Below are 70,223 nucleotides of genomic sequence, written 5' to 3' on the forward strand. Positions count from 1 at the left end.
CAGGACTCTGAGAGGCAGCCCCTTAGTGGCTGGGATCCCCAGAACCTCCCTTGGGTGGCCTGTGACCTCATTTCTGGCCCACTATTCCCTGGGAGAGTGTGGGGGTAGGTGGGTGGTTTGGGGGGATAGATCCCAGAGAGTGTCTTAAAGCTCAGTCCATGTGGTAGGATTACCCTCAGTGCCCACGGTCACATTTGACCCCTCAGAGGGTCCAGCAGGGGAGGAAGGGCAGAGGCTGCTTTAGGGTTGGCGGTAGGTATACAAGAAAGAACACCTGCATATGCACAGCCAAAACATACACGTGGGGTGCACCAGTTCTCAGCCTGGGGCGACAGTCACCCCATCCTTGATGCCACGAGGGACCCCAGAACCTCAGTCCTGGACACTCCCAAGCCTCTTGCTCTGACACACAGTAGAGATGTGCAACAAACCTGTCACACCCTCAGGCGCAGATCAAGGACATCGGCCCTGCTTACGGTCTAACTAACCTGCAGGTTAATGCGCGTCCAGGGCTTCCCAGAGGAGCCATCACTGTGAATCTTCAGACCCGTTCCGGGAGATAGGCCCTGAAGCTCTTCAGCACCATTGATGGGGGACTGGAGAATCAGAGGGGTTACGAAACTCGCCCGTGATCACACAGCTGGCATGGGCACAGGGCCAGGATTTGACCCCAGGCCACCTGGCTTGAGTTCACACTCGTGATTGTAATGTTTCGAGACCACTTAGCCTCTTCCAGCTGCGGCTTTGGCAAATGTGAAGCCCAGCACAGGTCAGTGGTTTCCCAAGGTCACACAGTACATGTGTGCAAAGCCCAGACAGGCTCCAGACCTCTGGCTTTGGGGGATGGGGTCTTTACCCTTGAACTCGAGAGGATCTGTCTGTCATAGTCATCTTTGATTTCCGTGGCCAGCACGATGCTCAGCAAACAGGTCAGTGGCTAATGTGCCAAGTGGACCCGGATACCTTCCCTGTTTGTTCATTCATTTATCTGCCTGTCCACTAAGATCCTTCTTGATGCCAGGCCCTATGCCTGGCCCTAAAGTATAGAGATGAGCAAGACCCCTCTTCTGCTCATAACCCAGGGACTTCCAGGAGGCGGTAACAGCTGAGATGTGAGGAGGGGAGAAAGGGTGTTCTGGGTCGAAGGAATAGCTGATGCTTTTAGGGAACCCCCATGGTGTCTGGGAGGGCTGCTGAAAGGGAAGGAGAGCAGGCTGCCAGGGTCTGACCCTACTTGGGGGGGCGGTCAGTGAGTGGGGGAGGGATGAGAAGGCAGTCACCCACTGAGTGGGTGTCGGTCAGCTGCTCCGACCTCCGCCGTCCTCTCTGGAAGTCCAAGAGGGAGTGAGGCAGGGAAGACGCAGTTTAGGAAAGGATGCGGTTCCTGCCTTCCCGGGTCATAACTGGAAGGGGAAGTGGGGGCTGGGTTGGGGCCGGGCTGCAGCTGAGGTCACAAGGCAGGAGGGGTGGTGGCAGAGCAGCACCCTAGCTCGGGCCTGGGGGCTGGTGGGCAGTTCTGCAAGTGCTCCCCCGTCAGAGGCAGGGAGGGGAGAGGGAAGTGGACCCAGCACCGGGACTCCTCTGACGGCATCTCCTGCCGCTGCTTCCTCACTCACTTCCCACTGGCCTCGTTGCTGTTTCTCCAACGCATCCCGCTCCTTCCTACCTCAGGGCCTTTGCATCCGCTGTCCTCTCTGCCTGAAATGAGTCTGTTCTCGCATTCACTCGCCTCTTAAATATCACCTGCTTGACCCCTCTGCACTGCCCTACCCCTCCCCAACCTCCTTCCCTACTGCAGCACCACATGACTGCACATTACTGCCTGCCATTTAATCACCTTGTGCTCACTCATTCACTGTTTGTTCTTCCTCTCAGGACATAAGCTCTGTAAGGACAGGATCGTGGTCTGTTCTGTTCATCACTGAATTCCCAGCTCCAAGCATAGTACCTGGCACACAGTGGGCCCTCAACAACATAGCACCGGGCATTCACTATATGCCAGGCACCATCCCGTAGGCAGTAACTCACTTACTTCTGAACATGCCATGGATGGTGGGCCAATCCTGGATTGGTGAGGCCTGAAACTGAATCATTCTTGAGATCTTTAATGTGATTAAGAACATGAAATAGGTGATATCCCTTACATGCAGAATCTTAAAAAAACAAAAACAAAACACGGTACAAATGAACTACTTTGCAAAACAGACTCACAGACTTAGGGAACGAATTTATGGTTACCAGCCGGGGAAGGGTGGGTTTGGTGGGGGAGAGTTAGGGAGTTTGGAATTGCCATGTTCACACTGGTGTATTTAAAATGGATGTGGGGGTGGGAGGGAGGTCCAAGAGGGAGGGGTTATAGTTTACATAGAGCTGATTCACTCCATTGTACAGCAGAAAATAACAGAACATTGTAAAGCAATTATATGCCAATAAAAACAAGTTAATTTACTAAAAAACTAAAATGGATAACCAGCAAGGACCCACTGCTTAACAGGGAGCTCTGCTCAATATTATTTAACTACCTAAATGGGAAAAGACTTTGAAGAAGAATAGATACATATACATGTACAACTGAGTTACTTTGTTGTTCACCTGAAACTAACACAACATAGTCAATCAACTCTCAGTTCAGTTCAGTTCAGTTGCTCAGTCGTGTCTGACTCTTTGCGACCCCATGAATCACAGCACACCAGGCCTCCCTGTCCATCACCAACTCCCGGAGTTCACTCAGACTCACGTCCATCAAGTCAGTGATGCCATCCAGCCGTCTCATCCTCTGTCGTCCCCTTCTCCTCCTGCCCCCAATCCCTCCCAGCATCAGAGTCTTTTCCAATGAGTCAACTCTTCACACGAGGTGTCCAGAGTACTGGAGTTTCAGCTTTAGCATCAGTCCTTTCAAAGAACACCCAGGACTGATCTCCTTTAGGATGGACTGATTAGATCTCCTTGCAGTCCAAGGGACTCTCAAGAGTCTTCTTCAACACCACAGTTCAAAAGCATCAATTCTTCAGCGCTCAGCTTTCTTCACAGTTCAACTCTCACATACATACATGACTACTGGAAAAACCATAGCCTTGACTAGACGGACCTTAGTCGGCAAAGTAATGTCCCTGCTTTTGAATATGCTATCTAGGTTGGTCATGCCTTTCCTTCCAAGGAGTAAGCGTCTTTTCATTTCATGGCTGCAGTCACCATCTGCAGTGATTTTGGAGCCCCCCAAAATATAAGTCTGACACTGTTTCTACTGTTTCCCCATCTATTTCCCATGAAGTGATGGGACCAGATGCTTTAAGCCAACTTTTTCACTCTCCTCTTTCACTTTCATCAAGAGGCTTTTTAGTTCCTTTTCACTTTCTACCATAACGGTGGTGTCATCTGCATATCTGAGGTTATTGATATTTCTCCTGGCAATCTTGATTCCAGCTTGTGCTTCTCCCAGCCCAGCGTTTCTCATGATGTACTCTGCATATAAGTTAAATAAGCAGGGTGACAATATACAGCCTTGACAAACTCCTTTTCCTATTTGGAACCAGTCTGTTGTTCCATATCCAGTTCTAACTGTTGCTTCCTGACCTGCATACAGATTTCTCAAGAGGCTGGTCAGGTGGTCTGGTATTCCCATCTCTTTCAGAATTTTCCACAGTTTCTTGTGATCCACACAGTCAGAGGCTTTGGTATAGTCAATAAAGCAGAAATAGATGTTTTTCTGGAACTCTCTTGCTTTTTTGATGATCCAGCGGATGTTGGCAATTTGATCTCTGGTTCCTCTGCCTTTTCTAAAACCAGCTTGAACATCAGGAAGTTCACGGTTCACGTATTGCTGAAGCCTGGCTTGGAGAATTTTGAGCAGCATTTTACTAGCGTGTGAGATGCATGCAATTGTGCGGAACTCTACTCCAATATAAAATTTAAAAAGTTTTTAAAAAAGAATAGGGAATAGGAATGTTGCCTTGGATGGGGCCATGCAGCTGAGGGGTGCTGGGGCTTAAAGCTCATTTGTCACAGGGCAAATGTGCTGCCTCTAGGGTGGAAGATTATTCCTCTGTTATGTGCAAGGACACTGAGGCATGCAGATGAAGTAACTCGCCCCTAGGCTTGCAAGGGGAAGCCCTGTGATTTGAACTCAGGGAGTCTGGATTTGAAGACTCCAGAAGGTTTTGATGCTTTAAAGCTTTTACATTGTTGACCACATAAGTGACTAGTTAGCCTTCAACAAATGATTTACCTTCTCGGGCCTCAGTCTCCTCATTTGGACCATGAGGATGTACCCTGGATTGGCAGGAGGGCAGCTCAATGACTCTTCTTTTATCCTCTTAACTATCAGGGGTTTTAGTTAAGTGGAAGGATTCTGGAGTCATTCATTCACTCATCCATTCTTTCGTTCATTCAATAGACATCAAAACTCTGCATGCCAGGCCTTGAACTAGGCAGTGAGGGCAAAGCAGTGAAAACAGAAGTTGATCTTAGGTTTCCCTGGTGGTCCAGTGGTTAAGAATCCGATTACCGATGCAGCGGACATAGGTTCAGTCCCTGGTCTGGGAAGATTTCACAGGCTATGGAGCAACTAACCCCATGTGCCGCAACTACTGAGCCGGAATGCCCTAGAACCCGTGCATCACAAGAGAGAAGCCACCGTAATGAGAAGCCTGCACATGGCAAGAAAGAGTAGTCTCCGCTTGCCGCAACTAGAGAAAGCCTGAGCCCAGCAATGAAGACCCAGTGCAGCCAAAAATTAAAAAAAAAAAAAGGAGAAGAAGAAAACAACAACAACAACAAAAACAAATTTGCTTTTGGCAGGGAGCTCCTGTGACAATGAAGGCACAGGCCAAAAATGGAGACATAAGTTCTCATCATCATCAGGAGGTAGAAATTCAATGGAGAAGAGTGAAGCAGGGAGAGGATGGGGAGTTTTGGGGGCACATGGCGGCCAGGGGGCCTCCCTGAGTAGGTGGCACTGGGGGTGAGAGCTGAAGGGGTGAGGGAGTGAGCTAGGCAGACCTCAGAAGGAAAAGCAATCCTAGGTGGGAGGAATCACAGGGGCAGTGGCTCTGGGAAAGGGCTGAGCTTGACGAGTTTGGGGAAACAGCTGAAGTGGAGTAAAGGAGGGGAAAGTTGGGAGGGTTGAGGTCAGAGAGGTCATGGAGGCAAGTTATGTAGAGCCTGTGGGTCGCTGTCAAGACTTGAGGGAGAGGGGAGCCATGGGAGGGCTCTGAGCAGGTGTCCTGGCTCCACGGGTTCACTCTAGCTGCTGTGCAGACCAGAATGCAGGGTCCAGGGCAGAAGCAGGGAGAACAGTCAGGAGGCTGCTGAGTGGTCCAGGCAAGAGGTGATGGGGGGCCCAGATTAGAGTGGTGTGGGTGGAAAGGTGAGAAGCAGCTGGATTCTAGATTATTTTGAATCATGAGTCCCACAAGATTTGCAATGGGTTGTGTTTATTTTTTTTTAATTGAAGGATAATTGCTTTACAAAATTGGTTCCATTTCTGCCATCCGTCAACATGAGGGTTGTTTTTTAATTAGCCACATAACCAACCAACCCCACACTTTACGCGGCTTAAAACAACAAGAATCATCTTACTGTTTTTCATAGTTTCTATGGGTCATGAATTTGGAATGGGCTTGGCTAGGTGGTCTGGCTTGGGGTCCCTCATGCAGCTGCAGCCAGTGGCTGCAGTCGGCTGGCTGGGCATCTCTCCCCTCCTCCTGTTTTCTCTGGACCCTTCTACTTGGTCTATATGGGCTGGCTGGGCTTCCTCCCAGCATGGTGGTGGCTCAGTGCTCCAGAGGTGAGTGTCCTAGGAGAACCAAGTGGAAGCTACATCGCATTTTCTGACCTTGCTCAGAAACCACAGAGCTTTGCGTCTGCAAATTCCAAGGCTCTCTAGATTGGAGGAGGGGGAACACAGGAGGATGTGTCTCCTTGGGGGGAGGTCGAGGTTGTGCTGTAAGGAGAGCATGTCACAAACTGAAGAAACTGTATTTGCGTGCTGTCACTGCAACAAGACCAAATCACTCAGCCTCTTCACACCTCCGCATCCTCATATGTTAGAGGGAGCATCGGATACCAGCTACATCCTAAGGTTGGGATTCCTTCCACACGTACCACGCCTCTCACAGGGTTGGGCCTAGGGACCAAGGCCTACCCTGCCTCCTTCTCACCAAACATGTTGGCTCCACTCTGTGCAGCCTGGAGAGAAGAACCTCTCCACAGAGAAGAAGATGTAAACAGCAAAGCTTGGAGTAACTGTGCTTCTCTGCAGCTGTTAACTCAGTGCCATCTGCTTGGGCTGCCCTCCTCCTTGTGCATACACAGGTGTGCTTACGTGCATACCCACGGACTCAGGTGCCTATGAGCATCTTTCTCTCTCCAGGCAAGCCAGCAACACCCCCTGAACTCCTGCTTCATGACGGCCCCCTCGCCCTCTGGTTAGCTGCTCCAGCAGGAAGCCTTGCCTCTGCTGCTACAGCCGGATGCTCATCTGGCCCTGAGGGTTCCTCTCAAGCCCTCCACCTTTCCTCCACCCTTCACCTCCACCCTCCTCGGCCCTCCTTACCAGGACCCACGCAACAGCAGGTGTCATCTCCTCCAAGGCAGGCGTGATCACATCACACACCTTATGCGGCATTCTGGAAAGTTCAACATTATCATACTAGAAGGCAGGCCAGGGCTTGCCTGGGGCCAGGGGTGAAAGTCACTAAGGAGGGGCTGAAGGAACCTTTAGGATGAGGAATTAATCTCGGTCCTGATGGAGGTGGTGCTTACACCACTGTATACGTTTGAGTTTGACAACTGGCGACTTCCATTGTGTGTGCACGATACCTCAGTAGAGCTGACAACAAAACCATCCATCCACGTGCTTGTTGAGCACCTACTGTGTGTCTGGCTCTGGTCTAGGCACTGAGGCAGCAGACAAAACAGACAAAATCTCTGTCTTCCCTGGTGACTCAGCGGGTCAGGAATCCGCTTGCATTGCAGGAGGCGCGAGTTCAGTCCCTGGGTGGGGAAGATCCCCTGGAGGAGGAGATGGCAACCCACTCCAGTACTCTTGCCTGAAAAGTTCCATGGACAGAGGAGCCTGGGGGCTACAGTCCAAGAGGTAGCAAAGAGTCGGACATGGCTGAGCGCGTGCACATTCACGAGTGCAGGCAGAAGGCAGATACAGCAACTACCGGGGCTATACCGGGCAGAACCGCTACGGGGACTGTCAAAGCAGCCTGGGGGACAGGACAGGCAGCCTGCACTGAGGACGGCAGTGACCTGTGTCGCTCTCCAGCACCCTCTCCCAGACGTCGCCCTTTGAGGCTGCTCCCCAGTGGCCAGGGGCAGGGCTAGACTGTGGCAGTGGGGTCCCAGTAGGAGGAGATGCCAGCGGGTGGAGACGTGTGGACGTACCTGGGCACATACACACGCATGTACCTCTCAGCTCTGCACACATGTGGTTAGAGCTGATGTGAATCGAGCACGTCCTCTCTCAATTTTTATCTCAGTCTTCCCAAGAACTCTTTGAGACATGTACAGTCTTGATTCCATTTTACAGATGGGGACTAAGCGGGTAGTTGCCCCACCTAAAGTCTGAGCCTGATCAAAGAGAGCGGGGATCTGAAGCCAGGCTGTCTGGCTCTGGGGTTTGGCATCTGTGGCTCTTCACCCAGGCTAGTGGGCACTGGGGACAACTGTTTCCAGTGACTCCTGCCCATCCGGAGGCCCTGTGACCCGTGCGTCTGCAACACCTCGGAGCTCACAACCTTCTCCCAGCCTGAGATAGGAGGAAGGTCGTTTAATTATCCTTGTTCTGCAGAAGAGGAAACTGAGGGAGAAATGTGGTTCTGGGTCTCTCTCAAGGTCACCTGGGGGTTGATGGCACAACCAGACCCCGCATCCATGACTTCTGATCCATTGGTCTTGCCCTGCCCTCCGGGTGTGTTGCTGCCAGTCACTGCCCAGTTCAAATCCTCCTGCTGAACAGACTCGGGAATTTTCTGGAAAGCTGGGAGCAGAGCGAGGGGTGAGGAGACAGTAATGGATCAAGGGCGGGAAGGGGAGCCTTTCCGAGGACGCGGAGAGGGCTCTGGGGTGGGGCAGGGATCGGAGCCAGCCCCCTGTGAGGAGCCAGATGTCCTGGGCTCCACAGGGACTCTAGGGACTGGACCCTGGGGGGGGACCCAAGAGTAGCAGCTGCGTCTCATCCAGGCCTGTCTGGTGGGGGTGGCTCATCCCAGCTGGGTTGCGGAACAGGGACTGTGAAGGACTCTGGAATCCAGACCCCCAAGGGAGAGCAGGGTCAAGGCCAGGGGCGAGAGGAACCCGAGCAGGCCCTGTGCCCCCGTCGGTGGGAGGGCCGTGTCCTCTTGGCACCTGTCTGGGGGTGCGGAGTGCTGGCCCAGGAAGTGTGGCTTCCAGCCCATCCTTGCTCTCTGTCCTCTGCAGGAGGCCGTGCCCGGCCAGGCATTGTTTGCGGGTATAAAAATAAAGGCATCTTGGCCTGGGCTCTGCTGGCAGAGGGAAGGAGGGGGCAGCCCTGGCCCAGGCCTGAAGGGCATCTGGCTGGAAAAGGAGCCTCACCCACCCAGCACCACCACCAGCAAAGCTGGGCACTTGGGGGGTCCCCAGAGAATCTCCAGCCCCTTGGCTTCTCTTGCCAAGAGAGGCACAGGAGCGTGGGTGGGTGTCTGGGTGCTGGCTGCCCTCTCCTCACTCCAGTCACTCAAATCTGTCTCTGACCTTCACCAGAGGCTTCCAACAACCTGAAGCCACTGGAGTATACCAGATTTCCCAAGACTCTCTTTCGCCTACTAGCTGATAACAGTGGCAACCATATCTTGATAACCTCCTGGGGGAAGGCACTATTATTATTTATTACCATTGGATAAGTAAGGCAATCGAGGCTCAGAGAGTTTAGTAACTTGGAAAAGGCCACACAGCTGGTCAGTGGAGGAGCCAGGGCTCAAGTGAGTTCTGTCTGACTCCTGAGCCAGGACCGTAAGCAGGGACCGCACTGCCCCTTGCCGCTCCCGAGTGCCACCTCTCCTGGCCTCTGGTCCCGTCACAGCAGAGAAGCTTCCTAGTTCCCCACAGTGGCCAGGGGATGCGGGGATAGGGAAGCTGATCAGGAGTGGGGAGAGGAGGGGGGGACCAACAGACAAGGAGCGCTGGAGGGTGCCAGGCCCTGGGAGTGGGGTGAAATAAAAGTCACTCCGTCGCGTCTGACTGTTTGCAACCCCATGGACTGTACAGTCCATGGAATTCTCCAGGCCAGAATACTGAAGCGTGCAGCCTTTCCCTTCTCCAGGGGATCTTCCCTACCCAGGGATCGAATCCAGGTCTCCCCCGTTGCAGGCAGATTCTTTACCAGCTGAGCCACAAGGGAAGTCCGGGAGTGGGGTGAGGGGTTCCTTATTACATTCTCACACCAAGTCCTTGTGGAGGAGGAATCATGTCTATTTTGCAGATGAGGAAACCGAGGCCCAGAAAGTCCACCATTGTCAAGATAAGATTTGAACCCAGATCAGCTTCTGTCCAAAGCACTGTTCCTCGATCCTGGTATAATAGGAATCTCACAGAGCACGGTCTCCCCTCACCCCCAGCTGGGACCCAGGGTAAAGCTAGAGGATGTGGGCTTGGAGGGAAGAGTGGGATGGGTGCACCGTTCCTAGGGAACTGGCTTCCTTGCTCCTGGAGGGATGGTGAGTAGAGTCAGCGGGTCAGCAGTTCATGGGAGCTAGGGGTAGGGGGGCAGCTCCAACGTGGGATGTCCCCCACCTGGGAAGCGGCAGGCAGGGCCCAGCCCTCCCCTGGCCCCCGGCAGACAGCTCCCCATTCCAGACAAGATCTGGTGATCCCCCATCCGCCCCTGTGGCCCCCACCGAGGTTGGCACGCTGTTGCTGGCACCAGAAAACAACATTCCAGAGGCCCCCCCACAACTCCCTGCCAACCCCAGATTCTTGGCAGAGCAGGAGAGCGGGGGCTTCTGGGAGGGGAGAGGGTTGTGGTGGGAGGGGCCTGGCCATCCCTCAGGGACTGTACATCTCCAGTTGGCTCACCTTTACCCCAACTGGATCCTGGGTAGGGCCCACGGCTCAGCCTACAGACTGGGAGAGCTGGGCTGAGGGCAGCATTTCAGACAAGATGCTCTTTTCAGGTGTCAAAGTCCCTCTTACTAACTCCTATCAAAGGTTATCCAGGCAGAGCGCCAACTTGCTGTGTGACCTTGGACAAGACACATACTCTCTCTGGGCCTCAGAGACCCAGGAGGCCTGAAGCAGGTGAATCTTGAAGATGCCCTCTAGCAAATGGTTTTTATTATGCCGAGATGCTATGGCTTCAGCATCCTCTCTGGTCGCTCTGTTGTCCCACCTCTACACAGCAACCAACAGATTCTCTTAAATCTTCGAGTCAGGCACGTGACTCCCTTGCTCATCTCCCGGCATAGGAGGGGGAGGGGACCACCTCTCACATGGGAATGTCACCCCGCTTCTTCCTCACATAGCCCCTGCTGCCTCCTGATCCCACCCCTTCCCACTCCATCCCTCCTGGGATGGTCTCCTGGCCTCCTGACAGCCCCAGCCTGGCAATCTGACCAGTTTCGTCCCTCCAGGCCATCTGCCACCCTTGCCTCTCCTCTGGCCTGGGGGACTTGACCCCATCCAGATCTTTGAATAGTTCTTCTGATCATCCAAGACTCAGTTCAAATGTCACCTCTCAAGAGGCCTTCCCTGACCCCTTTCTCTGAACCAGGGCCCTCCGCTCACATTTCATGAGCCCATCTCTTTGATTTCTTTTCCTTCATAACACGTGTCATGACAGAAAGGATCTTGGTCATTTATTGTTTACTCCGCTGATTCTCGTACTTCCTCTGATCTGTCTACTCCAGGAGGGCAGAGTTACCTTCTCTTCCACACTGGGCCCAGCACAGAGCACTCATTCAATATTCCTTTTTTTTGGGGGGGGCATGCCCCACAGCATGGTGGATCTTAGTTCCTGGACCAGGGTTTGAACCCGTGCCCCCTGCATTGCAATCTCAGAGTCTTAACCACTAGTCTGAACCACCAGGGAAGACCCATCAATCAATACATCTTTTTTGAATGGATGATGATGAAACTCTGTGTTTCTTCCAATATGTCCAGGCCTCTGGGTTGTCAATGGGAGCTTCTTCCCTGGGTGCTCACTGCTCTCTCCCTCTGTGGTGGATTTCCCTAGCTTAGGCTGGTGGTAAAGTTCCTGGGGACTCAGCTCTGGGTAAAGCAGCCTGAGGGGGAAGGAGGGAGGGAGGAAGAGAAGGAGGGAGGAGGAAGAGAAGGAGGGAGGAAGGACTTAGGATTCCTGGTCTCAAGGCATCTCATTCCCCAACAGCAAGAGCACAGCGCTGGACCTGGAAACCCCCTCAGTCTGGCTGCTGGGGCAAGCGGTGCCGGGGTGACCTCATCGCCTTGAAAGGAGGGCAGCAGGGGCAGGAAGCAGAGGACGCATCAGATGGGCTAAATTTAGAGCGTTTGATTCAGCCCAGGCAGGACAATATTCCTGGAGTCCCCATTGTTTGTAACGGGCCAGAGGGCAGGCGGTCCACTGAATGGCTGGGTCTGAGCCATGCCAAGCTGTCTGGGCCTGCAAGGGTTGGGGGCGGTGGTGGGGTGGCCCCCGGCCTGCTGGAGGAGAAGCCAGGCCAAGGGTCAGCAGGGCAGAGCTGGGGTGGGGACTGGCGGTGGTGGGGGTGCCAATACTGGGGGTGCTACCCTTGGGATTAAGGCCAAAGGTGAGAAGGAGGGGGTCCTCACAGATGAGAAGAGGGGGCTCTGGGCGGCCCTGATCACAGCCGTTCAGTTGTGCGATGCTCTTCACAGCCAAGACACAATCAGTCCTCCCCACAACTCTGCCATCTTCTAGTCAGGGGTAGGGCTCGGATCTAAGGCGTGAGTTGCTGATCGCCACGCAGACAGCCCAGGTTCTGACTCCCATCCTGGATCCACAGCAATCAGCTGTGCCCCAGCCCGCATCCTCCCACCAGGACAAGTACTGTGCGCCTTCACTCCAGCGTGGCCCTCTCCTCAGCGGGCCAGGCAGCCACAGGGCTCCGCCTGCGCGCAGGCTCCAGAACCTGTTGCCATGGCAACATGAGGTCCAGGCCTGCCCTGCTTTGGAGAGGAGCCTGAAGCTGAGGACTTCCTTGGGTGAGCAGGTGTGTGTTGAGGGGGAGGGTGGCCACAGCTAGGGCTGCCTTCTGACCCCCATCTGCCAGAACCCGGGACTGAGCCAGCAGCCTGGCCAGGCTGCCCCGGGCTGGTCACATTGGCTAAGCCGGGATCCATGAGAGTGTCCTGTTTCTGCACCCACGCCTCATGTCCACCCCGAGGTCAGGCAGCCAGAGGAGGAGGACGGAGACTGTCCTTGGTTCAGGGCCATCCTGGTGGGGGAAGGTTCAGTAGGCCAAGTGTCCAGGAGCCTTGGGCTCTTGTCTAAGCCCTGATCGCCCACCCTGCACATCCCCTGGAGGCCCAGGGAGCTCCTTGGGCCACCTGCCTTGGAGATGGGGGAGGGGGACCAGAAGTCCCAGCAGACCTGCTCTTCCAGCTGACTGAGACAGGCAAAGGGAGAGGACCCCGGGCTTCAGTGCTCAGAATGGCCCCTGGCCTCCATCCTCTTCCCAGCTTAGGGAGGACCCCGGGAATGAAGTCCACCCAGCTCACCCTGCCCCACGTTCCAAATGGGTGAGCTGAGGGTCTGAGCTAGGAGGAGGCTTGTCTGAGACCACGCGGGGGAGAGCAGCTTCCCCCATCCTCCTGAGCTCTGCCCACTGCGGGTCTCCAGGCACCAGCTCTCTGCCGGCAGCCCCACTGCCCTGCCCGGAGCGGCGGCCCAAGGCTGTTCACTGCTTCTCTTGATTTCACATCATGACTCACGTTATCATGTTCTCAGGAGCTGAGTAACCACCTGAGTTATTTATACCCTGGCTAAGCAGGCTTCCTTCCCTCCTCCCAGAACCCAGGCTGGGAGGACGAGTGGGGGTGGGGAGGAACCTGGGGGGGGGATGTGGACTGGGAAAAGGCAGCTGAGGTCCCCACCCCCCACCATATCCCCTCCCTTAGGGTACCACCCCCAAAGAGCGCCCAAAAATAGCAGTGTCTGACCTAGCACAACAGGATGGGCCTGGATCTATGGCATCGATTTATAGGTATCATGATGGTTTGGGGAGGGGGGAATTCCTTTCCCGAGCGAGTCACCCGTCTGGAAAAATAAAGAAGGAAAAAGCTGAAATTTTTTCCTTCCATCAAAACAGGAAGGAGCTGGGAGAGGTGGGGGATGGACGGAGAGATGAAGGGTGGAGGCCGAGATGCATCCTCCACCCTGTGGTGGTCTTCTGGGAGGGGAGCCCCCCAGCCGGGCACCCGCACACAGGGCCCCAGGGGCACTAGGACTGGCGCCGCGTGTCCCCCGTGTGGGCCATCCCTGGCTGCCCCAGGCATTTTTGTCCTCTCTGACCCCCGGGCCCATGTGCCTTCATGGACATAGTACACAGAGGCTGATATGCACAAGACCCGTGTCCCCTTGGTCCCCTCTCACACCCGAGTCACATGTCCATCCCCGCAATCCCATCCAAATCCCACGGGAGAAGAGGTCTTCCTCTGGGTGAATGGGACTTGGGGAAGGGTCTGCCTCTCTGACCTTTGTTTTTCCCTCCCCTTGAGGACTGCCCTGGAAATCCTATGACCTCAGCTCAGATCTGGCTTTGCTCCAACTCCAAGGGGCAGGGCGATCTATGGGAAGTCAATTGCCCTCTCTGAGCCTCAGTTTTCTCATCTGTAAGGAGGGTATGGTCTTCTCCGTGGTGCTTCCCTCTGGGGCAAATTGCTGGGACCAAGTTTTCCAAGTCAGGGGACTGATAACCACAGCCCCCGTTTACTCAGCATGCTCTCTGTGCTAAGCACCTACATCCAGTCACTAGATTAACCCCCCTGACAGATAAGGTGTGTTCCAGAATCACCCTCATCTATGGCCCAGAGGGCAAGGACCACCTGAGGGTCACACGGCTGGGATGTGGTGGAGGTTGGTTGTGAACTCTGGGTTCCTCAGCATGGTTCATATCCAAGGAAAATGAAGGAGCACCCCAAAGAGGAGGGGGAGAAGGGGGAGGGGGAGGAGTGGAGAAAGGGGGAGAAGGAGGAGGGGGTGGGAAGGAAGGGGGCAGGGGGAGGGTAAGAGGAGCAAGGTGGCCCAGCTTCCTTGGGTCTCACGTTCCCGCTGGGTCCATCAGTAACAATCCCGTGGCTACAGCAGGGATGTGCCCGGTGACAGGCAGCCTTATGCCCGCTGCGTGGTGGTTACTATTAAGACGATTAGTCACACCCGCCGGGCTGCCCTCTGTTTGCTTGTTGACTTATATAAGCACCACCCGAGGGTGTTTGCACAGTTGTCTAGGTCTTTCTGTCTTTCGCCTGCCTGCCTCAGCCTGTAAGCCCCTCAAGGGCAGGGGGCTCCAGAGAGGTGAGTTGACAGTGCAACACCCGACTCTCTATGAGGACAACTCCCAGGCACCACACAGGCCACGTCTGCGCACACTCCCCACCGTCAGGTTGTGTTGGGACCCCAGTCGACAGGTGAACACTCTGAGATCTTGCACTGCTCTCCTCCATGCCCAGCGCCAGACTGGCCCAGGACGGCCACCCCAGCAGGTCCAGCCCTGAAGCCCAATGCACTGGATGACATCTGACTTGGCTGCCTCCCGATCATGTGAATTAGGAAAGTCACATGATCTCTCTAGGACTCAGTTTTCTTGTCTGTAGAATGGGGATAATACACTTTGCTGTCCCTGGATTGTCGAGTGGTTCAGGGGTTGAGCCATGATATCACAATGTCGGACCCTTCTGGACCCATGCTTTAGAGCAGGGCTCCTCAGACTGTGCACATGGCTCACCAGGGTCTTTCCAAAATGCAGATTCTCACCCAGCAAGTCTGGGGTTGGCCTGGCACTGTGCATTTCTGACAAGCGCCCGAGGATATGGCTGCTGGTCGGTGGGGTGGGCCACACTGTGGGAGGTAACGGTGGAGAGCTAGACCCCAATGCAAACTGAGCAAGCATGTGGTGCCAACACATCGTTGCTCCTGTCCAATCCTCAGAGCGGCCCTGCAAGGCAAGTGTGCCTACCTCAGTGTTCAGATGAGGAAAGCGAGGCTCAGAGAGGCCAATGACCTGCCCAGGGACACACAGCTAGTAACTGGCACCTGCAGGGTCTCAAAGGCAGACCTGCAGGGCTTACCCAGCAGGGTCCTTTATCAATCTTGAAGCCACATCAGACCTTCTCCCAAAGGGGTACTTCTTAATGGCGGTGTGGGAAGATGGGGGTGTGGGTAAGCTGAGGCAGAGAGAGAGGACCATGTATACCTCCCATGTGCATTTCCTTTCTCTAGGGTCCACTGCCCAGCACGTGGCAGCATCATTCATGACAGTGTGAGGTTTCTTTAGCCAGGGGTCCAGACCAATGCCCACCAGAGGGCCCTCGCTAGAGAGCTGTGGAGCTGGGCCAGAATCTGTGGGTGAGTGAGGGTGGGGCCCAGGTGGACTGGGCACTTACGTGTCTTCCTCTTTGCCTGGCCTGGCAGATGGGTGTAGACATCCAAAGAGTGAAGCTGGCCCCGGGTGCCCAGGTTCAAATCCCAGCCCTGCCCTTCCTCATCCCTGCCCTGGTGGAACTGCACCAGATCTTGGTGTTCCTATCTGTAAAATGAGGTGATCACAGCTCCTCTCTTGGGGCTTAACTGAGTCAGTACACCTGAAGGGCTTGGAGCAAGCTGCCAAGGAAGTGAGTCCCACGTAGACATTTGTTCTCATGAATGTTGATGAAAAATCTCTGGCTTTTCCCCTGCAGCTGGCTTCCCATTGGCAGGTCCATTATGTTTCCTGCAGTGACAAATATACTCCCCTGGAAAGCTGGTGAGGGTTTGTCTGCTGTTGCAGGTGTACCCCACCCAGGGGGCTGTCTGCTACCTGCCTATCCTCTCCTTTCCAGAATTCCTAGTCAAATCTTCAGCACCCAGTGGCCAGGACACCCTGATTCAGAAAGGGCTGGCTAACCTGGATCGAGAAAGTGGCTTCCCACCTGGGGGCCCACTGGCCCCCCCCCCCGCCCCGCCCTGCCCGGCCTCCTTCATCTGGCTTGTGTGATGTGTTTACTTTTCTATGTGTAAAGTGACATGAAACGCTGGGCAGCTGTGATCCAGGCCACACAGGGAGGCATCATGTATCACGGTGATGGCAAGAGTGTTGGCTTTGGCATGACAGCCCTGGATTCAAATTCTGGCACAGTGACTTCTTTGCTGGGTGACACCAGGCAAGCTAGTATCTCTCTCTGACCTTCAGTGCCCCCTCCTCCAGGTATGAAAACTATAATAAGAGCACCAGCCCTCTGGGAAGCGGGTAAGGACTCTGCCAGTCATGTTCGTTTGCTGCTGAAAGGGTGACCTTTGCTGTATTTCTCTCAATGGTGTCAGTTTAGGTAAAGCTCTGGCTCAGGGCGAATGCTCCGGAAGTGAGGCTGTCCCAGTGATCAGGGTGCTCCAGGACCAGCAGGTGAGCAGCAAAAGGTGCAGCAAGAGCCGACCAGGTGCCAGACGGGGCTTGTCTCCCGGTCTGTCTGGCCCAGGTCCCTCACCCTGGGGGGCTTTACTCCATTTCCAGCCAGCTTCCAGGACAGGTACATCAGAGCTGCCCGTCCAAACATCCTCTTCCTTGTCTGGAGACTGGAGGAACTAAAAATGCATTGCCTTGGCCCTGGGAAAACAAACACCACGCTTCCCTTGCTTTTGTCTACAGGACACAAGGCCCAAGGCCGCGAAGGCAGTGTGGTGGGCTGCTCCAGGCTTCCCTAGGCCTGCCAGGGCAGGGGTGGGGAGGGGGGGCAGGTATCTGTCTCTCTGCCTTCTTGGGGTCTCTCCTGCCTCCCTCACAGCCTCAATGGCCTGAGCCTCAACCAGGGTGGGCGGTGTCTAACAGGATTGGTAAAGGCACTATGTGAGGACAAGTCCCCCCGATCCAGGTTACATGCTGTGGCCTCCCCAGCTGTGGGCCCCTAGCCCTGCCTCTGGAGTTCACCAGTGGGTGTGTGTGTGCACACGCGTGTGCAGCTTAGAGTGATGATAATGCACACAGGGACGACTGATGACACTGCTGGACTGCCTGCCCCTGCTCTCCACACTGAAGATGTATTAACTCATTTGACTCTATAAGGTAATTACGATCACCATTCATGTTTCACAGATGAGGAAACCAAGGCTCAGAACAGTGGGATGACTTGTTGAAGGTCACGAGCTAATACATGGTAAAGCGGGGCTTTGAACGCAGGCAGTTCTTGCAGGGAAGCCTTGTCCACTGCCCTTGCTAAGTCTCAGTTTCCTCCTCTGTAAAATGAGCATACACAATGTAACATTTCTCTCTCCAGGTGATCGTGGGGGCAAGGCAAGGGCAAAGGCCTTGCCAGTAGGGAGGCAGGAGACTGGCCAGTGAGGGGGTCTGGGGAGCCGATGGCAGCTACAGGGCGCAGGGGCAGAAGACACACTTGGCCATCACTCAGCTCGGGCTAGGGTCTCAGGCCATTTGTGGCCTGGTCTTGGACCGTCCCCAGCTTGACGCTCCAGTTCCTCTTCCATCAAGCTGGGAAAAGCTAACTTGCCTGGCAGGGGTACTTCCAGGGCTCCCTCTGCAGAGCAGAAATACCCAGACACACTGTTCCCATCCTTCTGGACTTGGGGGCACCTGAGGGTGGGCTTGAATCCAACTCCTTCCTCAGCCCCTGGTCCCCACTCCCATGGTATGAGATGCTTTCAGTGGATGAGGGTTTAGCTTGCTCTAAACACAGTCCCCAAAGCCCCCAGCTTTGGGCAGGCCCCCTCCAGCACCTATTTGAGGGCTTCAGCTGCTCAGTTTTCCACTTGGGTCAGAACTATTTGGGGTGAGGGGGAATGATAATTATGGGAGTGTGGTCTCCACCCATCATAATCCACTCCCAGCCCTCCTGGAAAGCCTGATTCCTCAGCGGTCCCAGTGCCAAAGATGGGCTGGGTTCTACAAGGGGGTGCCCCTCAGATATCTTGTGCATCTCAGTTTAGAGGCTCATGTTCCAAGCTCCCTCCCCAACTTTTTCCACCCTTCCGATGGAACCAACAGGCCAGGAAGAAACAAGTAAGATGTTGACTCATTTATTTGTTTCTTCAACAGATATTTATTGAGCAACTACTGTACTGCAGGAGCTGAAATGGGTGTCAGTCTAGTACCAGATCGATAAAGGGCAATGGCAATACCATGGTGGGGGGGGGGGTCCCTGGTGGCTCAGATGGTGAAGAGTCTGCCTGCAATGCAGGAAACCTGGGTTCAATCCCTGGGATGGGAAGATCCCCTGGAGAAGGAAATGGTACCTGCTCCAGTATTCTTGCCTGGAGAATCCCATGGACAGAGGAGACTGGTGGGCTACAGTCCATGGGGTCGCAAAGAGTCAGACACAACTAAGTGACTAACACGTCCACTTTCAATACTATGGGGGACATGCTGTGGGAACCCAGAGTAAGCACCAAGCCTGGGTGCTTCCTGGAGGAGGTGTCGGTTAAGCCCAGCCTGTCAAGAGAAAAAGTAGGAGGTGTTCTTCCCCCTCCCTGCCACGCCCACATTGATACGGTGCTCGCTGCAGGAAAGGGCTCTGCTCAGCATGGCATTCAGGGCCATGTGCCATGTAGTCCCTGCTGCCTCTGCTGTGGTCCCTGTCTTGCCACTTCTAACCAGTGTGCAAAGCCATCTTAGGTTGGAATGATTTATGCCTCCCTAACTCAAGAGCCTGGCGGTCCCAGAGTGCCAGGGCCGGCTCTCCTTCCTGACTCCGTTTCCCAGTGTTTCACACAGGGCCTGCGTGCAGTAGGTGCTCAATGATGCTGCTCCCAAGAGCCTTCTCCTATCACATCTCCCATCTGAGGCTGAGCTGTGTGCGCTCCCTTTGCGCTCCTACAGCACTCTGTACTTAAGTCAGAACTCGTATTGGTACAGCATTCTCAGTTGGCAAGGTGCTTTTGCAGGGGTTTGTGTGTTTGATTTGATGTGTTTTGTTTGGTGTTTGTGTGTTTGAAGCTCATCAAAGCCCTGCGTAAGGAGTGCCGTTGCGGTCATCGCCATCACCTGCCAGGACGCAGCACAGCATGGTGGTTTAAGCAAATGTGTGAGTGCAGCAGCTGGATGACCTGAATTCAAGTTCTGACTCCACTGATATGTGACCTTGAACTCTGTGGTTATGTGACCTTGCTTCACTGACTCCATTTACAAGACAGGAGCAAACATATCTCACTGGAGCATTGAAGATCATATGCAGAGTAAGAAGAACACTACCAGCCATAAGGACACCTCAGTCATAACAATAGCTATTGTCAATTATAAAGAAGGATACAGAAGGTCAAGGTCAAGGTCACCTAGCCGTCCAGTGGAGCAGGGTTTTATCTCTAAGTCTGCAGACTTCAAATCTTGGGTTTGGGGATTATCTTCTCATCTTCCCCACCCTGTCCCCCTTGTCACCCTGTCTCCTAATATATCTATTCATGCCTCTGTCTGTCCTTCCACATGGGGCTCTTCCAGAGCAGTATCAGCACCAAGCCGTCTCCCCAGTGCCCGGACGGTGCCTGGCCACCGGGGGACTGTGTTGAAGGAATGACGGATTCCACGTACCAGGCATCCTGCTCTGTGCTTCCACATGGATTATTTTATCTGTGCCTCCAGACCACTCTATGAAGTAGATAACAAATCTTCTACAATTGTCTTGAGCTCCAATAAAGCACTTATTGGTCTGGATATATGTGAATACTTGTGAATTCATCACACCCAGCCAAGACGACAAATGTTTCCACACACCCCCCCACCCCCCCGCCCCGGCAAAATGTCCCATGCTTCTTGGAAATCCCTCCCTCCCTCCAATTGTAGATTTCTCTCCAGTTTTGAGATAGGGAAGGAAATCGAGGGACTGAGAAGTTAGACTTCCCAGAGACACTTGGTCAGCAAGTGGCCACGCCAGTATTTGAACCAAGATGACCTGTCCCCAGCCAAGCTGCCTTGGCGTTAATGGGAAGAGGGTGGGAGCATGTGGTGGTCTGTAGAGAGGTCCCCCCGACTCGGGAGGTCCTCCCTCCTCACCGCCCCTGCTCAGTCAGGCCCAAGAAGACAATCTAGGAAGAGACGGTGGGTGCGTCTCTCAGAAGGGTGTGTGCACATGTGAGGAGCAGGCTGCCACCCCAGAGGGATGTTTGGGTACAAAGGGCAGACAACAAAGACATCACAAGGAGACCAGATAAAGGTGTCCTCAAGCCAGGAGCTGGGCGATGCGGTGAGCCTGCGGGCCTCATGGTGGGTGCTGGGCTCCGCGTGTGGGCGTGTGACTCTGTGACTGTGACCGTGTGACTGCTGAAGGCAGGGACATAGCAGCTCCCGGAGCTGGGGGGGTGGAAGGCGTTAACCGTATGAATGCTGGCTTGGGGGTGGGGTGGGGGGCCCGGCCTCCAACCTGGGGGCTGAGGGAGGTAGTAAACATCAGGGCGATTGGAGGAGCATGATGGCGGCCCTACAAGGATGCTGCAGGGTTGTGGGGTTTGTGTGACTTTGCAGCTCAACAAATTCAAATTCAGCCAATGCCGGCAGCGCCCGTTGTGTGCCAGGCAACCAGCTAGGAGGAGACGAGCGTGTCAGGCTTTCGGTTGCATGGTTCGGGCTGCAGGGTTTGTGTGATCACCTTCTACCTGGTTTGGGGCTGGGTGCTTTTTGCTCTCTCCAGGCACCAAGTCCTCACAGTCCACCCACCCCACTTTGAGGCGAGATGGAGGAGCACAGAGAGGAAGTGACTTGCCCAAGGTGACCCAGCTACTCAGCGCCAGGCAGGATTGCAGAGCCCGAGTCCTTCAGCACCACGCCTGGGCTAGGGCCGCAAACCTCCGGTCTTGGAGGTGCCGCCTTGGAATCCTGCAAGCCAGCGGCTTGGGAGACCCCCTGGCCCCCAACCACATGGGCCAGAAACCAGGCCACAGACACTGCTGAGGGGCCCAGCGTTTGACGGTCCCTAGTTCTCCCTTGCCAGGGACCAGATTCCTGGGCAGAAAGGCGGCGGGGCTTTCGGAGACCCCTAAGTTCCCCCTCCTCGCCTCAGGCCCTCCTGGAGCTCTCCCCACCCTCCCGTTACTGACTCTCGGCCAGAAGAGGAAAAGCTGTCTCCACCCACCTCTCACACTCTCCCGTCTCCTTTATAAAGGCCGGAACAGCTGAAAGGGTGGCAACTTCTCCTCCTGCCTCCCCGAGCGCCCGCAGCCTCCCCCGCTGCCTCCCCGAGGGCTCCCCTCTGGCCGCCAGCGCCCCTCTTTCATTCCCCAGATAGAGATATTTTGCTCGCACACACAGACACACACGCGCAAAAAAGGGAAAAAAAAAAAAGACAACCCACCCTCCAGCCTCGTTGCAAAGAGAAAGCCGGAGCAGCCGCAGCTCGCAGCCCGCAGAGGACGTCCAGAGCGGCGAGAGGGCGGGCAGACGGACCGACAGACTCGCGCCGCGTCCACCTGTCTGCCGGGCGCGGTCCAGGGCGCAGCGGACACGCCGCGCGCGCTGAGCAGCCGTGCCCGCCGCCCGGGCCCCGCGCCAGGGCGCACACGCTCCGGCCCCCCCTACCCGGCCCGGGCGGGAGTTTGCACCTCTCCCTGCCCGGGTACTCGGGCCGCCGCTGCAGAACCAACTTTGGAAAAAGTTTTTTTGGGGAGACTTTGGCTTTGAGGTGCCCAGCTTTGCGCTTTCCGACTTCAGGGACCTTTCCAGAAAATGTTGCAAAAAAGCTAAGCCAGCGGGCAGAGGAAAACGCCTTTAGCCGGCGAGTGAAGACGAACCATCGACTGCCGTGTTCTTTTTCCTCTTGGAGGTTGGAGTCCCCTGGGCGCCCCCACACGGCTAGAAGCCTCGGCTGGTTCGCGACGCAGCCCTCCGGCCGTGGATGCTCGCTCGGGCTCGGGATCCGCCCAGGTAGCGGCCTCGGACCCTGGTCCCGCGCCCAGGCCTTCCCCAACCCCCCAACGACGGAGCCCGGGCTGGGGGCGGCGGCGCCCGGGGGCCATGCGGGTGAGCCGTGGCGGCGGCTGCAGCGGCCTGAGTGCCTGATCGCCGCAGACCCGAGCAGAGCCCACCTCCCTCCCCAGCCCCCGCCCCCCACCCTGGCCGCGGGGGCGGCGCGCTCGGTCCACGCGTCCGGGGCCCCGCGGGGCCGGGCCCGGAGTCGGCATGAATCGCTGCTGGGCGCTCTTCCTGTCTCTCTGCTGCTACCTGCGTCTGGTCAGCGCCGAGGTGAGTTGCGACGGCGGCTGGGGCTGCTTCGCTTCATTCATTATCCCCGTCCCTGCCTCCCGATCGCCCCCTCCCTTCGCTGCAGTGAACTTTGGACCCGTGGGCTTGGCGGCGGGCGTGAGGTGACCTCCGAAGGCTGCAACGCGAGGTCCGGGGGTGCTAGGCTCTAAGGGGAAGGGCAGCCGTGGCTTTCTTTTCCCTGGGGGATCTCAGATCTCCGATCTTTTAAGCGTCAGGGGAGGAGGTGTGTGTGGTCCTGTCCCCCACCCCTCCAGGAACCCAAGAATAAGCCCCTTCCTAGCCCAAGCGAGAGGGGTGGGGTGCTGCCTAGGCAGCAGGCAGCGCGTCCTCGAGAGCCCACTTCGGTTAAGCTTAGGTCCTGCCCAGGACCCGGCTTGCCCCGGAGGTGCGAGCTCGCGCACCGGCGGCAGCCACGCCAAGCTTCGGCGGGGGTCTGCGAACTACCCCGGCTCCTGGTCCCGGTCGGGGCGGGTGCCCATCGGGCCGTGCAGGTCTTGCCCGGTCCCAGAGTGCAGTGTCGGAGCCGCTTGCAGTCTATGGGCGCGGTGGGTGCAGAGAGAGGTTTGGGGCACCTGGCCTGAGGGGAGGAGCAGGGGCTCGTAGGGAATCCAGCCCCGGTGGCAGTGTGTGCCTGAGGCCGCGCCATACCTGCGCCCGCACCCTGCGAGAGGACGCACCTCTCTTCCCCCGACCGCAGGGTGCGGAGCGCCCCGCCTCGAAAAGCCCCGCAGCAAGGAAGCTGGGATAGGGAAACGTCTGCGGGAGCTATCAGATAGCACGGGTCCCCCGCACCCCTCCCAGCCTCACGTAGCAGTGAGTTGGCAAGTCTACCCGGAATCCAGGTGGGAAAGGGGGCGGGGCAGGGAGAAGGCGCGAGGTGCCGGGGAGGAGAGGGCGGCGGGCCGCGCGCCGCTCCTGGGTCCCGTCCCGCCAACGCTCGGCCGCGGCCGGGAGCCCGCACCTCGCCCGCTCCCGGGGGGAGGACCGGCCGCTCTCGGCCTCCAACGAGGCGCAGGAAGGAGGCGGCGGCGGCGAAGGGGTTAAGGTGAAGAGCTCCGAGGCCGCGGCCGGGCCTTGGGCCGCCGCCAGCGCAGGTTGTTTTGACCACGGAGGAGCCGTCGCCGTCTCCTTTTGTTCTCGGGGCTCCTCGAGGGCCGCCGGCCGCCCGCCCTGGGGCCCCGCCCTTCCGCGGCCACCCGCCCCCCCCCCCCCCCCCCCCCGGCGGCCCCCCCCGGGGGGGGGGACGGGGGGCTCGCCCCCCCCGCCTGCAGGCCCCTCCCGACGTCCCCTCCTCTCCGCTCCCGCAGCCCCCCGGGCCGCGGCCAGCTGTTGGGGAGGGGGGCGCCGGCCGGCCCCAGCTGCCGCCTTGCCTCGCCGCGGGGCCTGGGGGGTTGGGCCCGGTGCCAGGGCGTCCTGGGAACCGCGGCAGCGCCCCCGCCTCTGCTCTCCGCAGCCCACCCCGCCCGGCCCCCCGACTCGCGCTCACTCACCCCACGCATGCACACTCTTGGCCGGAGGCGATGCTGCGCTCCGGCGGGCGGGCGGGTGCGCAAAGCGACGGGCACGCACTACCGCGGCCGGGTCGCGCGCCCGCCGCCGCCGCCACGCCCGTGCACACGCGGGGCACACGCGCGCGCACCGCATACACACGTACGCACGGCCCCCGAACACGCAGCTTCAGCACACGTGCGCGCACACCCACGCACGCACACAGGCACGCAGGGCTCGTATACCCACCCTGTACCAGGTTCCCTCCCCGGCGCAACAGGTGGCCCTGGGACCTGGTCACCTCTGCAGCCACCCCATTTCCTTCCTGGGTCCGATGAGGGGATGGAAACAGGAACCCTCCCGTCAGGGTCCGGCTCCACCGCACGCGCCGTTTTTTTGCCTCGTCAGGTCAGCCCGACGCCCCTCAAGCATGACCCCTCTGTAGTTGCTTTTTCAAACCATCCTCAGGTGGCCGAAAAAGATGTTGTGTGACTGGGGCCGCTGTGATGTCCCTTCACATAGGCCCTGCTTTGAACCTCCAGCCAAGACTGTGGGCCCTGAACCGCTGAGGGGGTTTCCCATCCCTGCCGGCTCAGTCGTCTTTCCCTCCCCAGCCAGCTCTGGGGAGGCTGGGTGACAGCTGGAAAAGGCCTCTGCAGGCCTGCCCTTTCCATTTCCAGCTTCATCCAGCACCTCCTCCTCCTGTTCCACAACTCCATGGGGGTGTGTGCTTGGTGCGGAGGCTCTGGCCAGGAAGCTGGTGCCTCTCTCCTCGCTTGAATCACAGCATCCTTGAACGTGGTCTTCAGGAACTCACGGTTGTGTCGTGCTTTGCAGTTTATGAAGCACTTTCCTGCAGAGCCTGAGTAAGCCTCAGGAGGCTCTGAGGGAAGAGACCTAAAGGGAAAAGGGAAAACCCAGTGACATGGGAGCCAATCCAGGAGGGCTTCCTGGTGGAGGTAGCCTTGAGGTTGGTCCTGTCCCCTGTATGCCAGCAGTTGGGAAGGAAGGGTAGGGAGCTCTGAGGTGGGGCCCAGTTGAGGGTCGGCTGAAGTCCATAAGGTCTCATCTCCATTAGTTGAGCTAGCTTCCGGAAGGGTGACACTCATCATCATGTGATGCCTCTGGCCTCAGCACCCTTCTGCCAAGAAGAAGTGAAGGGCCCACAGACCTCCATCACCCAGCTTCTTTCTTATTTGCTAATGCCCTTACTTAGTGGGAGACTGACTTGCTGGACTCTCCCAACCCTAGAAGTGTCTGCAAGCTTAGGATCAAACAGAATTTGAAGGCTCTGGTGCAAGGCCTAGGAACTGTGTGTGTGTGTGAGAAAGATTGATTCAGCAGAAGTAGTAAAGAAATACTTGCCATGGGCCTCGTAAGACCCTCTCAGAATCTTCCCTCACCACCCCCTCCTTCTCCACTGAAGTACCCCTTCTAGTGCAATTATCTTCATTTTCTGATTTATTTAGTTGTTTCTTATTCGTTTTTCCTCACTGGAGTGTAAACTCCACTAGACAGCTTTTGTCTTGATCACCACTGTCTCCCCTGCTTAGAATGGTGCCTGGCCATGATGGATAATCTGTAAATATTTGTGGAGAGGACAGTGAATCCTTGAAGAGGGGAGGGAAGGACCGGACGCGTATCTCAGGCTTGCTAAGTGCTTTATAAACACGGCCTTATTCCGTCCTCACACAGGGCAGCCCAGTACAGCTCTCCTGCCCTCCAGCAGACATCTTCGAGTCCCCCTGCAGTATCCCCCAGTCATGAAAGACAAGCATGTCTTTCTTTTCCGTGTCTTGGGACTTAGACTGCCAAGATTGGACTGGACAGAGGGGAAGAACCAGAAAGAAAGTGAGATCACAAATAGTTCTGGGTGTTTTGAGCTGGGCCTCAGTTTCCACCATCTAAAAGCGAGAGAGTGAGAGAGCGAGCGAGAGAGAGAGAAAGAGAGAGAGAGAGAGGGAAGACTGGTTAGCTCAGGAGTTTCTCAAGAGCAGCAGAATTACCTGGTCTCTTGCAAATGCAAATTCCTGGGCCCCACTGGATGCTGGGAGTTGGGATCAGGATGGTGGTGGTGGCTGGGGGCAGTGATTGCGGTGGACTGCCAGGATTGTAATTGCTGCTCTGGCCTCTCTCTTCCCGGTCTAACAGTTTTTCTGCTGGAAGGAGAGGAGGGAGCCCACTGGGGGTGTGGGGGGTGGTGGGGGCTGGGCTAACCGTAATAAGGATGGGGGAGAGGGAGGGTCCCAGGAGCAATAGGGCAGGGAAATGCTGGTGGGAAAGGCTGGTTCTAAAAGGCTTCTATGGTCTGCCCAGAGAAGGCTTCTTCAAAGGGCTTGGCTTTGGCATCGAATCTAAATCAGGCCTGAGACTCTCAGGCAGGCGGGTGCTCCGAGGCCTTCTTCCTCTGCCAGCCACTGACAACGCCCCTGGTTGCTTGGGCCAAGCCCTTGTCGTCTCCCACAGCGGAACTTCAGGCAGCCTGGGGAGTGTGTATCTGTGTGCTCGCTAAGGCCCAGGCAGCAGAGGGTGGGGTTCAAGCCCCTTTAATCTGCCAGCCTGACTGGGAGCAGGTAATTCACCTGGCCTCAGCCAGCTCGTGCCCTTCCTACCTCTGCAGCTGGCGTTGGGGGTGGGGTGGGGTGGGGAGGAGGCTGTTTGCTTTGGCTCCCGAGGAGGCTGGCTGTGCCCCAGCTGCCTTCTCTCGCCACGCCCTCGCCCTGCCAGGAACCCCAGGCCTGAGATCTGGGGCAGCTTTATCAGGGTGCCAGGCCTCCTTTCCCATTTCCGAGGGGGAGCTTCCCGCCTTAAGGAGGTTTCTAGAACCTGTGCTCAGGAAACCCAGGCTCTGGGCTGCTCACCCTCCCACGCCACGAGGAGACTCTGACCCCCGGCAGGTGCCCCGAGTCCCCCCAAGGGCATCGCATCCTGGAGCTGACCACAAGGCGAAATGTCCCCACCTCTCAACCACCCCCAGCCCCGGAAGGGACTCACCCACCAGCCTACAGGGCCCCCTGGCAAGTGCCAGTGTGGGGCTCAGGTGTCATTTCCTGTGGTTCGCACAGTCACATATCTCCCCTGGGTGGGCAGCTTTCCACCCACCCACTGTTATCCTCAAAAATGTCCTGCACTGCTGGCCCCACGCATGCGTGCTGCTCACTGCTGCCCTCAAGGAGCCACACAGAAGGAATGGATGCGGACCACAGCGGGGCTCATTAACTACCCATCAATCTGTTGGCTGCTCTGCAAGGTCTGATTCTACCTGCCAACCCCTGTGAGGTATTGTGAGCCCCATTTAAAAGATAAAGAAGCTGAGGTTTTAGGTTGTTAAAAGACTTAACTCCCGGACTTCCCTGGTGATCCAGTGGTTAAGACTCTGTTCTTTCACTGCAGGGGGCATGGGTTTGAACCCTGGTGGGGGAACTAAGATCCAGCATGCCACAAGGCCAACAAATAAATAAATAAAATACTTACTCCAAGAACCCCGGTTTCCATGACAGCTGAAGCCTTTGCCTTTTTTGTCTACTACAGAGCTTCTCCGTCTCTGCACTGTGCATGTTTGGGGACACAGAATCCTGTAGATGGAGGCTGTCCTGTGCATAGAAGGATGTCTAGCAGCTGCACTGGCCTCCACCTATTTGATACCAGCCGCATTCCTCTATTTGTAACCACCAAAAATGCCTCCAGACATGGCCAGTGTCCCCTGGAGGCCCACCTGCCCCTGATTGAGAACCACTGCTCATGACACACACAGGGTGGGGAGCCGACAGCAACTGAGGAGCACCTCCGTGGTGCTGGGAGAGGGGCCTGTGCTCTGCCTCTTAGGAGTCGTGTAGACCTGTAGCTGTTTACTTAATTTTTCTGAGCCTCAGCTTCCTCATCTGGAAGATGGGAATAAAAGCAGCACCAGCCTCTTGGGTTTGGTCATTGGTACAGCATTTAGCTCAGTGCCTGCCTTGTGGTTAGCACTTCATAGACATTAGCTGTGGTGTTGGTATCAAATCCAGGAGCTCTCAGGGCATTCTGGGCATCTGGTGGCCAAATTACAGAAAGCACGGGCAGGAATCACCTCTCTGCTTAGAAAAAAAGTAGACTCTTCAGGAGGCAGGGTGCTTGGGGAGTGGTCCTCCTGGTGGATGGGGTGGGAGAATCATGCAGAAGGGAACCCCAGAGAGAGGGGGAGAGTCCTTCATGCATTTTACCAGCATTTATTGAGCACCTACTGTGTGCTTCTCCCACTTCCCCAGTCTCTCTCCCAGGCTCTTCCCCTCTCAGGCTGGGAGGTTCTAGGTTTGCTTCCATGAGATGGCATCTTCTTGGCATCATCAGCCGAGTCAGGAGCATCTGCTAGGCTGGTTTGGGGACCTGCCTGCTCTGCCGTCGCTGACAGCTGCATCCGGCTCTCTAGGGGGCAAGGAGGTCTTGGCATTAGTGCTATGTACCATTCGTTCCTGGGCCGTTGGGCCCCTCTCCTGGGGAAATATGAATCATTACTCCACAAGAAGCCGGGGAGACCTGGCTGGGTACCCCATCCTTGGCTTCCCTCTCCTGCTTCTCTAGCCACCCCCAGGCAGGATGAGAATTGAATCAAGTGTCTTCAACCCCTTCTATTCATAGATGAGAGCCAGGACCAGAGAGGGGCGGTGGCCAACCTGAGTTCACGGGACGGTCAGTAGCAGTGGAGGGGGAATCCAGCTCTTTGGACTACTCGCTCTGAGACAGACGGAACTCTCAGGGGGCATGGCCTGCTTTGGGCTTCACTGGAGACCAGCCCCTGTTTTCCCTTGCATGAACTGGGTCCTATGTTCACATCTGGAGACCAACAAAGGCGTGGTCTCTCTGGGTGGGAGGAGGCAGGTCAGATTGGAGACGGGAAAGGCAAGTGCGGGCCAACCGAGTTGATATTCTTCCCATCTCACACTCGTATCATCTGGTTTCCCGGCTGTGCAGTCGTGGACCCGAGCTTCCAGCCAGGCTTAACTGCTAGACCTTCACCCTTCTCTTCTGACAGCCCTGGGCACCAGGCAGGATTATAAGCTCCACGTTCAAATGAAGCAACTGAGCTCAAGGCTCTTAAGGAATTTGCTTTAAAAGCATGGCTGTGCTCCACCCTGGGTCTTCTGGTTCCAGGGCTGACTCCAGTGGCCAGGGCTGCAAGCGATGGGACCCTTAGGTGAGGAAATGGAGCTTTGGCGGAGGCTAAAACCTCCTCAATCACCAGGCTCCCAACAAACCTTTCTGGGAGCATCCCTGGGACTGGCCACAAGGCAGGATGACCTCCTTCACCTGTCAGGCAGGGAGAAGGCAGCCCTTTCTCAAGACAGCCTGTGCAGAGCCTCTTAGCACTCCAGTCCTTGGAACGTAGAGAGAACTAGCTGGAGCAGGAGCATCTCTCGTCTTAATCTGGGGAGACTGAGGCGGGAATTGTGTAACCTAAGGTCAGGCAGTAGTAAGTCCTGTCTGCTGATGCCCTCCCTGGGCTCCTCCACAAGACAGGGCCCTTCTGGGTATTTGCATGTGCATGCGCATGTGTCTGCAGGGGTGTGAGTTCGGACCTGCAGCCCATCTCGCGCGTTTTCTCTGCCCAGAGACGCTGATGGTCAGCGTCTGCTTTTCAGCCTCTGTTCTGCCTTCACCTCTTCCTTCAGACCTTTGCCGTCAGCCCCTCGGGTCTCCCTGGACCGTGGGGGACGTGGCCGTGACCTTCCTATGAGGGCTGCTGTCCTGTTATTGTGGGACCTGTGATTTCCCTGGAGGAAGCCCAGCTTCGAACAGGGCCTGTTAAAGTGCTTATTAAGTTTCAAGTGCTTTTGGTGGCAGGCCAGAGGGGCTCTAAAAATAGGGTTTGGTTGGGGCATGGGGCGCGGGTGAACCTTCAGGTTTCCTGGCCGTGTCTGAGGATTCCCTTCTCTCCTCTTCTGAGTGAGAGGCTGAACAGATAAGACAAGTACATGTGGCCTCCTGAGACGATCCAACTCTTCAAGCACTTATTAAACACCTTGTATACCCAGGAGGCCGGGAGTACGGGCTCTGCCATCATAAGGACTTGGATTTGAATGCAGCTTCTGCCGATAATCAGCTATAGGGTTCTGACAAAGAATGTCGCCTTTTTGAGTCTCTCTCTCTTTTTTTTTTTGAGTTTTCTTTCTTTTTAACTAATTTATTTTAATTGGAGGATAATTACTTTCCATATTGTGATGGGTTTTGCCATCCATTGACATCAATCAGCCATGGGAGCCACTATTTTTCTATCTGTCCACTGGGGATAATTCGATCGCCCACGACAAATGCTGGCTGCCTTTAGCTGTCAGGTGTGGAGGGGAAGCAGAAATCAGATTGTTGGAGCCCCCGGAACCTGTAGTGTGATGGGAGACAGGGGTGTGTGTGTGTGTGTGTGTGTGTGTATGTTAGTCGCTCAATCATGTCTGACTCTTTGCGACCCCATGGACTCTAGTCCACCTGGCTCCTCTGTCTGTGGAATTCTCCAGGCAAGAATATGGATTTCAAGGGGAGACAGGTACATACAGTCAAATCTAACTTTAAAGTAAGCTGGGGTTCTGTTTGGGGTGAGGGACACAGATCTGAGCTGGGTCTTGGAGACCTGGTCCCAGGTTTCTGTGCTTCTGGTTGTCCAGCCTGGAATCTGCCCTCACCCCCCGCCTCAACATGCCTTCATCCTGGCTGTCCACTTGCCCTTGGCCAAGGGGCCCTGTGGGAACTTCCCATGCGAGGGAGTGTGTGTGTATGCTGGGGGGAAGAGGGCCATGGCTCGAAAGCCCTGGCTCTCAGCTCACTTGGCCCCCCCTCTTTACCTGGCAGGGAGACCCCATCCCCGAGGAGCTCTACGAGATGCTGAGTGACCACTCCATCCGTTCCTTCGATGACCTCCAGCGCCTGCTGCATGGAGACTCCGTAGGTAAATTGAATCCTCACCCAGTGCTCTGGCCTTTCGCTGAGTCCTGGGGGTCCTCGGGGGGCCGGGCAAGGACATACCTTCTTCCTTAACATCCAGAGGACCAGAGGCCTGTGGCTGCCTGGGAGGGCTTGGCCACACCTGTCCAGGGCAGGGCTGAGTAGGCAGGCGGGTTGCTACCTGGGACATGGGGAGTGGCAAGCGAAGCTCCCACATGTGGCTCTGGCGGGGGTGCAGAGGGTGGGGTCCCAAGAGGAGGGGGCGGGGAGAAGGTGCCCAGGGCATCTGCTGAATGTCTATCCAGGTGTGGACTCAGCCAGGGAGGATGGGGTGGGAGGCGCCATCTCCCTGCCTGTCTGGCCGAGTGCCCAGTCTCCAAGGTCTCCCAGGGACACCTGGCCTGGACCAGTGGGCAGCCCTGCCCATGCCCAAGAGCGCGCCCAGCGCATGGGCACGTGCTTAGTGGCACACACGTGGCGGGGCTGACGGGCTGGGTCGGGAATGTATTTATAAACGCTGTCTTCAGAGCAAATTCCTTTCTATTCTAACCTCTGGCCTGTTCCCTGGAGCCCTGGTCGGCACCCCCCTGCACCCCCAGCTCCCCTTCCCTCTGGGGTTTTGTCTCTTTGTCACTTTGTAATCCTTGCCCAGACTGCTATCTACGGGGGACAGCATTTCCTGCCTTTGTTTCCTCTCCCCGTTGGGCCCCTGGCTCCCTCTCAAAAGCATTCTCGGGCCCTTTCAAACGCGCCTGTGCCGGGGGCCGGCGAGGCAGGCGGGAGGGGGACCCAGCTGGGCCCACCTATTGTTCACCAGGCCCCCCACCCCACGTCTCCCACACCCCTCACCCCGTGCCCGACTGGCCAGCCCTGGTCCACACAATGGGGCAACTGCCGAATTTAGCCTTTCTGCTGTTTCTTTCCAAGGCCCTTGGCCCCCACCCTTGGGCAGCCCCTACGGACCCCTGGTGGGGGTCGGGATCTTCCAGATGAACCTTTCAATAGTGGGCCTGTTTCAAGGCAACCATGTGGCTATTTTTTTCCTAATCGACTTAACCTTTCCACAAAGCACATCTTTTCCCCATCTCCTCCCCACCAGGGACATTCCAGAGACAGTAGAGAGAAAGGAAGGGAGTAAGAAGGACAGACAGACGCGCTAACGCAGGAGCAGCAGATTAGACGGAAAGGCACCAGTTAGGGCACGGTCTTCTCCAAACAGGACCCCCCGGGAGCCTGCACGGATGAGCAGGGATCTTTGTCTTGGGCAGGGCCAGCGGGCTGGGGAGACAGAAGAAAAGAGGTGAGGTGCTGTGTGAAGTGGGCAGGAGCTTGTCCTCCGTGTACCCCGGGTTCATTTGCTGACCCTTGAACCATCGGAGAGATAGAAGGGGCTGCCCACAATTCAGCATGGAGCTCCGAGTCCTCTGCAGCCCTCACTTCCTGCAGCGGCTTCCGGCTGCCATTGCTAGAGAGAGAGATGCCTTCAAGGCATGCTGATGACGCCCAGGTGAGGGCCGCACAGGCTTGAGAAGGGAGCTGTGGTTTGTGACTTTAGGAGTAACTGGACAGCTGAGGGCAGACACGGGGCACAAGGTTAGAGGGAGAGACATGAACACAGTGAAAGGCTGGGGGCTGGAGAGAGACTCATGCCTGAAAGGGGGCAGGGCAAGGGTGCCCCTACCCAGCAGACCTGGCTCTCCACCCTTCTCTCGGTCTTTGGCCTCCACCCCCATCCCTCGCCTTCCCTCTCTCTCTCCCGCCCAACTGCGCCATTGTCCGGGACTCTGGAGGGGCTGCATCCAGGGCATGCTGGTCCCCCCTGGGGATGCTGGGAATTTCTCCATTCAGCACTTCCTGTGGGAACGCTGGGCGGAGGGGCACTGGAAACTGGCCTTCAGAGCTCTGGGTCCTCACCCTGCCCTGGAGGCCAAGGAGGGTTCTCTTACAGTAGCAAAGGGGATGGGTTATTTTTAACTCCATTGACATGGGTTCTGTCCAAATATGTGGTGGAAGGGCCGGGAGTGGGGCTGACAATCCTTTGGCGATGCAGTCAAAGGCCCCCCGCTACCCTCTGAGCCCTGCGGCTACCCTGGCGTTTGTTTGCCTGGAGGGGCCCCTCCTCAGAGCTAGGACCCTCGGGTGTACAGGGAGCCAGAAGGGGACACTATTCCCTGGAGTGGTGGTGGTCCAGTGGGGGGTGGGGGAGGGGAGCAATCCTCCCACCTGTCCTGGAATCCCCATTAGATTCCGGCCTCGGTCCGGCTGGCGGTTCTCAGTGTGTCTGACCTCCTCCTACAGATGAAGACGGGGCTGAATTGGACCTGAACTTGACCCGGTCCCATTCTGGGGGTGAGCTCGAGAGCTTATCCCGTGGAAGAAGGAGCCTAGGTAAGACTGAGGGTGATGGCCCCTCAAAGGTGGGAGCCGGGGACAGAGAATTGGGGATGTGGCCAGCCCAAGGCTGGAGGGCCGGCTCCTTCGTCCTGACGCCTGGGAAGGTGTGGAGCTAAAAGTGTGTAGCCATCCTTAAATACCCCCTATCCAGGAGATGAGTCATCATTCTCCCCTCCCCCAACACACACTCTTTTCTCGGTATAGTTCTTTAAAACCTCATTTGTTCATTAGTTCCACCAGGGAGGCAGATATTATTGACCTCATTTTACAGAGTTGAAAACTGGGGCCCAGAGAGGGTGAAGAAGCAGCCTGAGGTCACACAGCTAGCAAGGGGTGATGCGCGTCAAGCATAGGAGGATATAGGTCACTGGGTCCCACTGCAGCATTTTTAGGGAGGCAGGTGCCCACTCCAAGCCCCTCCTCCTCTCTGCCTACAGTCTCAAAACTCTGTAGACTGAGGCTGGGGCCCTGCCACACAAGAATCAACTGGCCTGGGTTTCCTTCCTTACTCTGTGAATTTGGGCAGCTAATTTGGGCTCTTAGCTCTCAGAGCCTGAGTCCCTCTGTATGTGAAAGACAGATGGCAGTTGCCCCAATACTGACTGTCAGTCTGCTGAAGGCCAAGTTTCACTCCCATTAATTTGTTCAACTGGCAAATGCAGGGTAGGCAGAGTTATTGTCCCATTTCACAGATGAGGAAACTGAGGCTTGAAAAAAGCAACAAGATAAGACTATATTACAGTGTAAACAGCAATGTAAGTAATACACAAGTAAGGGCCACATACTGGGCAAACTTATAAATGTGTGAAATTGTAGAATAAAATGGTGGAGGAACTGACATGTAGCACAGATCAGCACTCTCAGAACGATCTAACTTGATCCTTATAGTGGTTCTAGGATGTAGATCTCCTCAACCCCATTTTGGAGATGGGAAAACCGAGGCCCCAGGCCTCATGCCCAAGGCCCATGGCTGGTAACCTTCCAACCTGGGGTTGCAGGGGGAGGGACAGGCCTTGCCTGCTTCTGAAGGCGAGCAGTCCTAGAGGGGCTCTGCCCTGGGCTTTTCTACCAGCTAGGGGGCCTCTGGACAGGTCCACCACCGCTGAAGGAGGTCCCTGCCCCCTCCAGGTTCCCCGACAGTCGCCGCAGAGCCAGCCGTGATCGCGGAGTGCAAGACGCGCACGGAGGTGTTTGAGATCTCGCGGCGCCTCATAGACCGCACCAATGCTAACTTCCTGGTGTGGCCACCCTGCGTGGAGGTGCAGCGCTGCTCTGGCTGCTGCAACAACCGCAACGTGCAGTGCCGCCCCACGCAGGTGCAGGATCGGAAGGTGCAGGTGCGCAGGCCTCATCCAGCCCGGAATGGGGTTGGGGTGGGTGCAAAGGCCTTCCCAGAGGGCTCCTGGGGTCTGTCCAGAGAAGGCCGACAGGCGTGGGGAGGCCCCCAAGGCTGAGGTGACCATGAGCCTCAGACAAGCCCCCAGGTGGATAAAATCCCCAAATGTTCCTGCAACAGACAGGTCTGCTAACATACTGGACACTCAGGATATTCTGGGCAGCTGTTCAGCTTTCCCCAAAGCTCTCCCCTATACAGGGATATCCGTTTTCTTCCTTCCACACAGAGAAGGGCTCATAGGTGCTCCAGCATTTTTAGCACCTACTTATCTCCCTTCAACAAGTCATGTCTTCACCAAGGGGGGCACAGAAGACCTCCCCCTTCAAGGCAGCAGGCCCTGCAAGAGCTGGGGCAGCCCCTAGCAGAGAGTCAGAAGGCTGAAGCCTGCCCCTTTGCTGGAAAGATTGGGTATACACTGTGATTCAAGGGAATTTAGAGCAGAGGCCGTCCTCGGAGCTCCACAGGGCAGGGCAGGGCCAGAGAAGTCTCTGATTCACGTGGAAAGTTTTCTGCACCCCTCTGGCCAGCCTTGCCACACAGCAGCTGCTGTGTGGTGGGCACACCTCCCCAGGGCCCAGGACCGACAGGTGACCCCTACCTCCTCTTGCCAAGTGTTCGGCCTCCTCACCATGCTCCCCGCCCCTGTGGTCAGCCGCGGCCTTTTCTTGTGTCCCCCTTCTATCTCAATGTCATTCTCCACCCTGGCATCCACCGCCGTGGTATCTCCTGTCCCCAGCCCTGCCAGCTCTATGGACGGACACCTGACAGCTGACCTCCCCCTTCCCGCCTCCCTCCTGGATAAAGCCTCCCCCTGCTTCCTTCCAGACAACCATCTCCCCGCCTCTGCCTCTGCCACAGCCCCTGACCTTGGCTGGCGCTCCGGGAATGAGGATACCACAGGCCCCACACTCAACCCGGAAATGCCTTTCTCCCTCTCTGGGGGATCCTAAGGGGACTGCCCGGAGGCCAGGTGGGGAGGGCTTGTTTTGATGGAAAAGCTATGAGGGCAGAGGGCAAAGTCCTGCCATTGTGCGGGCTGAAGCGCCTGCCCTGCCGCCCTCTGGGCTTTCGAGGAAAGATGACCTCAGGGGATGCTGAGCAGGCAGGCGGCTCCCTCGGGCCCCAACCCGTATGGTCCCCTTCAGAGGCACTTTGGGGGTTCTGTCCTCCAGGTGAAAAAGATTGAGATCGTGCGGAAGAAGAAGATCTTTAAGAAGGCCACAGTGACCTTGGTGGACCACCTGGCGTGCAGGTGTGAGACAGTGATGGCTCGAGCCGTGACCCGAACCCTGGGGAGTTCCCAGGAGCAGCGAGGTAACTGCTCATCCAAGGTCTGCCTCTCATTGCTCAGCCCTGCAGCCCCCTTCTCCTGTGGCAGCTGCTGGGGGGCACTCAGGGAGAATTGGATCAGGCATGCCCCTGGTTAAATTCACCTGAAGCTTTTCATAGTGCTGACAACAGTCCAGCTTCCTCCTCTGCCTGGGAGGGCTTATGCGAGTATGTAGCCCCCAGCTGGTGCTCTGTGCTTGTTTCCAACCAATACCCCTCACTTATGCCACCCCAGCCACGGTGGCCTCATTGAGTGGCCAGATAAGTTTCTGCCTCAGGGCCTTTGCACATGTCCGTCTGGGTAAAGTTCACATCTCCTAGTTCTTCTTAAGCCTAGCTCCTATTCCTCACTTGGGTCTAAGGTCAGAAGTCACCTCCTTCTAGAGGTCTGCTGGCCACCCCGTCCAGAGCAGCCCCCCTCCCTGTCTTGCTACCACAGCCCCCTGCTTTGTTTAGTGAGTGCATGAAACAGTGGGAGGAACCATGACCTGGATAAGAGAACAACCCATGCATATATCATATTCAGATATTTGACAACTTGTCCTGGAGATGAAATATCAAATTAATTCCTTGTAGCCTTTCCCCCCCACCCCCCTTTTTTTTCTCCCCTTGTAGCCTTGATGAAGGAATTAGGGGCAGTGGAGGAAAATCACCAGAGAGATTTTAACTCCATGTACTTCCCAGATGGCACTATTGGTAAAGAACCTCCTGCATGCAGGAGACATAAGAGATGCGAGTTTGATCCCTGGGTCAGGAAGATCCCCTGGAGAAGGAAATGGCAACCCACTCCAGTGTTCTTGCCTGGAGAATCCCATGGACAGAGGAGCCTGGCAGGCTACAGTCCATGGGGTCGCAAAGAGTTGGACACGACCGAAACGACTAAGCATGCATGCATGCAGTTTGACTTAAAGAACTGAAATGGGGTAAAAAATGATCTGCTCCAGTTGCCTCCTCTGCATTAAGTGGAAGAGATGCCCGAGGCCTAGATAGGCCAAGGTCTTGCCCAAAGTCACACAGCCAGTTTCAGACAGGGGCACAGCTAGAATTCAGGTATTCTGAAGTTTTGTTCTTGGCTCTTCTCTCACCCTGACTGCTGTCACTGGCTCATTTCTTCTTTTTAAGTATTTAAAAATTTTAGAGCTAGCGATGACCTGACAATCCCCTCCTTCAGTGTTACTAATAGCGCTGCTGGAGCACAGACAGGTTAAGGGACCTAATGAGGGTTGCATAGTGGCAAAATTGAGCCTGGAACCCAGGTCTTGGAACATCTAGTTTGGGGTTCTTTTGACTGTATTGTGCTATCTTTTCTTCCTCAGAGAAAAGTAAGGATTATATGAGACTCGTTAAGTTAATAGGAGTGTTGTTCAGTCACTGAGTTGCGTCTGCCTCTTTGCAACCCCGTGGACTGCAGCACACTGGGCTTCCCTGTCCTTCATTATCTCCCGGAGTTTGCTCAAATTCATGTTCTTTGAGTTGGTAATGGTATCTAACCATCTTATCCTCTGCCGTCCCCTTCTCCTTTTGCCTTCAGTCCTTCCCAGCATCAGGGTCTTTTCCAACGAGTCGGCTCTTCACATTAAGTCTTGGAGCTTCAGCATCACTGAAGCTGAAGTGAGCGTGTGAACAGCATCACACGTTCCAATGAACATTCAGGGTTGATTTCCTTTAGGATTGACTGGTTTGATGTCCTTGCAGTCCAAGGGACTCTCAAGTCTTCTTCAGCAACACAATTTGAAAGCATCAATTCTTTGGCACTCAGCCTCCTTTATGGTCCAGCTCTCACATCCTTACATGACTTCTGGAAAAAACCATAGCTTTGACTATACGGACTTTTCTCAGCAAAGTGATGTCTCTGATTTTTAATACGATGTCTAGGTTTGTCATAACTTTCCTTCCAAGGAGCAAGCAAGCGTCTTTTAATTTCATGGCTGCAGTCACCATCCACAGTAATTTTGGAGCCCGGGAAAATAAAACTTGTCACTGCTTCTACTTTTTCCCGTTCTATTTGCCATGAAGTGATGGGACTGAATGCCATGGTCTTCGTTTTTTGAATGTTGAGTTTCAAGCCAGTTTTTTCACTCTCCTCTTTCACACTCATCAAGAGTCTTTTTAGTTCCTCTTCAATTTCTGCCATTAGAGTGGTGTCATCCGCATATCTGAGGTTGTTGATATTTCTCCTGGCAATAGGATTAGGTAAGCATAAAAAACAATCCATGCGAGTGACAGTTTTGATTTTCAGTAACTTTCTTTGGTTATGGGGCAGGACAATCTCACTGTCATTTCTTACTAACAAGCCCCCTGAAGGCAGAACCATCTCAGCCTCTTCCTCCTGCTCTCAGAGCTGAGCTGAGACAGGGATGCCCTGGGAAAGGCTGATAATTTGACAGCTTCAAACTGACGTGCTGTACATTATTTGTAGAGTTACTATGGAGAGTGCTTTCTATTTAGGAAAAATTATATTCTTCTTTATGTTTAGAATGGGGTTCTCTTCCCTGCCTCTGTTTCATGATTTTCTAAACCAGTTTCTTAGGAGGCATGTTCAACCACTTGCTATGTAGGTCTTGCCATTTTAGTTTCAGCATTTTGGCCCTGGGGGGCAGTTCCTCTGGCAGCTGGCAGTGTGGCTCATGTGATGGTCAGTGTCAGGCCTCCTGGGCTCAAATCTCTGCTCTGTCACTTATGAGCTGAGTGATGACCTTGAACTTGCTCAGGCTTTGCCCAGCCCAGCATCCTGCTGATGGCTCGGTCTCTGGCCCTTCAATGGCCCCCCTGGGCAGCCTCCCTCAAGAAGGATCTGAGACCCACCCGAGTCCCTAAATTTCGCACTGGGATAAGTGCCTCATGGGGACTTGTGTCTGTGAGGTGGAAGGTCAAGTGTTGGCCCCCAGAGAGCTGGATGAGCCAAGGGGGAAACTCCAAAGGCTCCCAGGAAGAGGTGGGCCTTGAGCTTGGCAGAGAAAACTTTCATTTCCAGGCTGTCTACTTAGCAGCCCAGGAGGAAGAGAGACAGAAGTGAAGTGCTAACCTTGACCGAGACTTTCAGGCACAGTGATTTCCAGCCCAGTGATTGAAAGCATGGATTCCAGAGGCAGGTCCCTGGGTTAAAATTCCAGACTTTCTGTCTCAGTTTCTTCATCTGTTAACTATTCACAACTCTGTCTGCTGTGAGGAGGAATAGGCTTAGAACTTTGCCAGGTGTGTGGTAAGTGCTAGCTAAGGGTTTCTGGTGATTTCCACGCATTATCTCCTAACCCTAGGAGGCCAGGGCAGCTGTTCTCAGTTTTAAAGGTTTGAGAATTGAGGCACAGAGAGTGTGGATGGCTTTCCTCAAAGCTTCCAACTAACTCCTGGCAGAGCCCCGTTTGGATGCAGGTGGTCTGGCCCACCGTGCTGTTCTGGTGGTGAGGGCCTGGTAGACCACAGGTACAGTGGAGAGAAAGGACCAGGTCCCTGGTGGGAGGTGTGGTTATGCTCAAAGCCTAGTGGCTTCCCCATCCCATGACCGACCAGAAGGGGCTGAAGTGGGTAGGAAGAAACCTCAGTAGGAGGTCAAACTGGGGAAAAAAGAAACAAGTGAATAAGAGCAGCTGCTATTTTTGCTGATCACTTCTCTAAACTTAGTGGCTTAAGACAATGGCCATTTTCTGTTCTCTGGTCTGTGGGTTGCCTGGGCTCACCTGGGTGGGCCTGCTGGCATCTCCTGCGGTTGCAGTCGGTTACCTGGAGGCTGCACTGGGACGGCTGGGCCTCTGTCCCTCTCCCTGAAGTCCAGGGCTTCTCCTCACCCCAGGGCCTCCACAGATGGGATCCCCAGCAGGGGAACCAGACTTCTTATGTGGAGGCACAGGGTTCCCCAAAGTGCAAAGGCGGGAGCTGCCAGGCCTTCGTAAGGCTTATGTCTGGACCTGGCCAGTACCAGTCTGCCTCCTTATATTGGTTAACGGGGCCAAGTCCAGGCCAGGTTCAAGGGCATGGAAACAAGGGCCAGTGTCAGTGGGGTAATGACAAATAAATTGAGGCCAGAACTCATCTGCTCCTCTCTGTGTTGGCCAGCATACTATCAGTTATTCCTTCCACCAGTCCTATGAAGTGGACAGTCTATTATCCCCATTTCACAGATGGGGAAGCAGAGGCGTAAAATGGCTCAGTCATTGTTCCTCAGGTGCAGCTGGTGAGCAGTGGAGCTGGGATCCAAATGCAGAAGGTCTGGTCCCAGACTCCCCTCCCTTTAGCCTGCAGGATCTGGGGAGGTCTGTGGCAGGCCTTGGTCAAGGGGGCATTGATATGCCCTGACCTCTGCCGGTCTCATCCACCTGCTAACCAGACCTTTCTTTCTCTCAAGCAGCCAGGACGCCCCAAACTCGGGTGGCCATTCGGACGGTGCGAGTCCGCCGGCCCCCCAAGGGGAAGCACCGGAAGTTCAAGCACACGCATGACAAGACGGCACTGAAGGAGACCCTCGGAGCCTAGGGGCATCTGCAGGAGAACGTGGGCAGGTGAGGGCCAGCACTCTGCTCCTTCTCCCTGGCCTGGGCTTGGGCTGAGACAGGGGTGAGGGGAGAAGCAGTTCCCTTATAAAATCCAGGCTCTAAGCCTTGATCCCCTCTTGCCAGTTATCAGTGGAGTTTTTTCATGGAGCAGGTTGGGTGAGGGGCTGGGGGAGGCCCCGACCCAGCTGTGTCCCAGTACATCTTAAAGGAATCAGGAGGTCTAAATCTCATACTTCCCAGTCCTGAGTGCCGCTAGAAATCAGGAACAGCTGGTTGACCCTGCCCCTGGTTGTCTGTGAGTGTGGGATGGAGCCTCAGGCTGTCTCTGACCCCTGTGTCCCTCTGCTTGGCCTACAGGGTTATTTAATATGGTATTTGCTGTATTGCCCCCATGGGGTCCTTGGAGAGATAATATTGTTCCCCTCGTCCGTCTGTCTCGATGCCTGATTCGGACGGCCAATGGTGCTTCCCCCACCCCTCCACGCGTCTGTCCACCCTTCCACCAGTGGGTCTTCCCTCAGTGGCCTCCAGCATCTTGCCAAGAAGCTCGAGAAGGAAACGAAGGACCTGGACTCCATCGCTGTCTTCTCTCCTGACCTGGCAAAAACGGGATAGAAGTGCAAGAGAGACTGATGGGGTCGCTGTTGGGAGAAAGGGGCTTCCTTCCCCAGTGCTGTGGATTGGCCTGAAACCCTGCACATGGGCCTGAGGATCCCCGGACCCCCAGCCAGCTCTGATGGGAGCACCCCCAGGCCGGCCAGGGTGCTCATACTCCTATGGCTGAGACCGCGTGGGGAGCAGAGACTGGAGAGAACCCCTCCTGTGGCGCCGAGGCCGGGTCGTCTCCCCTTGGTCACCTCTGCTCACAGTGGCTTCTTTTCATTTAATATGTTTGAATTATTGGAAGACGTGGACTCCTCTGGGCAGGTGTGGCCAGAGCACCAGGCAGTCAAGTGCCCTCTCAGACGGGTTAGGGATGACGTTTGCTTCGAAGGTGGATGTAGGTGGTGACCCGGGCATCCACTGCCTCCTCCCACTCCCCACCCTAGTTCACTGTTTCCCGTTTCATCTCTCTACCTCCATCCTGTGTCTCCTCCCTTATCTGCACCACCAAGGGGCTCTTGGACCCCTTATTGAAGCCCCAGATAACCCCAGTCACTGCTCTGTAGGACAGAAAACCAGGGGCCAGAGGGCAGCAGGGGGCCTGCCCATCGTATCCCAGCCCAGCCAAGACTGCCAGGTAAGGTTGTACAGGGTGTGCACTGCACAAGGGCACTGCATGTGGGGATCACAGTTCACACACACCATAGACGTGGCCAATTTGTGTATTTATTATGACAATTTTTTGGCAAATGGAGGGATTCTTTTCCTAATTGACACGAAGGCTCCATGTGGACTGGCTGTGTCTATGACCCACCCCACGATTTGGAGTGGTCAGACAGGAGTAAGCCCTTGGTGAGGGGCAGGGAGGCAGCGTTTGTCCATGTGGCCTCCATTACCCCAAGTCCTCAGCTCAAGCAAGTCTTCCCTTCAGGCAGGTGTGAAAAGCCCAAGAGAATGTCTCCAAGGGAGGGGCAACCCTGCTCCATGCCCCTGCTCACGCCCCTCCTCTTAGATCCTTTTGAGTTCCAGATCTGGTGGCTCCTCCCAGGAAACCAGCTCTTGGGCTGGGAGTGGGGGAGAAAAGGGAAAAGATCCCCAGGGCCCCCTAGGGGTGGGGTCTGACCTCCCACCTCCCTTTCCACCTTCTACTGCACTTTCCCCTCTTCCCCGCTGTCTCCCAATCTGCTTCCTTCAGTTTGTAAAATCGGTGGTTATATTTTTGGGGGCTTTCCTTTTATTTTTTAAATTTAAAATTTATTTATATTCTGTATTTAAAGTGGTAAAAAAAAAAAAATAACCACAAAACAAAACCAAATGAATCTGCCGGAGATCTGTCTGTTGGCACTGCGTGTGACAATTACCCTTTCTGCATTGGCAGGATTTACCGACAGCTTGCGGCGTGTTCCTCTCGCTCCCGGAGGCTCAGGCGCAAACTCACGCGTACGCACACATACACACGTTCACACATGCTTATGCACACATGCCAGCCTACTGCTCTGAGGGAGGCCTCTGGGAGGGGGTGAGAGCCAGGCAACCCACTCTGTACAGCTAGGTCCCACTGCAGCTCGTAATACCTGGGCCCCACATGCCAGCCCTGTGCTCGTCACTGGCAGTGAAAAGAGATGAATTTCTCTAGTCTGAGGGTCTCTACAAAGAGAACGGATCCTCAGCATCATGGGGTGGGACTGGCTGTGGGAGGGGAGACCCACTGTGGGGAAGGCTGGAGGAGGTCCCTGAGGAGTGTGGGGTTTAGAAGGAGCACAGCTCGAGGTTGGGACGGGGGTCTGATCTTGGTTCAGCCCTTAGCTAGCTGTGTGGCTTTGGGCAAGTCGTAGTCCCTCTCTGGTCAGAGCCCCATCTGAAGCACAGGAAGATGAGCAGGAGGCTTGTGGTCTCCAAGGTTCAGCTGTGGGGTTCTGTGCTTCCCCTCATCCCTGATTGGGTCTGATTTCATGAGAAAGATGCTACATGTATCTGGGTCTTTCCTGCTGGCAGACCGTGTGTGTGTGCTCAGTCGTGTCCTACTTCTTGGGCCCCCATGGACTAGGGGACTTTTTGGGTCCCCATGGGCTAGGCTCCTCTGTCCCTGGAATTTTCCAGGCAGAATACTGGAGTGGGTTGCCGTTTCCTTCCCCAGAGGATCTTCCCGACCCAGGGACCCAACCTACATCTCTTGAGCCTCCTCAATTGGCAGGTGGATTCTTGACCACTGCACCACCTGGGAAGCCCTTTGGCAGACTGGGGCCGACAGAGAAACCTAGGAGGTGGAGAATCTGACTCATCATAAGGACAATCTAAAACTAAAACCATTTTGCCTCTGTAAGTAGTGAGGTCCCTGTCACTGAAAGTGTGTAAGTGACAAGTTGGCAGCTTGGTGACAAGTTGGCTGAGGTTAGACTGAATAATATTGGCGCATCCCTTGATTGATTGGTTATTTGGTTGATTGGGCTCATTCACTCATTCACCTTGATCCCATATTTTGTGTCTGTCTTTGCCAGGGTCTTGGATAGCTATTTGGTGTAGATTCATCCTGGGATTCATAGCCCCGTGCTTGCGGTGGTGGTGATGGACAGTGCAGATCAGAGGGACTTATCTGAAGACTTCTACCCCTGCCTGCCCAGCCTGTCTTAGAACCCTCCCCATTCCCCAGACCCCCAGAGTTCTGGGTCCCAAGGCACTAGAGAAGGCTCAGGAGGAGGGGATGGAACTTAGCAGGCAGCTAGAGGGCCCAGTGTATGTGACATCTCAGCATCTGAAAAGCAGCTGTGATGTTCCACGGACAGCTGCAGGAATGTCCTGGGTGAAACAGGCAGAGCTGCCTATATCTTTCCCCTTCCCGGGTGCTCTTCCCGGCTGTGCCATCCCAGGCAGCTGCAGTGTCCAGCCTATAGGCCTCCAGGGTCCTGGTGGGCCCTCTCTGAGTTTTAGAACCACCAACCTAAAATGACATTCTTCCAGAATCCCCTCTGCATGGGACAGGGCATTCCCTTCTTGGTTCCTTTCTCTGCCCTGTGGGCTGTAATACAGGCATGATGTCTGGCACTTCAGCAGCTATCTTGAGCACTGAGGTGAAAAAGTGCTGAGACTGGTGGAGCATAACAGAAGGGCCGGGGGTCCCTGACACCTGACCGCCTAGCTCAAGAGTTTTTTATATAAAAAAGGAGGAAATATCTCTATTTGACCTACTCTTATTTGGGGTTTTCTGTTCATAACCAAACTCAATCATAATATCCCTGTTCATTCTGGGAAAGAGATGATGTGGTTCCCGGGTTGGACCATTAATCTTCCACAATCCTTGGGCACTTAGCATCACCTTGTGAACTCTTCTCGTTTATTCAGGGCCCACTCAGATCTTGTTCTCCACCCCTACCCCCACACCCCAGGAATCTTCTCTGTCCCAGTTAGCAAGACTTCTCCCTCAACTAGAGTAGAACTGTAGCCCTCCTTGGAGGCTTAGAGTTGGCTGCCTCTGTAACATAATAAAATAATGGACCTTTTTCATTCATAAAGAAAAATATCTATGACCTTTTATTACTAGTGGGATTGTTTTAAGGAATGGAGAAGGAAATGAAGGGCGAAGTGACGGCAAACAGGCTTAGAGAGAGTGACTTGCAGAAGATCACGCAGCTCCTGAGTGGCTGGATCCCAACCACACCCTCCTCTGCTAACACCGCATCTGGTGTGTTTCCACTATTTCATAACATCAGACCAAGAACCCCAGAATCCCAACACTTGTACACAACCTGGGGTATAGTCCTGGTTCAGTCATGTAGTTTCCATGTGATCCTGGGAAAGTCACTGCTCCTTTCAGATCTCAGCCCTTCCTTTGGGCTTCCATGCAATTGTCAACCCATCAGGGAGTCTTGCTCCAGAACTAACTCCCTCACTCCTCACTGCCTTCTTAGCTGCTCTATTTATCGCCATAAAACTTACTGCTTCTGGCTCGCTCTCCATGACCCCTGAACAACATAAGGACTGATCCGTTTATTGTCAGCCCTCCCTACCTACCTTTCATCCTTGGTTCTTCCTCATCCGCAAATTCAACCAACCATGGACAACACAGTACTGTTGTATTTACTTTTGAAAAATATATGTCTATAAGTGGACCCATGCCATTCAAACCTGCATTGTTCAAGGGTCCACTGTATATCTTTTCTCATCTCCTCCAAGCCCCACTGAGTTATTCTGTTCATCTTTCTGTCCCCAGAGCCTAGTACCTGGTACATAATAGGCACTCAATATATGCCCGTTGAATGAATGAACATAAAGTTCTGTTACCAGAGCAATCAAGTGTGTCTGCCCATGTGGCAGCTTGCGTGGCTAATCTTCATCACACACACTGTGGTGAGGCTGGGATGTTGCAGTCACAAACTACAGATAAGCTATTTCAACTTCTCAGCCATCTTCCTTGATTGGAAGATTCTTGTGAGCTGGGGGTCATGTCGAATCCATCTTCTAAACTATTTAGCCATCATCTGCATCTCTCCATCCATCCATCCATCCATCTATCCACCCCACCACCCATCCTCCCACCCACCCACCCTTTCACCCATCTGCCTATCTCCCACAACATCCATCCACTCACCCATCCATCCACTCACACATCTATCCATCATCCATCCACCCACCCATTCACCCATCTGTCCATTGATTCATCCACCCATCTATCTATCTGTCCTTCTCTCTACTCATCCACTATCTCCCTCCTTCCTCCCCTCTCTATTTCTTACTTTTACCACGTCCCAAGATCTGTATTTGCCACCTCGTTTTATTAACTTCCGAGGAGTATCGCACCAGTGAAGAGAACAAAGGTTTAGCATGGAACACAGCTGGCCCCGTCCCAGCAGCACTAAGCCCCTGTGTGGCCTTACAGAGCAGCTGCACAGGTTAGAGACATGAGGGCTGAGCACTGATCCTGGCGTGTCCCTCACCTTGGTCAGCGGTGGCGTGTTATTTTTTAACTCTCAGCATCCAGTAAAGGGCCAATCACACTCGACTACCGTGGAGTTAAGATGGAAGCAAAGAAAGAATGAGCACAAAATCACAGAGGGATGAAAAGTTCAGCTGCAGCCAGAGCGTGCATTTATATTCCAGGCACTGCCCCATTATTCTACTCAATTAACCCCACAATCCTTTCAGGCAGATATTATTGTCCTCCGTTACAGATGAGGAAACAAGGACTCAGCGAGGTTCAGACCTCCCTCCCTCCTACTCCCCGGGACATAGTTCTTCCATAAATGGCCATGGTCCCCCTTGGGGGAGTGTTTTGGGGAGATGCATGGGACCGACTCAGAACGTAGTGCCAGGTCCTTCCCTCGCTCAGGGAGCTCTGGGTCTGCGAACGGACTTGGGTTTGAGATGGGGGTGGGACCACCCACTGATTTCTGTCAAGTCAGACCTCGGTTTACCAGACCTAGATCTTTCTGGTTATAAAAGTCTTAGGTCCAGATGTCCCTGGTGGTGCAGTGGATAAGAATCCACCTGCCAATGCGAGGGGCACAGGTTCCTTCCCTGTCTCGGGGAGATCCCGTGTGCCATGGAGCAGCTAAGCCCGTGGCCCACAACTGCTGAGCCCGCACACCTCGAGTCCATGCTCGGCAACAAGAGAAACCACTGAAATGAGACGTCCTCGGACCACAGCAAAGAGTAGCCTGTGCAAAAGGAATGAAGACCCAGAACAACCAAAAAATCAAAAATAAATTAGTTTTTAAAAGAAAAGCCTTAGGTCCTTGTGGGTCGTTGATCCATTTTCGCCCTGGGGACTCTGTGATCCATTAACCCCACCCATCCTCATGGCCAGACCACTGGGATGGCCATCTGGTCCTGCTGCCGTGATGGCCAGTCATGGCTGCCATGGCCTCTGCCCTCCCAAGGGCTAGGCGCCCCCTTACTCCGCCCTCCCCCAGAAATCAGGAGTCAGATCACTGGCAGCACTCCACACCTGGACACCGAGTCCTTTGAAAGCTGTTGGGTTGCCTCAGCATCCTGGTCCTCATCCTCTTGGCGAAGGAAAGCACGAAAGTATTTTGGGGTGTCCTTAGGTGGAATGGGTCACCCATAGTTAACTCACACAGCTGTCTTTTCGTTCCACCTCGGCATCTCTGCCATCCCTGCCTTAGTGAGCCTGGGCCATCGTTGAGTCAGGCTTCAGCATGCCTGCGATAAACAAACCAGTCCTGGAAACAATTAGAGCCGCCCAGCTGATTAGCCTGACACCAAGAATCCAGGGCTGCCGCTAGGTACGGCCGTGTTAGATTTGTCTCGGTCAGTCCGTTCACAGACTGTCTCCAGATTTTTGATGATATGAAATAACATCTAGGTGAAGTTTTGCCCAAAATTTGATTTGGGGTTGATATTTAGTGCTGCCCCATCCCACTGGCCATTTGGGGACGGCTTTGTGATCTGAAGACCCTGAGGGATGGGGGGACACAGGGGGCTCGTTAAATGGGCCCTGGACAGGGCCAGCATCATCAGACAGTGGGGAGAAGTTGCTTCAGCTCTCGAGGGAGTTCAGCAAGTATGGGGGATCAGGGAGGGGTTCAGCATTACCCCATACCCTCCCACATGGCTCCATAGAAAGGCTGAGCTCACAGTTTCCCAAAGATCTGATGTCCACAGAGCAGAGCTGATGAAAGCCATGGCATCTGCTAATGATATAACTTGCCACGCTGCAGGCTCAGATTCTGTTTCATTTTCGGCTGTCTCAGCCTTATGGCCGCAAGAAATCAGGTATCTTCAGCACACGAGTCCTCTGGTTTTGATCTGGCTCTGGAGTCAAGAATTCAGGACACTGTCTTCTGTTTCTTCATCTGTCTGAGCCAGCAGTACATTCCCACAGTCTATTTCCTCATTCCTTACATGCTCTTGTAAGGCAGTGGAATTTCAGTCTCAAAACCCCTGCCCTCAACGGGCTCTTCATTCCAGGTGATTCCAGGTGGCGGACGGGAATTCCCGTTTTCCTCCGCATGCCATAGGATTCCTGGTCTGATCCCTTGTTATGCTCTGAATTTTTACTGTTTCCAGTCCCAAGCAGTCCAGATAACCAATCTCAGCTTCTCTGAATATCCTCCAGCATCCATGGTCTGTAACCCCTTCTGGCACCAATTTCTGTATAAGGCAGCATTCTTGGTTGCAGGCAGTAGAAACCAACTCAGGTTAACTTAAGCAGAAAAGGATGTTCAAAGAATAGATACTCAAAAGGATATTCAAAGAATGTTGAGTGACTCATGAATCATCAGTGAGCTGGAGACCCAGGCTTGTGGTATGCAAACAAGATCGATGCTCCCACGTGATCTCTGAGGCCGGTGCTCCAAACACCTGAAGGGTGTCACAGCCCCTGTGACCTGCACGTCCCACACGCCAACACCCAGCCCTGGGCACCGCTGTCCTCGGGGCTCAGCAGGGAGGTGCTCTGCTTCTTGGAAGCCCAAGTCTTGTTTGTAAATCTTGAGTTGATGCATCTGATGGGTGAGCCTTGAAGGCCCCAGCTGCAAGGGAGTCTGAGAATGTAGGATTGGCATTTTTAGTTTCTATTGAAGGGAGTGGTCCATGGGCTAAGACCCATGAAGTGGGGTTCAGAGAGTGGGTGGTCGAAACCCTGAAGCAAAACAAAAGCTAAATGTCTGTCTCATTCTGTACCACACTTCACTCATTTCTTCTAGGCTAGGCCAGAAGTCTACCTGCCCAAGATTATCTCCCCAGGGGACCTCCCTGGTGGTCCAGTGGTTAAGAGTTCGCCTTCCAATGCAGGGGACACAAGTTCGATCCCTGGCTGGGGAACTAAGATCCTCTGTGCTGAGGCAACTAAGCCCGAGAGCTGCAACTACTAAGCCCATGTGCCTCAACTAGAGGGAAGATAAAATGTATTTAAATAAAATATAAATTTTATCTATCTGCGCACAACGAAGATCTCGCATGCCAAAACTAAGACCCGATGCAGCCATAAATAAAAAAACAAATAAACTCTTTTAAAACAGGTCTCTCTTTCTCTGATTCATTATCTACTTGGCCTTGAACTTGAGGACAGAGAACTACACTGATTTCACCCACTTTTGGATCCCCGGATCCTAGCACAGTTACGTCACAGGATCACAGTAAGTCCTGCTAAATAATTGCATGAATCTATGCCACAGTCCAGGGTGGAGTTAAGTGAGGCGCTCACCTCAGGTGCAAAGTTGCAAGGCGGCACCAGACACTCAGTATCAAGATAAGTAATATTTTCAACACGGTTTTTAAAAATTTTATTGAAGTTGAGTTGATTTACAATGTTGTGCATTGTAAATCACTTTGCTGCACTGCAAAGTGACTCAGTTATACATGTATATACATATATATTCTTTTTTAAAAAAATTAAAAGATTTTTAACACCAAAAGCATTTTGTATTGGGGCATACCAATGTTGTGGTAGATTCAGATGAACAGCAAAGGACACACACATATATATTTTCATGTTCTTTCCCATTATGGTTTATCACAGGATATGGAATATAGTTCCCTGTTCTATACAGGAGGATATTGTTGTTTTTCCATCCTAAATATACTAGTTTGCATCTGTTGATCTCAAACTCCTAGTCCTCTCCTCCTTGGCAAGCACAAGTCTAGTCTCTATATCTTCAAGTCTGTTTTGTTTTGTAGATATTCTCATTAACAGAAAAAAAAATTTTTTTAATCAAAATGAATGCCAAAAAAAAAGTCCACAGTGAACCCAATATCAAACTTCAATTAAAGACACGATCCAACCTTACACTTTCAGGATGTCTCACTTGCCTCACTCTAATCTTGGCCAGGTCAGATCCTTTGTTTAAATAAAATATAAAATTTACCTATATGTATAATACAAATATTAGAACATTATGATAAATATTACAATAAATTGTTTTATATAATTTTATTTATTTTTGTTTTTGCCTGTGCTGGCTTTTCAACGCTGGTCTGGCTTTTCTCTAGTCGCGGCAAGAGGGGGCTACTGTCTAGATGCGGTGCTCAGGCTTCTCATTGTGATACGATGGCTTCTGTTGCAAAGCACAGGCTTTAGGCACGCAGCCTTCAGTAGTTGCAGCATAGGGGCTCAGTAGTTGCAGCTCCTGGGCTCTAGAGCCCAGGCTCAGTAGTCCTCGTGCTCAGGCTTAGTTGTTCTGAGGCATGTGGGATCTGTTTACCACTGTTTACCACTCAGCCACCAGGGAAGTCTTATAATAAATCATTTAAACAAATAATATGCATGTGTGCTAAGTCATTTCAGTCATGTCCAACTCTTCATGACACTAAGGACCCGCCAGGCTCCTCTGTCCCTGGGATTCTCCAGGCAAGAATACAGGAATGGGCTGCCATTTCCTCCTCCAGGGGATCTTCCCGACCCAGGGATTGAACCTGTGTCTTCTGCAGCTCCTGCATTGCAGGTAGATTCTTTACACTGAGCCACCAGGGAAGCCCTAAATAAATATTATTTATTTAAAATGTTGTGCCCAAGGTGAGTGCTTCAGCGGCTTCACCCTGGTCCTGACCCTGCTATCCTGGGTCCATGCTCACTGCCTTTTTGCTTCTTTTTGTGGACTTGGTTTCTATTCTCACTCTATTGGCCCAGCTATCAAAAACCTCCTTCTGGGTCTCCCATCCCCAGAATATTCTGCCACAGTCCACCTGACTCTTAGCCGCCCCGTGAATCTTGCTGGGGGTAGAGTGGTCAGGTCACTCCTTTGTTCAAAGTCATCTGTGGGTCCCATCCTCAAACGAGAGTCACACTCACCTACAGATGTGCAGAGGCCCCTGCCCTGATCTACACCCTGACCTCTCCCTCCCCAGCCGCCCCCATGAACAGCCTGCCCTCCTGCCCACAATTTGGGCTGCACCTCCTCTTTCCTTCCCCACTGTGCTGCGGGTTTCCCCACATCTAAGCCTCGCTGATCATCTTCAAGGTCAACCCCCAATTTGCTGTTAAAACTGCCCCCGCAGGAATGTAAAATAGTGTCACTGCTGTGGAAAAGAGTACAGCGGTTGCTAAAAAGACTTAATGGAATTACTGTACAACCCACCAGTTCCACTTCTGGGTATACACACAAAATAATTGAAAGCACAGTTTCAAAGACATATTGGTACCCCACGTTCACAGCAGCACTATTTCACAATAGCCAAAAGCTAGAAGCAAACAAGTGTCCACTGACAGATGACTGGATAAGTAAAATGTGGTCTATACATACAAATGGATTATTATTCAGCCCCCCCTTTTTTTGCCGCATGCTACATGGGATCTCAACTCCCAGACCAGGGATCGAATTCACGTCCCCTGCGGTGGAAGCACAGGGTCCTAACCACTCAAGAAATAGGGAAGCCCTATAGTCAGCCCTGAAAAAGAAGGAAATTCTAATACTAACTACAACATGGGTGAATCTTGAGGACATTCTGCTAAGTCAAATAAGCCAGTTACAAAAATACACTTCAGTGAGGTCCCTGCTGCTGCTGCTGCTGCTAAGTTGCTTCAGTCGTGTCCGACTCTGTGCGACCCCCATAGACCGCAGCCCACCAGGCTCCCCCGTCCCTGGGATTCTCCAGGCAAGAACACTGGAGTGGGTTGCCATTTCCTTCTCCAATGCATGAAAGTGAAAAGTGAAAGTGAAATCTCGTGAGGTCCCTAGGGGAGTCAAATTCATAGGGACAGAAACTAGAATAATGGTTGCCAGGGGATGGGGAAGGAGGAATAGGGAGTTAGTGTTTGATGGTGCTACAGCTTCAGTTTTGCCAGATGAAAATATCCTGGAGATGGATGGTGGCACTGGTTGCACAACAATCTGAATGTATCTAAAATCACTGAATAGTACACGTAAAAATGATTAAAATGCTAACTTTAATGTTATGTGCATTTTGTGAGTGTTAATCTTCACTAACTGGAGTCATGTTCAACTCTTTGCGACCCCATGGACTGTAGCCTGCCAGGCTCCTCTGTCCATGGAATTCTCCAGGCAAAAATACTGGAGTGGGAGCCATTTCCTCCTCCAGGACATCTTCCTGACCCAGGGATTGAACCCAGATCTCCTGCATTGCAGGCAGATTCTTTTACCATCTGAGCCACCAGTGAAGCCCATTTTGCCACAATTTTTTTAAAAAAGAAAAACTGGGAGAAAAAAGACTGTCCCTGTGGTCAGAAGTGAGTGCTTTTTCCTCTGAATCCCTTAATCATTCTGCCCAAGATTTCTTTGAAGTAGGAGAGCCTGGCAAGGTCCCTCCACAAGGGCGGGGGTTGAGGGAGAGAGGCTAAAGCACAGTGGCTGCAGTGAGCTTTGTGGGCAGCAACCCCCCCAGACATGGGTGCATTCACCTGTCATACCTGGGTACCGGGGTACTCTGACCTTGCACAGTTGGAGCCAAGGGAGGGCAGGCATGTCGTGAGGTGTGTGGGGTGAGTGGGCCTGACATATTCGCATTACACAGTCTCTCGCTTTGCTGGCATGTGAGTCCCTCCATGCCCTGCAGTCTGGAAGAATAGTTAAGAACACGGAGCAGCTCTCCAGCTCTCCAGCTTTGTTACTTCGTTTGCTAAGTTGCCATAAAACAGTCCTGGCTTCATAAGGCTGTATGAGGACCAAGTGAGATGCTGTATGGAAACTGACTGATGGTGTGCCTGTCGCCTCACCTGACCATCTTCCCTTTTCCTGATAAACAGAACACTGATCTGCTTATGAAGTCAGCAGAAATGCTGTGATCTCAGTGCCAGAAGATGAACTGTGATTGGTCAGACCCAGTCATGGAGCTCTGATTCCCCTGGACCAGTGGTTGGTCTAAGTGTGGCCGTGTGACCCTGTTTTGACTACTGAGATGTAAGAGGAAGTCTGTTGGGTGCAGAGGAAGGGTGACAATGGAGGCTCTTTTGCAGTAAAAAGACAGAGACTTCCAGGGAGGTCGTCCTTCTCTAGTCTCCCTTCCTGCTTTGAATGCAGATACAGGGCTTGGAGGATCAGCAGCCATTTTGCAGTAATGAGGTGATGTGTGCGATAACAAAGTCAAGGAAACAGTAAGAACTCCAGCTCTGACCCTGTCAAATTATGGGACAATGCCAGGATTACTGTTGTTATTTCTTGATTTCTTATGATGGAAAAAAATTAAATCCCTGTTTCTCTTCCCTCAGCTGATATGAACTGGATATTTCTTTTGTTTGCTTACAACGGAATTTATTTTTATAGGATACACTGTCACATATGTTAGCTTTTATCTGCCCTCATATTCTTTTCCATCCTTGGGCAAGATGTACAGTTCTCTGAGCCTCTCATCGTGTATAGGCTGAAGGTAGAGACACCTGTCTCCCCAGGCTCTTGTAAGTATTAAATGCGACAAAGGCTGTGAAATTACTCTACAGACTGTGAAGGCTTCAGCTGGGAAGGAGGGCGGCTGGAGGCCTCTCTCCTGGAGACCAAGGCTCCCTGTGTGAGGAACAAGCTAAAAAAAGGGACAAGAAAACAAGCAGAGTCTGGCCCAAGCCGGTGGTTGGCCTCACCCTTGTTTCTGGGGTAGGAGATTTGATTACTGAGAGTGATGGGGTGGTTAAGTACTCAAGTTCTGGAATCTTGCTGCCTCTGCCCCTCCCTTAGGGTTGTGATAGCCTCTCTGTCTCCGTTCTCTCATCTGAAAAACAGGAGTAACGATAATGGTGAGCCAGATAAGCTTAGTGAATCAAGTGAAAAAGTACATGGGAGTTCAGCTGTTTCAGTCAGCAACTGACATGTTAACACCATGTAACAAACACCAAACTTAGTGGTCCAGAGCACTGAGAGTGCTCATCTCCCTTACCAGTCTGAGAGTCGACTGGACTTGGTTCCAAATTGCAGGTTGGGTCTAGATCTGTTCCTTGACTGAGCAAACCTACTGAGCTCCTACTGTATGCCAAGCTCTGTGCTAGGTGCTGGGGTACTGTGAATGGGAGAAAGATCCTGACCATACAGAGCTCACATCCCAGTCGGGTCGGGGAGTGGACAGCAGTGGAAGCAGGTGGAAGAAATAGGGACATTGCACTGGAGGCCCCAAGGTGGGGAGTGCCACTTGGTGTGGACCTACTGTGCACTGCTGTGTGCTAGCTATGGGAGAGAGAGATCTCTGCTGGGGCACAGAACTGTGAGTGCCTTTGCGCCCCCTTGTCTGTGTCTGCGCGCATGCGCACAGCTGTCCGTGGGCGTGGCTTTGAGTGCATCCATGTTTTGCTGGCAGTTCTATGTATTCCCGAGAAAGAGAGAGAGAGAGAGTGTGTGTGTAAGGAGAGAGGTGTGTGACTCAGACCTTCCCCGCTGTGGCAGAAGCTGAGATCTGAGACGGGGGGGCGGGGTGGGGGAGTGGGTTTCTCTCACACGCCTGCTACGGGGTGGGGGTGGGGGGCCCCAGGCTGCCCACGACTTTGTGGGAAGAAGGTCTGGGAGCAGCCAGAATGTGTTTGCATTTCCTGGGTGATTGACGACGCCGGGGAGCAGGCTGTCTTCCCATGACAGATGTAGGAATGTTTCTGCTAATCAAGGCGGAAAGCAGGGGCGTGGGGGCCGTCGGAGCACCACCCACCCCCCAGCCCTGCTCCGTGGCCACCTGTTTGGGGCTGGGAAGCAGTTGGGCGATGTGAGTGAGAAGCTCCCAGACCCGGGGCGACTCCGCCACCCACCCCTGCCTCCCCGCGGCTCAGACACCTCTCGCCTGCCTGCCTCCACGCCCCCCGGGGTAGGTGGGAGAGGGGGGTCAAGGGTTCAGCCCAGAGGACGACCCCACACACGGAGGGGGTGTTGAGTCGCGGAGCGGGACTTGGGGCCCCAGCAGCGGGGACTCTGCCTCCCGCATGAGCCCCTTCCCCCTACACAACCTGCCCTCCTCCCCCATGTCTTTTCTGAGTTGAAGGAAGATAGAGCCTCAGAAGAGTCAGTGATGGCAGGAAATCTCCCAAATCGGGAAACTGAGGCGGCCCCAGGTCTCAAGGAGGTGGCTGCTCGTCCCAACCTCAGCGTTGCCCCCAGGCCCCACATCCTCCCAGCCCACTGCATCCCTGATCCTGTTACTCATGAAGCTTTCCCTCCTGAGGAGGGGGCGGCAGATAACACGATCCCCCAGCCCAGTGTGGTCCAGGCCTCCCCCACTCATCTGTGACGTGGATGACTCCCTGCGCTGTCTGCACACCTCCCTGGAGAGGGATGTGGGCCCTGGAAGTGTGAGGATTGTAACTGAGGGCGGGGTGGGCTGGGGCCTAGGGGGCTATTGGCAATGGTTGGCGCCAGTGGGAATGGCTCTCACCCCCAGGAGCCACTGGGAGGCCGGAGGATGGGGCCTGGTCCTGATGCTCTGTGTGGTGTGCGTTTAACAGTCCCTACACAGTCCTGTGGGCTCGTGCGGGAGGGGAGGACTTGCTGACTCCGTGACTTGCTTGGTTTCCCAGGAGGGACCCCTTGGGACCAAGCCCCAGCCCTGACCCGTCAGTCCCTTGCCAGGCGTGTCCAAAGTCACTTTCTCACGTTTGGCTCTGAGATACCTCTTTTCCCTCTCCTTTTCCCAGTCAGGGAGGGGGATGTGCCTGTGAGTCACCCCATGACTCACAGGCACACCAGGGCCTGGGAGGGGCATGTGTATGTGTGTGTGCATGCAGTCGGGCAAATGTGTGTGCGTACCAGTGCAACTGTGCTTGCATGTGTGTGTAAGTGTGTGTGTTCACGTATTAGGGGGAGGAACCTCAGCTAGGGGTGGGAAGGGGACACACCGTGGCTTCTCGCCTTTATAATTGTTAACATCATTGCAGCCAGACCGCCACTTGGAGGGTCACTTGATCACAGGACAGGGATGGTCACCTCAGCAGATGGGCAAGGCCTGGGTACTGGTCTGTTTCAACCAGACAGGGGCTGACCCTGTATACGTGGGAGCCCAGTGGCTTCTTGGATGGTTGCCTGGGAAACATGAATTTGTCCCCAAAGGGAGTCCCCAGCAATAAAAGGTGCTAGAATTCACTTAACAAATATTTTGCTAGAAACAAAACAAAACACAGGGACTTCCCTGGTAGTCCAGGGATTGAGAATCCGCCTTCCAATGCAGGAGATGCAGGTTCAATCCCTGGTCAGGGAACTAAGATCCCTCATGCTGAGGGGCACCTAAGGCTGCAGGCCACAACAAGAGAGGCCCACGTACCAAAACGAGAGAGGCCCGTGGGCTGCGACAAAGATAAAAAGGTATCAGTGCAGCCAAGATAAAAAACAAACAAAAATCAGCCCCCCAAAACCCCACAACACTTTGCTGATTGATTGAAGAAATATGAATGGGCCACGCAGAGGGATTTAGGGGTCTATGCTATAAGACAGCGCTTCTGAAACATTACTGGGCAAAATAATCCCCTGGGGATCTTGTGAGAAGACTCTGCATCAGCAGGACTAGGTAGGGTCTGAGACTCTGCATTCTAACAAGCTCCCAGGGGAGGCCCATGCTACTGATCAAGGGACTGCATTTTGAGAGACAAGAATGGAAGAATATTTGGCAGGGAAATTCCGGGTCAGTTCGGAAGGTGCTTGCCCTGTGAATCTTGCGGCAGACCCTGCACCTCGGCTGTGAGATGGGATCACCCAGCTCCTGCCTATGGTTCAGGCGTCCTGGCTAGGGAGCTGTGAAGGTGACAAGAGTTCCCAGAGAACTGCAACTTGTTCCATGACTGAGCCCTGACAGCCATAGGTTAGGTGACTTGGGAACTCTGTGTCCTGCACCCATTTTCTGAAGACCTACTGTGTGCCGCTGAGGGGCATGAGTTGGGGGGAGTCAGATCTTGGGGGCTGAATTCTGGTTGGGGAGCTCATGGAGTTGGTGTTGGAGGGAACCATTGAGGCTACCCCTCTGCTCCTATATGACAGATGGGGAAACTGAGGCCATAGAGGGCAGGAATGGACTCAAAGTCTCACAAGTAACTGATGGAGCCAGGACTTCAACACTAGCCCTCTTGCTCTCAGGGTAAAATTCTTTCCATCCCCAGAAGAGAGCACACAGGAGGGGCAGGGGGCCATGGATGAGCAGGCTGGGGCCAGACTAGGAGGAAGTTGGTGACCTGGACCTCACACAGGTGCAGAGAGCCCTAAAAGCTTCGATTTTCTTGGAAGAACCCACTTCAGTTCCCACGATTTAGGTATCCCACTTAGTCCTCGTCCACCCTGGAAGTCTGCCAGGGCTTATGTCAAGCCCTCCGGTTTAGGCCTTCTGGTATCATTTCCCCTCGTTTCATGTGAAGCCACATTTGCCTGCCTTTAGCATCTGGCTTCAGTCCCATTCTCTTAAGTTTCCTCAAAGGTGATGGCAGTGGTTCTGACACCCTGGCTCGCCAGCCACGGCTGGTCTGCAGAAATAGCATCAGCCTTCCTGGACTAGGGGAAGGGGGAGGGAAGGAGGGAGGTGATACCAGCTAAAGTCTTTTTTAAAATTAAACTTTTCATTTTCAGGTAATTGTAGATTCACACGCAGTTTTTAAGAAACAGGGCAGAGATCGCATGTGCCCTTTACCTAGTACCCCCCAATGAGAATATCTTGCAAAACTGTAGGACAACATCACAATCAGGATGTTAACATGGATACAGTCAAGATAATGAACATTTCCATCCCTACAGAGATCCCCCCTGTCGCCCTTTTACGGCCACACCCACTTCCCGCTAATCCCTATCCTTCCTTAAACCCTGGCAAGCATGCAATTTTGTTATTTCAAGAATGTTATATAAATGGAATCATACGGTATGTAACCTTTCGGGGTCGGCTTTTCTAGCTCGGCGTGATTCTCCGGAGAGTCATCCAGGTTATTGTGGACATAAACGGTTCCCTTATTGTCATCGAGTAGTTTTCCACAGTGTGGATGTCCCCCAGGCTGTTTAACCATTCATTCACTGGAGGCCATCTGGGTTGTTCCCAGTTTGGGCTATTATGAATAAAGTTGCCACAGACATCCCAGTACGGTTTGTTTGTGAACATAAATTTTCGTTTCTCTGGGATAAATGCCCAGGAGTGCACTTACCGGATCATATAGAGCTGCATGTTTAATTTTAAAAGAAATTGCCACACTGTTTTCTAGAGGGGCTATACCATTTTACGTTCCCACCAGCAATATAAAGAGATGGGAACACCAGACCACCTGACCTGCCTCCTGAGAAATCTGTATGCAAGTCAAGAAGCAACAGTTAGAACTGGACATGGAACAACAGACTGGTTCCAAATTGGGAAAGGAGTACATCAAGGCTGTATAGTGTCACCCTGCTTATTTAACTTATATGCAGAGTACATCATGAGAAACGCTGGGCTGGATAAAGCACAAGCTGGACTCAAGATGGCTGGGAGAAGTATCAATAACCTCAGATATGCAGAAGACACCACCCTTATGGCAGGACGTGAAGAGCTAAAGAGCCTCTTGATGAAAGTAAGAGAGAAGAGTGAAAAAGTTGGCTTAAAACTCAACATTCAGAAAACTAAGATCATGGCATCCGGTCCCGTCACTTCATGGCAAGTAGATGGGGAATCAATGGAAACAGTGACAGACTTCAATTTCTTGGGCTCCAAAGTCACTGGAGATGGTGACTGCAGCCATGAAATTAAAAGAAGCTTGCCCCTTGGAAGAAAAGCTATGACCAACCTAGATAGCATATTAAAGAGCAGAGACATTACTTTCTCAATAAAGGTCCGTCTAGTCAAAGCTATGGTTTCTCCAGTAGTCGTGTATGGATGTAAGAGTTGGGCTATAAAGAAAGCTGAGTGCCGAAGAATTGATGCCTCTGAAGTGTGCTGTTGGAGAAGACTCTTGAGAGTCCGTTGGACTGCAAGGAGGTCCGACCAGTCCATCCTGAAGGAAATCAGTCCTGAATATTCATTGGAAGGACTGATGCTGAAGCTGAAACTCCAAAACTTTGGCCACATGATGCAAAGAACTGACTCACTGGAAAAGACCCTGATGTTGGGAAAGACTGAAGGCAGGAGGAGAAGGGGACAACAGAGGATGAGATGGTTGGATGGCATCACCGACTCGATGGACATGAATTTGAGTAAGCTCCAGGAGTTGGTGGTGGACAGGGAAGCCTGGCATGCTGCAGTCCATGGGGTCACAAAGAGTCAGACATGACTGAGCAACTGAACTGAACTGAGTTTCTCTGCATCTTCACCAACACTTGATGTTGCCACTATTTTTTATTTTAGCCATTCTGAGAGGTATGTAATGATAGCTCAGTGTGGTTTAATTTGCATTTCACTCACAGTTAATGATGTTGAACATATTTTCACATACTCACCTGCCATCTGAATACCCTCTTTGGTGAAGTGTCTCTTTATGTGTTTTCTAATTAGATATTTTCTTCCTTTGCTGTTGACTTTTGAGAGTTCTTTATGTGTTCTAGATACAGGTCCTTTGTCAGATAGTGTTAGTTGCTCGGTTGTGTCCATTTCTTTGTAGCCCCATGGACTGTAGCCCACCAGGCTTCTCTGTCCATGGAATTCTCCAGGCGAGAATACTGGAGTGGGTAGCCATTTCCTTCTCCAGGGAATCACCCAGGTCTCCTACATAGCAGGATCATTCTTCACAGTTTGAGCCACCTGGGAATCCCTTCTTTGTGAGATAAGTGGTTTACAATTTTTTTTTTCAATTCCGTAGTTTGTCTTTTCATCTTCTTAACAGGTTCTTTCACAAAGAAAAAGTTCTAAATTCTGGTGGTGTCCAATTTATCAACCTTTCCTTTTATGGATTACGTTTTGGTGTCAAGTGTGAAAACTATTCACCTAGCCTTAGATCCCAAAGTTTTTCTCCTGCATTTTTAGAAAGTTTTATAGTTTTACATTTTGCATTTAAGCCTATGGTCCATTTTGAATTAATTTTTTGTAAAAGGCATGAGACTTAGGTTGAGGGGTTTTTGGTTTTATTTTGTTTTTTTTTTTTTTCTCTATGGATATTCAGTTGCTCTGACACCACTTGTTAAGAGTCTGTCCTCCATTGAATTGCTTTTGTGTTCTTATAAAAAAAAAAATCCATCAGGAATATTTGTGTGGTTTGTTCCACTGATCTGTGTGTTACTTGTGTAGCCAATACAACAATCTTGATTGCAGTAGGTGTATAATAAATCCTTTATGCCTTATAAAAGTTTATACTAAATCAAGTAGACCAATTCCTCTCATTTTGTTCTTTTTCCCAAAATTATTAAATGACTGAATCACTTTGCTGTGCACCTGAAACATTGTAAGTCAACTATACTTCAATAAATTATATATATTAAGAAAAAAGCAAAGTTGTTTAAGTGATTCACGTGCCTTTACTTCTTCATAGAATAATCTTGTCTATAGCTACAAAAAGTCTTGCTGGGAGTGTTTAAAGGAATTGTAAATCTGCATGTCAACTGGGGAGAACGGACATCTTTACTGTGTTGAGTCTTTCAATTAATGAACATGATATATTGCTCCATTTATTTATCTTTGCTTTATGTGATCAGCATGTAGTTTTCAGCATGTGAATCCTGTATAAATATTTTGTTAGATTTACATGTAAGCATTTTATTTATTTTGAGAGATTATAAATGGTATTTAAAATTTGGTACCCGTATGCTTGTTTCTATGATATAGAAATACTATTGATTTTTGAACATATATCTTTTATCCTGCTACCTTGCTGAATTCATTTATTAATTCTAGGAGTTTTTTGGTAGATTCTTTGGGATTTTCTATGTAAACAATGATGTCATCTGTGAAGAGGGACAGTTTTATTTCTTCTTTTCTGATCTGTATAGTATTTATTTTTCTTGCCTTCTTGCATAGGCCAGAACTTCCAGCACTTTGTTGAATAAAAGTGTGAGAGCAGATATGCTTGTTTTGTTTCTGATCTTGGGGGAAAGGCATTTTTAAGTATAATGTTATCTGTAGGAGTTTTGTAGATACTTTATCAAGTTAAGGAAGTTCCCCCTCTATGCCTATTTTTTCTGAGTGTTTTTATCGTGAATTATCATGTCAAATGTTTTTTCTACATCAACTGACATGATCATGTGATTTTTTTTTTCCTTTAGCCTGTTAGTAGAGTGGATTGCATTGATAGCTTTTCAAATATCAAACTACTCTTGCATCCCTGGAATAAATCCCACTTGATCATGATGTATAAATATTTTTATATGCTGTTTAATTATATTTGCTGATATTTTGCTAAGGTTCTTTGCACCTACATTCATGAAGGAAATTGGTTCCTTGTTCTGTACTGTCTTTGTCTGGTTTTGCTATTGAGATACTAGCTTTATAAAATGAATTGGGTAGTGTTTTCTTCTCTTCCATTCCCTGGAAGAGATCATGTAAAGTTGGTGTTAAAACATGTGGTAGAATTCTCTGTGAAACTGTCTGGGCCTGGAGACTTTTGGTAGGGGGATGAGTTTTAAAAATTACAAATTCGATTTCTTTGAAAGTTACAGAATTTTTCAAATTATCGGTTTGATATTGAGTGAGTTGCGGTAGTTTGTATTTTTCTAGAAATGGGTATATTTCATCTAAGTTGTCAAATTTATGTGTGTAAAGTTGTTTATAGCATTTCCTTATAATCATTTTGGTGTATGTTATATGGAGTCTGTAGTGAAATCTCCTGTCTTGTTCCTGATATTGATAATTTGTATTCTTTCTTTTTTTCCTCTTTCTTTGTCAGTCTTGCTGGAGACTTCTCAGTTTTATTGATCTTTTCAAAGAACCAGCTCTCTGTTTCATTGATTTTCTCTATTATTTTTGTTTACTGATTTCTACTTTTATCTCTATTATTTCTTTCCTTTGCTTGTCTTGGGTTTATTATATTCTTCTTTTCCTAGATTCTCGAGATGAGATACTTTCCCTCTTTTCTAATATGTATGCTTAGTGCTATAATTTTCCTTTTCAGTAATACTTTAGGTGTGTCCCATATTTTGGTATGTTGTATTTTCATTTTCACTCAGTTCAATATATTTTTGGAATTCCTTTGAGACTTCCTCTTTGATCTGTGGATTATTTAGAAGTGTTTTATCTAATTTCTAAGTGTTTGGAGATTTTCCTATTATACTTCTGTTACTGATTTCTAGTTTGATTCCATTGTAGTCAGAGAACAATTTTGCATTATTTCATTTATTTTAAATTTACTGAGTTTAGAAAAAATGATATATCTTGGTACAATGTTCTAAAGTTGTTATTGTTGTTTAGTTGCTAAGTTGTGTCCAGCTCTTTGCGACCCCATGGACTGCAGCACATCAGGCTCCTCTGTCTTCCACTATATCCTGGAGTTTGCTCACATTCTTGTCCATTGAGTCAGTGATGCTAACCAACCATCTCATCCTTTGTCGCCCCCTTCTCCTTTTGCCTTCAATCTTTCCCAGCATCATGCTCTTTTCCAATGAGTCGGCTCTCTGCATCAGGTGGCCAAAGTATTCGAACTTCAGCATGAGTCCTTCCAGTGAAAATTCAGGGTTGATTTTCTTTAAGATTGACTGGCTTGATCTCTTTGCTGTCCAAGAGACTCCCAAGAGTCTTTTCCAGCACCACAGATCGAAAGCATCAAATCTTCTCCACTCAACCTTCTTTATGGTCCAGCTCTCACATTCGTACGTGTTCTGAAAGTACTTGAATGTGCATTCTGCCATTGTTGGGTGGTATATTCTACAAATGTTGATCTGTTGGTTGATGGTGGTTTCAGTTCTTCTGTATCTTTGCTGATTTTCTTTTTGTTCTATCACTTATGAGAAATGATGTTGAAATCTCCAACTGTAATTGGGGATTTGTCTATTTTCTCCTTTTAGTTCTATAAGGTTTTTCTTCACATACCTTGCAGTTTACTGTTTGGTGCATACATGCTTAGGTTTGCGATGACTTCTGCTTAGATTGACACTTTTATCATTACAAAATGTTTCTCTCTGCCTCTGGCAATTTTCTCTGATTTGAAGTCTACTTAATCTGATGTTGATATAGTCACATCTGCTTTCTTTTGATTAATGTTTGCATGATACGTCTTTTACAATCCTTTTACTTTTAACCTGCCTCTATCATTATATTTGAAGTGAATTTCTTGTAGATGTCATACAGCTGGATCATGTTTCTTTAATCCACTCTGCCAATCTCTGTCTTTAATAAGTGTTCTTAGACCATTAGTGTTTAATGTAATTATTAATGTGTTAGGGTTTAATTTTGTTATTGTTTTGTTTTGTCTTCTCTGTGTTCTGTTTTAAATTCTTCTGTTTTCTTTTCCTGCATTCCTGTGGGTTACTTGAATATTCTTAAGAATTCCATTTTGATTTATCTATGGTATTTTTAAGTGTATATCTTTTTAGTAGCTTCTCTGAGTATTATATGTACATAATATATCATAGTATACTGGTGTCATTATTTTAAAACTTTCAGTGAAGTATAGAAATCATCCCTCCCTTTAAATCCCTTTGCTTTCTCCTATTTATAATATAATTGTCTTAAATATTTTCTCTAGATACATTTAGAGGCATGTCAAATAGTGTTAAAATTTTTTTTGCTTCAACTCTTGAATCCAAGAAGGAAATTCTCATGTGCTTACCCATATTTTTTGTTTGCTATGTTCTTTTTCCTTCCGTATGTTCCAAGATTACTTTTTAAAAAATCATTTCCTCTGTTTCAAGAACTTTTTTTTAAAGCTATTCCTTTAGATTTGGTTTGATGGTGACAGTTCTCTTGGTTTTCCCTCACCCAAGAATGGCTTAATTTCCCCTTGATTTCTAAAATATATTTTCTCTGGATATAGGATTCTGGGTTGAAAATTCTTTTCTTTCAGCACTTGAAAAATTTTGTGCCACCACCTCCTGAACTCTGTAGTTTCTTGAAAGAAAATCCACTGTCTTTCAAGTTATTTTTTTCTCCTATAAGTAACATGTCATTTCTCTCCCGCTGCCTTAAAGACTTTTTCTTTGTTTCTAGTTTTCAGAATAAGTTTGACTGTGATATCTTTGTGTGGATTTCTTTGGGTTTTTCCTGTTTGGGATTTACTCAGCCTCTTGAATCTATAGGCCTACATCTGGGGGCAAATTGTCAGCCCTTATTTCTTTGCGTGCCCTTTTAGCCCTGACCTCTTTCTCTTCTCCTTCTGGGACTCCAGGGACATGAATGTTAGATCTTTAGTCCCACAGCTCCCTGAGACTTTGTTCCTTCTGTTCTACTTTCTCTCTCTTGTTCAAGTTAGGTAATTTCTATATTCTGTACATATAGTCTGTAACTTACAATGGTTCAATTTATGACTTTTTGACTTTATGATGGTGCTAAAATAATATTGGTAGAAACCATATTTTGAATTTTGTTGTTTTCCAGGGCTTACGATATGCAGTACAATGTTCTCTCATGATGCTGGGCAGTGGTAGCAAACCACAGGATCCAGTCAGTCATAAGATCACAAGGGTAAACAACTGATATGCTTACACCCCTTCTCTGGATGCAGACCATTCAGTGTTTCACTTTCAGTTCAGTACATTACATGAGATATTCAATGCTTTATTATAAAATAGGCTTTGTGTTAGATGGTTTTGCCCAACTGTAGGCTAATGTAAGTGTTCTGAGTACATTTAAGGTAGGCTGGGCTAAGTTATGATATTTGGTAGGTTGTTGCTGCTAAGTCGCTTCAGTCGTGTCCGACTCTGTGCGACCCCATAGACGGCAGCCCACCAGGCTCCCCCGTCCCTGGGATTCTCCAGGCAAGAACACTGGAGTGGGCTGCCATTTCCTTCTCCAGTGCATGAAAGTGAAAAGTGAAAGTGAAGTCGCTCAGTCATGTCCGACTCTTAGCGACCCTATGGACTGCAGCCTACCAGGCTCCTCCGTCCATGGGATTTGCCAGGCAAGAGTACTGGAGTGGGGTGCCATTGCCTTCTCTTTGGTAGGCTAGATGTATTAAATATATTTTGACTTTTGATATTTTCAACTTGCAATGGGTTTTTTGGGACATAACCCCATCATAAGTCAAGGAAGATCTGGTTTTCACCAATTCTTTACCTCCTCCATTCTGTGGTTGACATTCTTCTTAAAAAAAAAAAAAAATTTGACTGTGTGGTGTCTTAGTTGTGGCATGTGGGATCTTTCATTGCACGTGTGGGCACGTGGGCTTAGTTGCCTGGTGGCATGTGGAATCTTAGTTCCCTGACGAGGGATCAAACCCACGACCCTGCATTGGAAGATGGATTCTTAACCACTGGACCACCAGGAAAGTCCTAACATTTTTCTCTATACCTTCTATTTCTTTGCTGAGGCGTTTGACTTTTTTCATTTGTTGCAAGTATGTTCGTAACATTTCTATCACCTCAGCCTTCGCACTTGTTGATTGTCTTTTTTTCAGGAAGTTTGAGATCTTCCTGGTTCTTGGCACAATGAGAAATATTCTATTAAAACCTGGACATTTTATGTGTTATGTTATAAGATCCTATCTTCTTAAACCTTCTGCTTTTAGCTGGTTTCCTCTAATGCTGCTCTATCAGGGCAAGTGAGGAGGCTGCCGCCTCATTGCTGCTGGATAAGGTTACAAGTCCAAGTTCCCCACTTGACCTCTACTGATACATGAGGCGATGAGGCTCCTTGATACAGCCTGGGTGGGAGTGGAAGTCCCAGGTTCCTACTTGGCCTTCACCCTGGTGGGAAAATTGGAGCACTCACTGTAACCCGTTGAGGGTGGAAGTATACTTTCCAAACTTGCTTTTTGCTGGCATGGTGGGGCTACAGATTTTTCTGAGGTGTTTGGCTGGAACAGAGTAATTAATTCATGTCTAAAATGTTTCCATTTTGCTAGGCTGCCTCTTTTCTGTTTTTCCTTTTTTGAGTAGAGAGAACAGGCTTTTTTTTTTTTTTTTTGAGGAGGGGTTGCTTTTATTGTCTAGGCTTCTTGGCAATTCCAGGTTGATAGCTTCTTCAGCTCCAAGTCTGGGATGCATGAGGCAAATTAAAAGAAAGAAGGAAAACAACAACCAGAAAACTCGTCAGTGTGTTTGTTCCTTGGGTTCTTTGATCCCGAGCTAATCTGCCTTCTTCTCCGCTCCTTTTAGAGTCTCTTTGTGCTTGTTTTGTTATTACGTCTAGGCTTCTGGCTGTACTTAGGGGGAGGAACAGGGAAAGAAGTAAGCCTCCTACATCTTCCCAGAAGATGTAAACATTTAAAATTTAAATTTTATGTTTACCTCAAGGGGAAATTATTGAATTAATTAAAATCCTTTGTTCTTAGTACACTGTCAATGTCCATGCAAGGCTCTCTCCTGTTTTATATGAAGTATGCACTTGTATTTGTATGTGTGTGTATTAAAAAAATCTCCCCTCATCCATGAACCAACTCCTATTCCCCTCCTTCCAAAGGCTCCATACCTAGAGTACTCAATGTATGTCCTTAAGTATGTATGCGGCCCCAGAGGATATGGTTTTGTGTGTCTTTGTATGTGTGTGTGTATGTGTTTACACAAATGGTAACATATCAGATGATGCTTTCAAATTGTGGTGCTGGAGAAGACTCTCGAGAGTCCCTGGGACTGCAAGGAGATCAAACCAGTCAATCCTAAAAGAAATCAACCCTGACTATTCATTGGAAAGACTGAGGCTGAATCTGAAACTCCAATACTTTGGCCACCTGATACAAAGAGCTGACTCACTGAAAAAGACCCTGATGCTGGGAAAGATTGAAGGCAAAAGGAGAAGGTGGGGGGACAGAGGATGAGATGGTTGGTTAGCATCACTGACTCAGTAGACAAGAATTTGAACAAACTCCAGGATATAGTAGAGGACAGAGGAGCCTGATGTGCTGTAGTCCATGGGGTCGCAAAGAGCTGGACATGACGTAGCGACTGAACAAGAACATGTCAGACATCCCATTTTATTTATTTCCCTTTTTCCCAAATAGGTCTTTTTGGTTTGACCCATGTTGTTCTACGGGTGAGCTACTTCTAACCACCACGTGCATCCACCACCTTTTACTAGCGTGCTAAGTCGTTTCAGTCGTGTCCAGCTCTGTGCCACCCTATGGACTGTGGCCCGCCAGGCTCCTCTGTCCATGCCCTCCTCCAGGGGACCTTCCCGACCCAGGGATCGAAACCGTGTCTCTTACATCTCTTGCATTGGCAGGTGGGTTCTTTACCACTAGTGCCACCTGGGAAGCCCAGAACATCTACTTACCTATTCCTTAGTTGGGGAAATCTGGGTTGCCTCTGCTTCACAGTTGCTGCAAGTGTTGCCAGGGATACATGGGGCGTGCCCCCTGTAGACCTGGGTGGAAGGTGCTCCAAGGTTTACACAGAGGTGAGGGTGGCTAGGTTACAGGCGCATGCTGTCATAATCGCTCCAAGTCCTGGCATATGCTGGGAGGGCAGGACCTGTTTATGCTCTGGTCAACAGTGTCTGAGAAGTCCTGTTAGGGAAACTAATTAAAATAGCTTTGAGAATTCTTTGGTGAAGCAGACATTATTTTGGTAAGGTGAGTGCTGCCCCCTAAATCATGTTTGGGCTTGTAAATAACTAGATGGCGTAATGCAAGTTCCCCTGGATTTCCCCTGGTGATCAGAGGAGAGTCCTGCCTGGGCAATGGAAGGGCACTGAGGTTTGAGGTGGGGAAACATTTTGAAACAGGGCGAGACTTGAAGCCTCAGAGATCCCAGAAGTTAAAATAACCTCTGGGGATTTGGCATGAATGGGAGGCAAAGGGGACAGTCCCTATATCGGGCCTGGCACAATAAATGAGTAAATGAAGGAGCAATTGGCCTGTGTTTCGGCACATTTGCTGGGAGAGGGGGTCTACGCTTCTGGGAACCTCAGATTTTATTTCTTACTTTGGCCATGCAGGCTGGAGGTGCACACTTGAAAAGTGACACCTGTGTCCTTGGGGCCACCAAACCCTTATCTATGATCTCCCTGCCTGTCTCTCCCAGCCTCCCATCATTCATTCATGAATACTCCCAGACACCTAACAAGCCAACGGTGCCAACCCCAGGACACTCAAAGGTTAACGTTCTTCATCAGTGTAGTGCCCTCAGCCGAGACTCCTCTCAAGTGATCTTGGCCTGGCTTCCCTGTGGTATCGCAGCCTCTGCACTGGGCACTCTCCCCTGATCATCCGGGGAAACCAACCCCATCCCACTCTACCATCGCCTGCATTTTTCTCCACTGCTTGTCTGAACTTCCCTTTGGGGGCATTTATTGCAATTTTTCCATGTCTATTTATTTCTGCAAGTATTAAATTAAAAAAAAAATCTAACCTGCTAAATTAGGACTCTTTAATTCACAAGTGTAGGTGTCTGACAGGCTTTCCAGGTGGTGCCAGTGGTAAAGAACCTGCCTGCCGATGCAGGAGACATAAGAGACACGGGTTCGATCCCTGGGTTGGGAAGATCCCCTGGAGGAGGGCATGACACCCCACTCTGGTGTTCTTGCCTGGAGAATCCCCACGGACAGAGGAGCCTGGAGGACACAGTCCATAGCGTCACGTAGAGCTGGACAGAACTGAATCGACTTAGCACTCATGCACACATGTAGGTGCCTGGCACATTACGAGTGGTTAATAAATCCTTTGAAGTGACTGTCAGATGAGTAAGGAGTTCCCTATGGCTTTTTAGAGAAGGGAGAAACCCTCTCTGTCTGGGGCCAGAAAGGAGGGCTTGCTGGTGGTGGTGGTGACCCCAGACAGAATGTTCACCCACTGGAGTCAGGAATTACAGGTGGAGAGAACTACGTAGCATGTCCAGGGAACCCCGGCAAAGCTGGTGGGGACCACCACAGAGGAATTTGGGCAATGTAGGTGGAGGATTTTTCTTTAAACTTTTTATTGAAGAGCAATATATGTAAAGAAAAGTGCTTACATCCTAAGCATTCATCGGGATGAATTTTCACAAGCTAAACACACCTGTGTAACCAGTGACCAGATCAAGAGACATTACCAGCACCCCAGAAATCCTCTTTGCATCTCCCCTCAATCCTTTCTCCCCAAAGATATCACTGTCCTGACTTTGGTGTTTTTGAAGCTCCCATAAATGGAATCATACAGCATGTACTGCTTTGTGACCGGCTTCTTCCTCTCAACACTGTGCCGTACGTTTAATCTCATTTCATTCTACTGATGATGGGCGTTCACATTATTTCTGGATTGTGGCTGCACTGAGTAAAGCAGAAGAAAAACGTCTTGTACGTGTCTTTCCACAAACATATGCATGCATTCCTGTTGGGCCTATGCCCAGGAGTGAAATTGCCGGATTCGGGGTGAGCATCTGTCCAGTTTCCGTGAGACAAGGCCAAACAGTAGTTGTACCAAATATGGTCCCTGCAGCAGCAGTGTTCTGAGAGTTCCGGTTGCTCCACATCCTCACCAACACTGAATACTTTCTGTGATTTTTATTTTAGCCATTTCGGCAGGTGGGTAGTGGTATCTCGTTGAGCTTTTATTTTGCATTGTCCTGATGACTAATAATGTTTTCATGTGTTTACAAGCCCCTTGGAGAACCTCTTTTGCAACAGACCTGTTCAAAGTCTCTTGCCCATTCTCCACTGGTTGCCTCTCTCTTTCGGATCGATTTGTAGAAGTTCTTTGTATATTCTGGTTATGCATCCTTTGTTGAGTACGTGTTTTATAAATACTCACTGAAGGACTCAACCCCAGGGACTGATGTGGTTGAACTGTGTTTCTCAAAGCTCCCCCTGGCTGTGGATGCAGGGCAGGCTGACTGTGAGACGGGGAGGAAGGGGTGCAGCAGTGGAGGTGACCAAGGGCAGCAGCTTGTGGCTTAGACGGTGGGGCCGGAGTCTAAAGTGACTTCAGTGGCAGCAGTAGCAAGCAACATCTGTCATGTCATGTCATGACAAAAACAAGATATGCGTGGTGACAAAGAGAGGGGATGTCAAGGCTGGCTTCCAGGTTTCTCTGGCTGGCCGACAAGCTGACGCATTCTGCCCACCCGCCTGCCGGCAGCCAAAGGCAGCTTTGTCCTCCCAGGCCCCACCCAGGCCTGCTGGTCAGAGATGCTCTGGGGTCACCGTCAGGACATTGGAGAGAGTGCCCAGTGTAGAATCTGGGTCTCCCATGGCAACTGGGGGATAAACACCCCTCAACACACACACACATGGCTGGGCTGGTCCAAAAGACCCTGTGCCCTAGAGGGGTTGGCAGCTGCGAGATCTGGGCCCAGTCAGAGTGGACAATGACCCCCTGTCTGCAACCTTCTCACCCCTGGTGAGCCCAGGCTCAGGGGATGAGGGTCCTAGTGCAACCCCTGGGGAAAGAGGAGAAACAGATCCCGCAGTGTCTGGCTTCCGATGAGCAGCGGGGACAGTGCTCTGAATCCCTCCCAGAAAGCC

General features: G+C 51.9%; 1 protein-coding gene and 1 long non-coding RNA gene across 3 annotated transcripts; both read left to right on the plus strand.

Annotated features, from left to right (window-relative positions):
• The first annotated feature begins 11,961 nt into the window (after positions 1 to 11,961).
• Positions 11,962 to 17,517, plus strand: LOC120857627. The gene is made up of 3 exons (XR_005719705.1): positions 11,962 to 12,173; positions 16,481 to 16,559; positions 17,139 to 17,517. It is a non-coding gene; the product is annotated as an uncharacterized LOC120857627 (long non-coding RNA).
• Positions 17,518 to 21,301: 3,784 nt separating this feature from the next.
• Positions 21,302 to 42,286, plus strand: PDGFB (platelet derived growth factor subunit B). Of its 2 annotated transcripts, none has more exons than XM_040233273.1 (7): positions 21,302 to 22,331; positions 30,660 to 30,756; positions 33,051 to 33,140; positions 34,275 to 34,483; positions 35,715 to 35,856; positions 40,217 to 40,367; positions 40,719 to 42,286. In XM_040233273.1, exons 1-6 carry the CDS (start codon positions 22,269 to 22,271, stop codon positions 40,339 to 40,341), a joined length of 726 nt encoding a protein of 241 aa, XP_040089207.1. In that variant the 5' UTR covers positions 21,302 to 22,268; the 3' UTR covers positions 40,342 to 40,367; positions 40,719 to 42,286. The 2 variants fall into 2 exon arrangements, with proteins under 2 accessions (XP_040089207.1, XP_040089206.1); XM_040233272.1 differs by having other exon boundaries at positions 21,499 to 22,331; positions 40,214 to 40,367.
• Positions 42,287 to 70,223: the final 27,937 nt, after the last annotated feature.

Source organism: Oryx dammah, unplaced genomic scaffold, assembly GCF_014754425.2.
Source record: "Oryx dammah isolate SB20612 unplaced genomic scaffold, SCBI_Odam_1.1 HiC_scaffold_29, whole genome shotgun sequence".
In the NCBI taxonomy this organism is placed as follows: Eukaryota; Metazoa; Chordata; class Mammalia; order Artiodactyla; family Bovidae; genus Oryx; species Oryx dammah.

Coding starts and splice junctions, on each gene's coding strand:
- PDGFB (XM_040233272.1), top strand. CDS start 22,269: ATGAATCGCTGCTGGGCGCTCTTCCTGTCTCTCTGCTGCTACCTGCGT. Junction 34,484..35,714: donor TGCAGGATCGGAAGGTGCAG/GTGCGCAGGCCT, acceptor TCTGTCCTCCAG/GTGAAAAAGATTGAGATCGT. Junction 35,857..40,213: donor GAGTTCCCAGGAGCAGCGAG/GTAACTGCTCAT, acceptor CTTTCTCTCAAG/CAGCCAGGACGCCCCAAACT.